The sequence below is a fragment of the Eretmochelys imbricata genome, chromosome 1 (assembly GCF_965152235.1).
Source record: "Eretmochelys imbricata isolate rEreImb1 chromosome 1, rEreImb1.hap1, whole genome shotgun sequence".
Taxonomy (NCBI): Eukaryota; Metazoa; Chordata; order Testudines; family Cheloniidae; genus Eretmochelys; species Eretmochelys imbricata.
Window position 1 is genome coordinate 176,092,735 of NC_135572.1, and position 72,089 is coordinate 176,164,823.

The window sequence follows — 72,089 nt, forward strand, 5'->3', positions numbered from 1 at the left end:
TTCACTCACTGGTTGATGGATCCTAATTGAGGTGTCCAGAAAACCATGTCTATTTAGACAGGCTTTTGCACAAAGAATTAGTTTATGAGAATGGGAGTGTGGTGGTGGTATTCTTTGCCAGGGAGTTTGCAGTTTGTTTTAGCAGAGCCTGTGCCAATTTTGATTTAACTTAGAGTTCTAAGTATGTTATATAAATTAAAAATAAATAAAATTTTGGAAAAATCAGAGCTTCTGGCATGTATAAATTTCTATTTTTTCCTTTATTGAACTCCTGCTTTTCCTAGAAAGTGAGGATTTTCCCTTCCTGTAATTCAAGTTTTTGCCACAAGGTAGCTTGCAGTCTCTAGACCATTGGGCTTTCCTCTTTGAACTTGCTAGTGATCAATCAACTTCCAACAGCTTATCCTCCTTACTCAGCGACATTATCTACAGGCTGCTTTTGTACACTTTCTTTAGGTGGATTATTCCCTAGCCTTTAAAGATGCTTATGGAAACAATTAGATACGGGCAAACAAAGTGACTAAAATGTTTTCTAAAATAGCAAGTCTAACAACTAATTAATTAACAGCACTAATGTAATTAAGGTCTGGAAGAATCCCAAACAGTCAAATGCTTCTTCACAAAACCCCAATTTACCAGTACAGAATTTCTTTCTGTTCCTACTTATTTGACAATCTGGATCAATCAGATATAAAGAGTGCACACTGACTCCCTAGTTCTGGTGGAAAAACAGCTGGTCAAGATGCTCCTTCTAAGGACAGTATCTGCCAAAGCTGACACAACAAATCTATAGTGGCATATAGGTACCTAAGGATCATCATTTGGCAGCTTTACACAAGTCCCTTGCTGAAGCCCTTTTCCTTTCAGCTCATGGGATAGGTCATAGTTCTAGTACAGTGGGCTATAAATGGCTCAGGGGAAGAAGACTATGCAGTTTACATGGAAACACAGGACTTTTAGCCATCTAGCTGTAGTGGGTCTGGACTCCACCCCCTCCCCTTGAAGTCCTGAAGTGGGGAAGGGCAGTAGCGTAGCTAAGGGGGAGCGGGGCAGCAGGCAGTGTGACTGAAGGACCCGACGCCGAAGTGCTGCTGAAGACCTGGAGCGCCGCTGGGTGAGTACTAGTGGGTGGCACTTTTTTTTTTTTTTTTTTTTTTTAAATCTCCGCTCCCCCTGGTTTCTCCACCTGGCTATGTCACTGGGAAGGGAGTGATGAAAACTGGACCAGGAGGAGGGTGAGGTGGGACGCCGCCCAGGGGGAAAGTAAAACATAGCGTAGCTCAGGTGATCTTATAAAAGACTGTCTGTCCTGAAAGGGGAAGAGGAATGCAAGTTTCAGCTTTTAACATTGGCTCTCCAGTAAGGACTCAGGCGGAGGGGGATGCATTAGTCACCAAAACAGAGAAGCAAGGATACTCTGACAGGGGTACCCAGAAATTTCAAGGCTGCTTCCACTGACATGGAAAAGGTCTTTATGTTCAGAGGGGAAGCAGAATAAGTTTAGGTCTGCTGTACTCTGTTTCAAGGAAGAGCAAAAATGGACATCACAATTGCCACTGAAGAAATTTGGGCACTGCTGTACCTGTGCATCTTCTGCCTGTCCACGTCACTGCTTGCTTTATAAAGAACTAGAAAGTGTTTGCCCGGAGCTTAGACAGAAGATTAACTGACAACAACACAGCATCCAGAGTGAAGGAAATGCAGCTGGTCAGGAAAAAATATCTAGTAAGCGGTGATTGCTCCCTCTTCCTTCTAGGTTCAGCCATTGAGGGAAATCATTTGATCCAGATTGTTAAATGAGTGTCAGCAGTCTTTCATTTCTATTGCAGGATATGTATTCTATAATTGTTAATCTCACTTAACCTTTTTTCTGATTGGTCCTCCTTTCAGGCATTACTTTTTCCAGAGGTATTCCTCATCCCCAACTGAAGAAACTGGGTCGCTTTGGAGATGGCTCATGACACTTGTTAAGGGACATACTGTGTAGCCTGTTTATGAACATTTTAAAATCAGATCAGTTTTTCCTCAGTTGAAACTTGTTAGATTTAGAACTTTTATCTCTTAGTTTCCTTGCATTCTGCTTTAAGTTTTCTGCTTATTTTAATTTCTGGGCTATATTAAAACAAAACTCCTCTGTACTCGAAGGACAGAAAAGGACAGCTATATATGGGGAAAACAGTCATTGTCATTACAGGTTTTTCATTAGTGTGCTCACTTCTTAAGCTCCGTTGATCAACTATTAATTATATATATTGAAGCAAAGTTCAAAATGTGCTTGGCACTGTACAGATTTAATTAGGCATGCATTAACATATGTAGACATGTATCTTTTTCAGAGTATTTTCAGATTGTAAAAAAGTCATGTACGTTACTTCCTTAAGCCCTTAGTGGTATTCACGCCTATTATAAATACAGATCCAGTGCTCATATGCATAGAACAATTTTTAATTACACAAATTTAACTTAAATATAAATGTATATAAATCAACGGAATTTTAAATTCAAAATTTGAGGAACTGAACACCACTAGAAATCTATACACATACACTAAGAATCTGCCACATTTACAGGCTTCAGACCAAATTTAACATATTAGTAAAATACTTTAAACAACACTTGAAATGAGCAACTTGAGGGGGTTACTTCGACCCATAAGATATCTTATTGTAACAGACTGTGTTTGACTGGTTAACAAAGGGAAAATGTTAGGAATAGCATTCACTTGGACATCTACAATAATAATGGTTAAGTTCCTGGGGGAACAACTTTATATTCAAATATTTTATTCCTGCAATGGAAAATGGATAATCAACCCAATTTAAAAATCAATCTAAGCTATAATCTATATTTAGTAATCAAGTAATGAGTAATCAAGTTACAGAATCTGAAGGTGCATGCTAATATCCACAGAAAAGTTTAAAATATCCAGTCAGTTTTAACTGCTATTTTTCATTCAATTTGAAAGCGGTAACAAAAGGAGGAATAAGAAAGAACAAGATGAGCACAAGTGTGGTAGGGAAAGTCACGTTTATTAGTACGCTTAAAAGAGTACAAGAGGAAGAGAAAACTAAAGACACAAACAAGCTCTGCTTTAGAATAAAGACATACTACTGTTTTCTCTAACAGATTTATTTCAAAAAGTACACGTCTGTCATGAAACTACAGCATTCTTGTATTTTTTTTTAAACAAATGGACTTCCTACAAATTTCAATGCTTCTACTTTAAATTCATAAAAATTAAATATAGAACCTCATGCCGAAATTCATACCAATACCAAATACTATGCTTTGTGCACATGAAGTACCGAATACCTTTTTCCAGTTGCAGACATTTACTCCATTAGGAAGTATTGCTTTAGTATATGGGCTGGATGAATGGACTATAAGGTGGATAGAAAGTTGGCTAGATTGTCGGGCTCAACGGGTAGTGATCAATGGCTCCATGTCTAGTTGACAGCCAGTATCAAGTGGAGTGCCCCAAGGGTCTGTCCTCAGGCCGGTTTTGTTCAATATCTTCATAAATGATCTGGAGGATGGTGTGGATTGCACCCTCAGCAAGTTTGCAGATGACACTAAACTGGGAAGAGAGGTAGATACACTGGAGGGTAGGGATAGGATACAGAGGGACCTAGACAAATTAGAGGATTGGGCCATAAGAAATCTGATGAGGTTCAACAAGGTCAAGAGCAAAGTCCGGTACTTAGGACGGAAGAATCCCATGCACCCCTACAGACTAGGGACCGAATGGCTAGGCAGCAGTTCTGCAGAAAAGGACCTACGGGTTACAGTGGACGAGAAGCTGGATGAGAGTCAACAGTGTGCCCTTGTTTCCAAGAAGGCCAATGGCATTTTGGGATGTATAAGTAGGGGCATTGCCAGCAGATCAAGGGACGTGATCATTCCCCTCTATTCGACATTGGTGAGGCCTCATCTGGAGTACTGTGTCCAGTTTTGGGCCCCACACTATAAGAAGGATGTGGATGTGTCCAGCAGAGGGCAATAAAAATGATTAGGGGACTGGAACACATGACCTATGAGGAGAGGCTGAGGGAACTGGGATTGTTTAGTCTGCAGACAAGAAGAATGAGGGGGGATTTGATAGCTGCTTTCAACTACCTGAAAGGGGGTTCCAAAGAGGATGGATCTAGACTGTTCTCAGTGGTAGCAGATGACAGAACAAGGAGTAGTGATCTCAAGTTGCAGTGGGGGAGGTTTAGGCTGGATATTAGGAAAAACTTTCACTAGGAGGGTGGTGAAACACTGGACTGTGTTACCTAGGGAGGTGGTGGAATCCCCTTCCTTAGAAGTTTTTAAGGTCAGGCTTGACAAAGCCCTGGCTGGGATGATTTAGTTGGGGATTGGTCCTGCTTTGAGCAGGGGTTGGACTAGATGACCTCCTGAGGTCCCTTCCAACCCTGATATTCTATGATTCTATAATTAAGTTGAAATGTACTCATCATTGAAAAGCCCAAAGGCCCTATAAACAAACACTTAATGCAGTGTTTCAGTAGGGTATAAGTGATACAATGAACCTAATGTGGTCTTTCCTCCTACATGGCAAGAGTACAAAGAACAAAAGTCTGCCATGAAAACTATTTTCTATACTGTTGGCTTCCTTTATTGCAGAAAAGCCCTGATTTAAAGACAGATATTTGAAACACATCTTTAACACTTAGTATATTGTTACATGTCAGATTAAATGTCCTCATACCTCTTGTTTAGTAACAATACAACTACACAACATTAGATTAAATGTGTACTTTTGTACATTTCTGAATAGGCAAAATACCACAATTAATGGCATTTACAAAAATATGATGGGTATTTATTTTGCTCAGCTGGAACAAGGCATTTTTAACGCACTAAACTCTAAAAAATTTACTCATGAAATGTCAGTGTAAAATAATGCCTCACAAAAATACCTTTAAATATCTGTTTCAGAAAGTATGTTAAAAGGAAGTTTATGATATCTGGTCTAATGTAGTGTTTTTTCAAATTACATAAGGCTGTCACACTTTATTCATCCCAAACTAAAATCAGAGTATGCCCCACTGACAATGGAAAAGTAAATTTTCAGTCACCCAATTAACTAGTTATTACCTCTTCAGTTCATTTAGATTTAATATTTACAAAAGAAAGTTTATCTTCAACTATAAAACTGCATGAATGAGGTATTGAGGATGGTGTGTTCTAATCAATGAACTAGCTGTCCTTGCTACCTATAGGAGCTTTCCTTAGAAGTCTTATTTGTAACAACATTCTAATTGGGAGGTGGGGGGAGTACTGGGATAAGCTATTTGGTCTCATCCATTCCCCTTCTAAATAGACAATACATTGTTAATCTGGTATCTGCTTTAAATAAATTAGATGTGTGAATTTAAAGAAAAAAACAATTTACTAAAATATTTATTTTGTGATATTAATCAAATTTATAGTAGTAATAATGTGGCTTTCATGATAATTATTTGTCCATTCAATAGGCCTGGATGTTAGGTACTTGAGGCAAAGTCTATCCCAAGTAGGTAGTCCTATGTATTTCAGAGGACAGTGTCAGTTTCTGTTACTTTATCTTCCATGCAATTTCATAAACAGACATTGTCAAGGCTGCAAGGCCTAAAAGCTATATTCTGAGGGCATATCATGCTGTCCTTCCACTTTATCACTTATTCCTTTCTTGTGAGCTGACAGGGAATTAAATACGCACAAATGCAGCTACACCTGCTTTAGTGTAATACATTTATGTTCTTCAGTATCTTGCCTGTTTACCTGACAGGAATATGGAGTATTGGACAATGCAATGAGAGCTCATCTCACAAACATGTCCACAGATGGATTAATCAAGCACTTTAGACGGTTAGCTAGTTGCCCAGCCCTACTGCTGGCTTTTAATCTCTGCTTTACCTCCTGTTTTGCACAGCAGATCAGTTTTCAAGATTGACATAACAGCATTTTAAAAATAATAAACACCTTACTTTCAGGGTAGGTAAAATATTTGGTGTATCAATATATCATTCAACTGTGACAATCTCTCTTCAGTGTTTATAACTGGATACGGGAAGAGACTGTCTTCATTCCCCACACCAGGGGTTCTCAAACTTCATTCCACTGCAACACCCTTCTGACCACAAAAGTTACACCACCACCCCAGGAGTGGTAGACTGAAGCCTGAGTCTGCCCAAGCCCCGCTGGCGGGGGGAAGGTGGGGACGGAAGCAAGCCAAAGCCCAAAAGCTGCAGCCCCAGGCAGGGTGCCTGTAACCTGAGCTCCGCCGCCCAGGGTTGAAGCTCTCTGGCTTCGGATTTGGCCTGGGTGGCGAGGCTTGGGCTTAGACTTTGGCCCGGGTGGTGGGGCTCAGGCTTCGGCCAGGGCCCCCAGCAAGTCTAAGACAGCCCTGGGAACCCCACTGGGGTCACGACCCACTTTGGGGTCCCCACCCACAGTTTAAGAACTGCTGTCCTATACTTTCAAACATTCCTTAAAATTAAGCTTTTTTTTTATTATTAAACTTTTGTATTCATGTGTCTGGCAAATAACTACAAAGTAGCACGTATCACATGTGAGAGTTCTAATCATCCAATCTGGTACTACAGTGAAAGTGAACAATTTTCAGGAACATAACATTTACTAGCTTGTAAAGAGAAGTTCAAGCAAAACTGAAGCGCTTTGAAATACAGAACATTATGCAGAGTTACTTAAGCCACATCCAAAATATTGGCAGAAAGAGGTACAAATATAAAAAGTATGTAAGAAGAAATCAGGTCACAGTGTTGTGAAGTCTGTACCTTCATGTTAAGAAGCACCTTTCAAGAAAAAGCAATTTAGGCACCAGAAACTTCTTTAAAAAACGTAAGTTACAATCAGGCATAAAAGTTTATTGGAAAGGCACATATGAAAGATAAAAGTATCTTAGTTCTAACAGTATCTGATTACAATCTAAAAAAAGATGTCCCAAAATGTGGAAAGTTTTATACATATCTAAAATACTTAATATCTACTTCATTCTCTAAATTCAGAATGAAAAGGGTTTATGTACTCTACATAATAATCCAGATAAAAAATTATGTATCTACCTATAACTAGGACAAACATCTAAGAGCAAGCTGAATAATTTCACAGACCTAGTCAGCTATAGAAAAAACAGACACTGTAACCTAAAGCTTCCCTAAACTCTTGAGAAAACCTTGTGTCTCACATCATTGTAATACAGATAGATCTAGTATCTTTCACACAGGCAGTTTGGACATTTACCTTAAATAAGATCAGTGTTGCACTCTATCTTCCTTTTCAGTTTGAAAAATATTTGGCAGTTTAGTATCCACTATTGACATTTTAAATTTACAAAATTCTTTGTTCTGAAAAACATTACTTTCAAAGACTCAAAATGATGCAAAATTCAAATACACTATCCACAACAACCCAATAGCTATCACAAGATATCAACAGTACTTTAATAAGTCTGAAACTAGTACAGAAACCACACTCGAAACCTTTTTTTTTTAAAGTTTGTAAATTGTGAAAGGTTTTTTTTTTAAAAAAAACGAAAAACAAAACAAAATAATGAATTTTAGTTCTATATCTACAATTTTGGATAACCACAGTGCATGAAGAGGAGAAATTATTTGAAATTCTATTTTTGTTATGAGAAAGTAAATGTAATTAAAGTGTTTGGTACCAACATTTAGAGGTTGGTTTGTTTTTAATGGGGACACCGAGGACCAAGCTCTTTTACCCCTTTTACAAATTCTTTGTACAAAAACTGTTTACACAATGTCCTAAAATAGCAGACTAATGTTGTACTGTGTATATACACTAGGGTCAAAAATAAGTTTCCAAAATAAGTGGGCAGATTTTACAAACTGATGAGCACTCATCTTTTCCCATTAAATCCAGATGGACAAAATATGGATTTAAAAACCTAAAGTGAGATTTAGAAAACTAAAGCAAGGTTCTGAAAATCTTAAGACAGATAAATATCTGTCCTGCATAATTTAACTATTTGTCCACAAACACATATCCATTTTTCATGGGAAAACAACAACAGTTGAAGTTTTGGAAGACTAGGTTCCATGAGTAACAAGTTGGTATAAACTTGATCATGCCCCTTTAATGTCAGTGAACAGTTTTGGGTTGCTTGGCATGACTATAATAAAATGCGCTTCTCTTAAAATTGGGGTTTCATAAAGCTTGCAAGGTCTCCTGTAGCATTTCCACTTGTTGCATTTAATCCCAAAATCAAGTTTATTAGTTGATCGGATTCAAGTAACTGCAACTGGTAGCCCATGATATACGAGTTCTCAGCAATTCAGAAGATGCCCCAAAAAGCACATTACGAAAGGTAAAGATTTCCACAGACTTTCAGTAAAATATTTAGATCATTCAAGTACTTCAGCCACTGTGGCCATTATCACAGAATGGCCAAGGAGTCAAAGTATTTAAGTCATTCCAAATTTTGAGGGTGAAGTCTCTGGAAATCTAATTTCATGGAGTACAGTTGCAATGTCTTCACTGTCAAAAATACACAATGTTGTGTTTCATATTCAGAATTCCACATCTAGCTGATATGGTGTTTCTTCATCTAAAATTCAAATACCTCCATTGTTTCACATCTCATTAGGAACTTAAATGCTTTTGCTGAAGCTTTTAATTAATATATTTTAATAACAGTTCAAAATTAATAAGCAAAAGTGATGGCTGTTCAAACTAACTGTTCATTTACTTCAAGGACAATTTTGTGCACTTTTTAAATGTAGGCTGGAACAAGGTTTTTTTGTTTTGTTTTTAATATTTGTAAAGAATAATTTAAAAAAAAGCATAAATTAGCACCATTCTATACTATGGACCCATCCTTGCTTTGTGCTGGAATCATCACAGGGACAGCTCCCATTCTACTTAGATTAGGTGCAGCTACCTTTGATGGTGGAAAGTTTGGGTTTTGACCAGAACGACGTTCAAAGTCTTCACTTGGTACTTGATTATATGGAGTCTTGGCATAGCCTTCCATATTGGAGGGAGACATTGAACCCAGGGAAGAACGATTGCTGCCTATATAGCTGTGTGCTGTTGAACTACGACTCTTTGGAGGAGGAACATCCTCTCTGAAAATAGTTAAAAATAAAAGTGGTTTAAACCAAGAATGTACTGCTGTTTTGAGGGATTTTTAAATGTCTACTTTTTTTCTATTCCAAAAATAAAAGTAGCAAAAACATTAATACTGTTCATTACTTTAAACAAAATGTGTTTCAAATATTTACCACTTTCAGAATCCTTTTTAACTGAACAAAACATTGAAACATATCAGAAAATAGGATACAGGCATATTAATGTATACTACATTAAAAGTATAAGGTTATATAGGCTTAGCTATCACACTGGCTTAATGCACTGGCTTAGGTCAATGCAGAATTCTAATCAGCCATAATGAATATATTACCCACGAAAAAAACTTTAAGAGGAAGTTATGTTCTAGTTTCAGATATTACTGTTCAAAGGGTAAAGACAAAAGGTCATTACCTAATATCATGATGCACTTCTTTTTCATATTTTTTCTCTTTACGTTTCTTACAGCAACAGAAGACGAGAAAGGCCAATAAAAAGAGACCCAGAAGAGTTCCAATAACTGCTCCAGCAATTGTGCCAGCTGTATTTATAGCTAAAATAGATTAACACAAATTACTACAATACTGGCCTTTAACTTAATTTGCATAACCAGAGAATTCCCCTTACACCTTAAAATAAAAACAAATGTTCCCTATACGGAGAAATATTACTGAATTGATACATCACTACTTATACACATGTTTAAATAAACAAAAAAAAAAATCTTAATTCACATGGAAAGACAAGTCAAAAGGCTGACATTTATAGGAGCTGAAAGAATGCTCAATACTCAAAAATATGACAAAATTAAAAACGCTGTCAGCTACCTGTTCTACAGTATGTTTCTTTTATAGATTACAAAAGGATCAAATGACTATTTCTTTAACTCATTCATCAACATTTCTGATTCTGCGGCAACTACTATACAGCAAGTACTTACGAGGAGTGACATTTAGCACAACGAAACAGTCATCAGTGCCAACTCTGTTTGCAGCCACACAACTGTATGTACCAGAGTACTCCTCAGAGGCATTTTTCAGAGACAATTCACCTGTATCTTTATCTACAAATATTGAAGAAACTTTGGTTAAAATTTTCCATTAATGGTTATTATTCAATATTTCCAAAGGTGTTAATCCATTACAACAAATTTATTTAAAAAGTCAGTTTCTTAGTTATGTTGACATTAGTTTGAAAAAAAATGAGACATCTGTCAAGCTGCAAAGAGCTGTCATATATAATACTATCATTCTTTTATGAATAACTGGAAGTTGATTCCATAGTATTTAATTTCAGTATTAAGTCTTGGTACTCCATACCACTCATCTGCTGAGAATATTTCCTTGCCAAGAGTTTAAGGGATGTGTTTAACACAGGTAATCTGCGAGGTACCAGGTCTTAAGACATTAAGCCTAGGCATAAAAAAAGTTTAGCATTTCAAGGTGAAATAAAAACATGAAGACAAGGCCTATTATCCATCTTAAATATATTAAAATAATAAAGGATAAACATTACTCAATAATGATGTTGCCGGAAGTTCCTCTGTGCCAGTTAATTTTCTCCAGTTGTAGGACAACAGTGGGGAGCCTTCTTCTGATACACATTTCAGGGTAAGGTCTCTTCCAGTTTCTTGTGATCCTTCAATGTAGCATTTAGTCCTTGCTGGCTTTACTAATAAATCAAGTATTATTTAAATTAAAAGTCACTTATGGTGTCCATTAATTAAGCCTTAGCAAGTAAATCATTTTTCACTGCACAAAACTTGAAATCAGCCTAAGTTTTTTAACGCTTATGTTTCCTACAAGGGCAAACCAATTTTAGAGCCATTTTCAAGAAATGTTCATTATTTCTACATTTTTGTCCTCCTTCTCCCTATTCCACTGGGGGAAGTGGGGTATCAATCCTCTAATTTTTGAACACTAAATAATAGGGCTATCAATTAATCTCAGTTAACACCGGCTATTCACTGAAAGCAAACTTAACGTGTTAATTTTTTTAACACATTAATCACATACGTGTGTGAGGGTGGAAGGCATCAGCAGCAGGTAGGGGCTGGAACCCCAAGCACCAAGAGGGGCTGGAGACCAGAGCAAGGCTGAAGCCCGGAGCCCCCACCCGACCCTCTATTTGAAAATATAGAAAACCCACAAAAATTTAAATAAATGATATTCTATTATTAACAGTGCGATTACAACTGTGATTAATGTTTTTAATCTCGCAATTAATGTTTTTTAATCGCTTGACAGCCCTACTAAATAACAATTTATCCACTTACAATTCAGTATTAGATTATGAATTTATTTTACACAAGCACCTCTCTCATTTTAAGTGGCAAATGTAATATGGCATGTAACAATTTGCCCTCAAAAACATATACAGCATATAGCATCTGTACAAGTTATCTTACCAAGCACAGTCAACTGTATTTTTTGGCTTTCAACTCCAGGAGCCTTCTTCACTCTGCACTGGTATGTGCCCGTGTCTGTTGACTTTAGATTCAGGATATCTATGGAGCCGTCACCAGATTTGGGATCAGGATTAGTGAACTGTACCCGTCCATTCATAGCTTCATAGTAATTATTATAAATCCTGTCTACAGAGTACATAATGATCTAAAGGAAAGGAAAAAAAAACGGGTATTTTCTTGAAAATAAAATCTGCATAACAATTTGAATATTTCAAATGAACCACAGTTCTATTTCTTTGAAAGTCATCTTTTCATGTGTAAAAATAATTCTAACTAGAATAATAAAAAACCCACACAATGCAATTTATCTGATGGGAAATGAATAAACTATTAATAGCTGTTTAAAATTGCTACATGCTAATACTGTAAACCTCTGCACGAAGGGGCTCATCTAAATTTACTAGTATTGCTTCTAAAGAATGGAATGGGACTAATATATTTTAAGATCTAAGAATTTCTTTTAAGTATTTTCTTTGTAAAAGATGACTTGTTTGGTTCAACACAGCATTGTCTTTATCAGTAACTGAAAAAATGAAAAATAACATTATCCTGGAGTTATTTTCTCTTTACAGTTCACTAACTTATAAGGAGCAATCACTTGTCCTTCTAGATCTTAATTATGTTTATATAACTGGAATTCATTGTTTACTATTCCTGTGCATGGTGCTTCACAGACATGCAAGATCACAAGTGCCCTGACCTGAAAGAGGCAAAATTCAGAGAACAAGAGGTGTTTATGGGCAGAAAGCTTTAACCTTCAGAGCTCTTACAACAGCTAGGAATTAAATGATCTCTAAAAAGCTGTCTCTACTCACTGTTTGTTCCTTCTTTTGATTATCTATTGGTATTAAGACCCATTCAACATCTAGTGGGCCTTGATCTTCTGGTGAGACAGTGAATGTACATGGCAATGTAACTTTCTCCCCTTGAGCTTTTTCAACCATAGGCTGCTCAGTTGAAGTTATCTTTAGGCCTTTTGTTAGACCTAAGGGGGGAAAAAAAGTGACGGTATAAACAAGTGTTAAACCTCTACTAATTCAACAAACAATAACTCAAATCTATGCATAAACATTCAGCTTTTAAGATAAACTTTCCATTAGGCACAGGCCAAGATTTTCAAAAGTGGATACCAAGGAAGTTGCCCAATTATCCAAAGTTCTGAGCACCCAACAGCTCCCTTCACTGTAATAGAAACTGCTTGGAGCTCAGCATCTTTGAAAGTCAGACTGCTTATACAGATGCCTAACTTCAGGCACTCACTTTTGAAAATCTTAGCCATAATACATGGTTCAGTGTACAGAACTAGAATGGTCTAGTCAGACATATTTTTAGCAGAGCTTACCCAACAAACCCTGTGCCATACTGTGTTATGGAACAATGAAGCAAACTGGATATAATGTTAATCAGTCAACCTGGGAGTCCTATAAATAGTCACTTGAATCAGGAAAAGCTACACCCTTCCTCATTTTCTATCTCCTACACAAACACACGCTCGTTTTATGCAACAGAAGTCCTATAGAAAGCATACATATCATAACTAAAACCCTTTGACAGTGACCTTTTCATGTCAACAGTAAAAGCATCCCACAATCCTAACGCTACCTCTCTGGCAAGATGAGGACATATAGCATACTGCTAAGGTCAGTTAAGTCAGACAGGACAGTTGTGAAATCTTGAACTTAAATTACTTGTTCTTGAAACATAAGGATCATTTTGCTTTAAAGGAATGGGTGGATTAATCTTTTCCAAAAATCCTACTGAGTTTTTTAGATTTAATTTTTGCCTTAGCCTTTTCTGCCTGATCCCCTGGAAAACTCAGCATAATCCTCATTTGCATGGTATGCTCAAAGAACAATATGTTTCCAAGCGACAGATTCCGCTCAGTCCAATGTTTCAAAAGAAGAAAGATAAACTATACAATGATGAAACAGGATTTACATAAAAAAAGACTTAAGTAAGCGGCCAGAAGCTATCTTAAATCTACATGTGTTCATCTGTCATGTGTTTTATAGCAGAATCACAAAGTATTTGTTTAGCAATCAGGAAATGTTCCAAGAGGAATATTTCACTATGTAAATTATGAGATGAACCAGAAAAGTACTTGATGTTTTGAATCTATTGTTGGGTGCAAACATCTTGCTGAAAGTTAACATTTGTGATAGTCTAGAAGGTTAAGTGGTTTAAAATGGTAATTTCTTATCTGAAGTAGTAAAACTAAAATTCTGTGCAGTAACTTCTCACTTAACATTGTCCCGGTTAATATTGTTTTGTTGCTGATCTATTAGAGAACATGCTCATTTAAAGTTGTGCAATGCTCCAATATAAAGCATCTCCACAGAGCAGGAGCAGAGGGACGACAGGGCTCAGAACGGAGGGAGCTTGCTGGCAGCAGCTGATGTCTCAACTTGCTGATCTACTTAAAAAGGCAGTTTACTTAGATTGGGGTCAGTGTACTTAAAAGGGCAATGTGTGTCTCTGGGCTAGTCTACACTGGCAACGTTAAAGTGCTGCCATGACAGCACTTTAATGTGGCTTGTGTGTTGTGACAAGCGTGGGGAGAGAGCTCTCCCAGCGCTCTAAAAAAACCCACCTCTATGAGGGATGTAGCTCCCAGTGCTGGTACTGTCTATACTGGCACGTTACAGCACTCAGGGGTGTGTTTTTTCACACTCCTGAGCAAGAAAACTGTAAAGTGCCAGTGTAGACAAGCACTCTCTCTCACTTGGTCTCAGTCTCTCTCTCACATACACCCACCCACCCACCCCTACCTGTCTCTCTCTGCCATGCAGTGTCTCCTCCCTCCATTTGTGCTGCCTTGTAGAGTGTGAGGCTATATTAACAACAATATGTTAACCCTTGAGGGCTCAGCCAAGGGCTAGTTCATCATTTAGCAATAAGGCACTCCCTGGGAAATATCGCACCCTCTGACTCCACCACCTCAACCAAGCTTCACAATCATCATTGCTGTATACAGTATTAAATTGTTTCTTTACAACTTATAGTGTGTGTGTGTGTGTGTGTTTCTTTACAACTTATAGTGTGTGTGTGTGTATTATATATATAAAAATAGTCTTTTGTCTGGCGAAAAACATTTCCCTGGAACCTAACCCCCCCATTTACATTAATTCTTAAGAGGAAATTGGATTTGCTTAACATCGTTTCGCTTAAAGTAGCATTTTTCAGGAACATAACTACAAATGTCAAGCGAGGAGTTACTGTACTAAAACTTAACAGGGACAACTCTGAGACTCACCATTCTGTCTTAGGTAAAATTTGTTTCAAGATGAGTTGTCAGCCTTGCTGCAAAACTGAAGTCAAAGCTACCTTCAAATGACAGCCAGAGGAACGTCTTCTCAGATGAGGAGTTCTCATAATCAGATTCTACCAAGTCCCAGGTTGCTGAGGAGAATCTGACTGTTAGAAATTCCTCAGCACAGTTTTGATTACATAGATGCAGAACTACAAGAAGCATCTGGTCCTTCTTCCCACTTCTATTTATAATGCTACTTTGCTTAAACATCTACATTCAATTATTAGGTGATACATTCGGGGGGGGGGACATTTCAATTTCATAGACTCATAAGACTGCAAGGGGCCTTGAGAGGTCATCTAGTCCAGTCCCCTGCACTCATGGCAGAACTAAGTATTATCTAGACCTTTCCTGACAAGTGTTTGTCTAACTTGCTCCTAAAAATCTCCAATGATGGCGATTCCGCAACCTCTCTAGGCAATTTATTCCAGAGCTTAACCACCCTGATAGTTAGAAAGTTTTTCCCTAATGTCCAACCTAAACCTCCCTTCCTGCAATTTAACCCAATTGCTTCTTGTCCCATCCACAGAGGTTAAGAAAAACAATTTTTCTCCCTCCTCCTTGTAACCACCTTTTACCTACTTGAAAACTGTTACATCCCCCCTCAGTCTTCTCTTTTCCAGACTAAACAAACCCAGTTTTTTCAGTCTTCCCTCATAGGTCATGTTTTCTAGACTTTTAATAATTTTTGTTGCTCTTCTCTGGATTCTCTCCAATTTGTCCATATCCTTCCTGAAATGAGGTGCCCAGAACGGGACACAATACTCCAGTTGAGGCCTAATCAGCGTGGAATAGAGCAGAAGAATTACTTCTCATGTCTTGCTTAGAATACTCCTGCTAATACATCCCAGAATGATGTTTGTTTTTTTTGCAATAGCTTTGCACAGTTGACTCATATTTAGCCTGTGGTCCACTGTTACCCCCAGACCACTTTCCGCAGTATTCCTTCCTAGGAAGTCATTTCCAATTTTGTATGTGTGCAACTGATTGTTCCTTCCTAAGTGGAGTACTTTCCATTTGTCCTTACTGAATTTCATCCTATTTATTGGAGTAGCAGAGAAGAGATGTGGGAACTTGGTCAAAGTGTCATATGGTCAGAGGGTAACCAGATTTTTAAATCACTCTTGGTCTGTCTGCCTTCCTATGTGACAAGTGAGACAACCCCCCAACAGTTTAGTATGAGGTTATAGAATACACAGAATCAGCTGAAATAAGTTTCTAGAAAAATATTACCAACACATTATTACCAGCCAGTGTGTATATATATATATATCATTACCGAGTCCAGAGCATCTCTGTAAAAATACGGGTTTAACACAGTTTGGATCTATCTATACTAGCAGAATGTATTAGAAAAACTGGTTTTCTGGAATCATGTTTAAGCGAATATAAACATTATTTCCAAACTACGATAGCTTCCCACTGTGGATTGAGCCAAAACTCTCAATTCAATCAAGAGTGGAATACCACCTGTCACAAAAGATCCGTACAGACCCAAAGCCACTGTAACAAGCACATTTGGCGTTAAGAGGCTTTTAGAGGGAATTTTATTGCTACCAAATAAACCTTACATTTGTTTAAAAATACAAAGGAAAGAAACAGTCTATGCAGAGACAACACTTTAAAAATGAATTTAGCAGAGTCACTAGCTGTTATAGATTACTGTTGCTATGTGAATTCGTATTAAGGGCATCACAGTGAGGCAGATTAACAAAGACCTTCAACTCAGTATCAGTCTAGTAAAACTGTCCCCGTCCCCCTTTCTCCTACCATCACCTCAGTGAGAGAGGGTAATGAGACATCTTCAAGTCTGCCTTCCAGCTAAATCCAACTCCAACTAACACAGCCTAGAATGACCATCCATGGGAAGCATGAAGAAGAGGCATATAGGAATCAGAGTTCCCATACTGTTTTTTTAAGTGCATTTTAAAACTACTCGCAGCTGATAGTATAACAGATGCAGACTGAATTTCTATAGCCCCATACAGTTTCCGGTTGCTTGTTACCACGTTTTCTCCAGTCTCAGCCAATAAATACAGCCAAGAGAAAATAAGCACAAACCCATCCATCAGAGATCACATAGCAGTAAAGGACTTATTACAAATACAATTATTTTACGTAGCAATACAAGATTCAAAAGATCGGATTATTTCAATTGCAGCTTGAATAGCACTTAAAAAAGCCATTGTGCACTTTGTTGAACATACAACAATCCTTCCACAATGACTAATTTTTTAGATAGGACTCCTAGGGGGTCTGTGACCCTAGAGTCCCTCAATGCCAGCTGACAGAGGGCCCCCATACTGTAACTCACAGCAGGCCTGTCACACACAGTGCCCCAACATACATTATAAAGGTGTCATGTAAGGTATCATATGTAAACTGGGGATATGCTGGTCCTGAAAAATCAGTGTTATGTATGTACAGACTGTACATAAAAAGTTATAGATGTATGCTCATATACGTTCTTAAAATGTGTTTGGGAGGCAGAGCAAGAACCCAGCCTGCCCTAGGCAAAGGAATGTGTATTTACCTTCTGACTTGATTACAGGCAGAGGACAACAGAAATACATTTGCATATACAGTAAATAAAGCCATTAAATTAGACAAGTAGGGGAGAAGACCGTTAAACAATCATGCCAGGGGAGAGAGTCTGCACCCCAGGAAGGTTCCTGGCTCTTGAAACAGAGACAATAAACTTTGGGTAATATAAGAGGGGCAAAGAGACAGTCTAGAGATCAGTAACGTAGGGGACACAAGAGCACAGCACCTTACTGAACCCCACACTCCCATGAGGCAATCCAAGTAACCAGTATAGATTTTAGAGCACTTAGAGGACTTGGGTTTTAAACAGAAAAATGTTCTTAACCTTAACTACAGCAGAGTTATTGCTCTAATACGGACTTCATGCTAAAGTGAATTCAACTGATACAGCGAGTTAATGGCCCACTTCCTAGTAACTGAATGTGAAGGATGTTCTCCTGATGCAATATGCCTAGCCTCTCCATATGAACAGTAAAACAACACAGGTAAAGGGAGAAAGCAGAAAATTAATTGAAAATGTCTTACTCAAGAAGATTTTCCTTTTACAAACCAAAAAGCTTTTAACCACCAAGACTAGAATTAAGTGTTCAGCACTTTAACATAATTACCCTTGTATACACAAGACCTAATTTTAAGGAATCTCCCATTGGTGCTACCACGGATTCAGTTGCATCAGTGAAAGCCTGAGTAGGAAGCTGATAGTGGTAAAAATGTTAGAAGCTGCTACACTCTTCCCTACGCTTGCCCCACCCAAGCTACCACGAGTGCAGCTGAAGTAATCATAGCACTGGTGGGATTTCCATGCAGTCATGTTCTCAGCAAGTGTACCAGACCTAACATGTACCAGACTTACATTTCTTGCACTGCCTAAGCTGTTGACATCAACTATAACAGAAAAACAGAACTTTGTGCTGACAGCAAATAAAGCAAAAATAGTTTTCAGGGGTTTGATTTTAAAAATGTGTTTTTAAGTTAGTGCATACAGACTCTTTGGTTTTCATTTTAAAGTAAAAATAACCAGTAATATAACACCAAACATAATTTTTCAAGAAACACTACAGGCTGATGATGGGGAAGGAAGGGCAGGAAGAGGCAAGGCTACTTCAAAGGGACTGTCGTTAAAATTCATGTCCTGTTCACATTATTAATATAAATTACTCATTTCCTGGTCATCCTTTCAGAGTTTCATTTCTTAGGTTATGTCTACACTACCGCAGTAAGTCGACCTATGTTACGTAGCTGGAGTCAAAGTAACTTAGGTCGAGTTACCACAGAGTCTACACTGCGGGGGGTCGATGTGACTTACCTTACTCTTCTCATCGGGGGTAGAGTATAAGGGTCAACTGGAGAGCAATCTGCAGTCAATTAGGCGGGTCTTTACTAGACCCGCTAAATCGACCACCGGTGGATCAATCTCAGAGCATCAATCCCTGCCGTAGTGTAGACCAGCCCTTAGTCCATGGCTACAAGACAGCTTATGTCGACATAAGTTATGTCGCTCAGGAGTAATTAAGCTGACAGGAGAGTTCTCTGCCCATTGGCTTAAAGGGCAACACTAGAGAGCTTATTGTGGCGCAGTGCCACTGTAAACTCTCTAGTATAGGGGACAGTTTAGAACTTAGGATGCAAACAATAAGACTTTTACGAAAATTTTAATGCAGTAATTTCTGCTCAAATTTATGCAATCAGTTCAAATATATCCATAAAAATATTTTTTCTGGAAAAATCACAATGCCTTAAACTGGCTATTTTTTTTTTTTAAAGTGAGTAAAACAGATACATATAGTTATGATTTAAATCTTGATGGGAGAGGGAAGGGAGGAGAGAAGCCATAAAATTCCCATTTAAGTAGTCATAGCACTAATACCAACTTAGAGGTCTAAGCAAAAGGATTCTCTCTTAGACCTAAGCTACGCAAGAAAAGGCTTGATGGCATAGCTATAGTAGCAAACCCTCCTAGTATAACGCAGCTTATCCTGGCACGAGTGCTTTTAATGGTATTGTTTATACCAGTTCACTGAACAAAATAACCTATAACGTACCATTTTGCTGGAGTAACTGCATCTGTGCTAGGGCTCCCCCACATCCAGCCCCCATATAGAAGCGTTGTTCCAATCATAAATAATACTAATAATTCACACCCCTAACATTACTATACTGGCAAAAGTTTTTACTGCAAATCTAGCCTTTGTCATCAGAGGGTAGCCACTGAGTATGTTGAGGAGTATCTCACTTAGAAAATTCCCTAATACCTAGAGTATTTGATCATGGGTAGGATGTATGAAGAGTTCTTTTCCAAGCAGAGCAGGATGGTGCATTATTAGATACTCTAAATGTCAATGATCTGTAAAAGACAATATGCTTAAAAGTGACCTTCAAAAGGGAAAAAATGATTTTTTCATTTCTTTATGGAAGACTAAAATTTTATTTCCTGTTTTTTGTTTGTTTCTTTTAGATCTTCAATCAATTAGGATTACCAAACCTTCCCTCCTTCTCCCGCCCGACCTTCCTATTGTTGCTGGAGGACTCCTTAAAGTACTAAAGCCTTGTCTAAGCACAAACTTGTACCAATTTAGTTAAACTGATCTTATTTCTGTTTAGTTTAAACCTGTTCCCAATCCATTTAAACTCCACAGAAATAAATGCAGTTTAAACCTAAATAAGTATCCACACAGCTTTTTAAACCAAGTGCTTAACAAAATTATTTAAATTCACACCTAAAAATAAACTGGTGCAACTCTGCAAGCAAATACATCATATATAGCTGATTGGATGTTGAATCTTTTCTCCTCCCAAGAGTTTGACAGGACTTTGCATTAATTAATTAAAATAATAAATTTAAGCAGAACAATTACAAAAGTTCCTTCTCTCACCTACACTGGTAATCAGCTACTCTTGTAACATTGTAATCCCACTATTTGCGTAGTCTTCCTCCAAAACCAGGGAAATTAGGACCTGATATTCTGAATAAAAAAATTCAAATAAATCCGTTCCAGCTTTCTTTATGCATTTTAAAGAAACAGGATAAAGAACACAAGCTATTTTTCTTCTTCTGTAGGTAACCTTTAATTCAAATTATTTGTTTTGTTTTTAAAAGAGAAACTCAGTTCCAATGGACCAATTCATCATCATCTCTGTTTTACTTTAGATACTCTAAATATCAAGTGCTGAAGGACAAGGTTTGAAATTTATGTTAGGTGCATAAAGCCTAGTAAATTTTTAGGACATCTATTATTGAAAAGTACCTTACCAGCGAGACAACCTAATTTATTCTAGAAGGGTCAGAGAAAGCAAAAAGAATATACACCAAGGAGAAAGAAGCAGTAGTAACAAATAAGCAGCAACTAGGGAATTAGTGAAAACAGTTGGCAAAGATGCAGTAGGGAAGAAACAAATAGGAAAAGGCTGCTTTGGCTAGTACTAAAGAAACCCAAACTTAATAATAGTGAGAATTTGAGGGCAAGGAAGATGAATCCACAAAAAGAAAAAGAGAAAAGTAAACTGAGGGAAAGAATGTGAAAATAAAATAAGTGGAAAAGAAACACAGCTATGGCTGCATTTAAGCATTTTATTTATATAGCTATATTTAATTTCATTTCCCTGGAAAATGTTCAAGAAGTCTTAAATATGGTAAGTTTGGAGTGCTTGGGCAAAAAAGGAAGAGATGGGATAATATTGCTGCTTGCTTCGGGTATGCAGCTACTGTGGGTAATAAGGCAGATATTTTTGAACACTGAATACCACGGTAGCAGAAAATATATACATTTTCTAAGAACTATGTAAGATATAAACCAATCCCTTAATTTAGATCTTATATTGAAAAACCCTCTTTGCCTACTATGTTTTACCGAGTTGTGCAAAGAAGATTATCTATATCTATTTGAAAGTCTTAAAGGTCAGCGTGAATGCTAAAAACTGAGCTTTACAAGTTAACAACTTCCACAAACTTTCTTTTTGCTGATTGCGAGGGATTACAATGCAGTCAGTATCACACTATAAAACCTCTCCCAGTCAGTGGCACTCCTGAATTCCTGCTCAGCATGAAACAAAACAGAACCACCAGGAGCCTAGTACACATTAGATATGGCTTATGGCAACTTCTAAAAAGCACTATGCACAGGAGCTGTATGTTGTTTGTGAGAGAGTATTTTGAGGCTGCGCAGTAATCCAATAATTGAGTATTCTGGTAAGTGTAAACAGCACTCTGTGTAAGATTACTCTGTCTCTCTTTCATGAACAGAGGTTGGCCCAATAAAAAAGTATTACTTCACCCACCTTCCTGTCTCTCTAATATCCAACACTGCTACAACAACCCTGCAAACTAAAGAATAATAGCAGCTCTAAATGGCAAAGCATCACTGCACAGAGATCATCATAATAAAATTACGAGCATAAATTATTTCTAAAGAACATCTAACGCTGTATAAACTCAGCTATGAGCAAGGCTTTCCAATACACATAAAAGGAGGCACCATCAATTTGCAATCTCATTATTTTGCAAAAAGTTGAGGTAAAAAGTTTTTTACTTCGTTTGTCACCAGGTCCCTCTATCAATTTTTGTGGGTTTTGTTACATATTGGATTACTGCAATATCCTCAACCTGGAATTTTAAATCGGTGCAGAATACAATGGCCTGTTTATAATAAGTGGTGATTCTCAATGGCTGCACATAACACTTTTCTTCTGTGATCTACGTTGGCTGCCTATTGGTTTTCTGGACTGAACTGAAGTGGTTTTGACCTATAAAGCTCTATAGAGTTTGTGGCCTTACTTAGGCCACGTCTATACTTACAATTAGATCAGCACTGCTGCGATCGATGCTGCAGTATTAATTTCGCGGGTCTGGTGAAGACCTGCTAGATCAATGGCAGAGTGCTCTCCTGTTGACTTTGGTACTCCAGTTCCCTAAGAAGAGTAAGGTAAGCCAGCGGTACAGCATCTCCCATTAACACAGCGCAGGACCAAAATTATGTCAACTTACAGCTGTAGTGTAGACCAGCCCTTAGAGACTACCTCTCTCCTTGTACTCTAGGGTCACACTTGTGAACAGTGGAGATGCTGAATCTGAATCCCTTTTAATTTAACAGAGGGAGCTAGAGTGTTCTATGTGAGAGTGGACTCGGTTCTAGAACAAGCTTCCCCTCTCCCCAATATAGGCCAGGTCCATTGACTTTGAGGACACACTGGAAGGTAAATCTATTTGTAAGGGCTGCCACAGAGCATGAAGTTCAGTCTGTATGGATGGAGAGTTCTGCTGGCTGTTAGTTTTACTTGTCTTTTTGCAATTTATGACAGTGGTGCCTAGGGACCTTTTTATTTTTGTATACAAATCCAAAGTAAATGTAATCATGTTTTCCTATTTTAAAGAAATATTTTCCCTTGTTGCTGTATTAAAGGATCAAACAAACAGGAGAAATGGATGCATACAGGATAAACAGTGAAAGGGGCAAAGTGTGTCTATGCACAAACTAAAGAAACTGGAAAAAAAAAAGATCTATGTTCTCCTCTAACGTTATATCTTGAATGCTACCTATAATAAATAGAAGATGCGATAGTTTCAGTCAATAGCGTGATTACTGACAGGAATCTATTTAAAAAGTTGCACACTCCAATGGCAAAGACTTGCTAAGCAAGTACAATTTGTGTGTCTGCATTTAGCAATTGTCAGAAAAGTTATTTCTTCTCAGAGTGAAGCAATAGATAAAATAACTATTAAAACAGATTTATAGATAACTTAGGCTCAAACCCTGCAAACAGCTAACATGTGCTTAGCTTTACTCATGTTAGTAGTCTCCACTGCTCAGGTGAGTAAAGTTAACATGGGCGTTTGCAGAATCTGGGCCTTAGGAAGTAACTCCAAAGTGAAAAAGGGACTTTTCTAAATACTTTGCTTGACTATCATTAAAATAAATTTGAAAGCGAAAGGACAATAAATGAGTTTAATCTTTACCCACTAGTCCATTCTTTTTGTATCTGTCCCTGTATTCACAAACTGTTCTGAACATTTTTGAAGCTCTTGTTCCTGAGCTGGTTTCCAAGCAACATCAGTAGGTGATGACCTTGCTCCACAGGGACATAGTTATCAAGTTCAGAAGCACAGAACACTTGTATTCTTTTCATTACTGTAGGAAAGCAAAGATTACAATTCCTTTTGTACAACCACTATTCAACAGAGTTATAAAAAGCTTTATCAACAAAACAAAACAAGTTTAAGCACAGAGCTTTATCTATTCCAATATCCAGAATCTTCAGATCCTAGAGAACTACTTAAGATGCACATTTGATAAGTTTAGTTTGGTTTGATTTGGACACATTTAAATGATCCAACGCCGTGTGGGTCAGTCTGCAAGTAAGTAAACGCCTCCTGGAATTCCAGTAGAGCAATCAACACAAAATTTAATGGAGGCAGACAGTGTGAAGAAGAGTAACAAAACCAGGATCTGATCAACAGAAGAACACCAACTCCCTTTCCCCTAGCAGGAAAGTCAGTGTCAACAAAAAGCACTGAATAGTGGCACCAGCTATACACTATACCAAAATAATGCCCATCACCCCCCATATGTCTTTACCTCTAGTTCATTCTAGGGGCTTTTCTTTTTGCTCTCATTCAACCAGATGCATCCTCCTCTCATCTCCATGTTTCTAGTGCCACTAAGATTGAGTCACATTAAAAAAAAAAAATGTATATATATAGAGAGAGAATTTTGCAAGTCATTGCTGACATTTACAAGGAAAGTGAGCAAGCTGGTTTTCATTTTGGGCATGTCAGACACATCTGTCAATCAAAGCATCTAGGATTTTGAATGTAAGGTAGCAGTTTATCAAGAGGACAGTAGGTTTTTGGCAGTCCAGAGCTACTGGACAATAGAATTTTTCTTAGCATGTGGTGAGCGATATGTCAATACTGTAAGCAAACTTATTCAGTAATACAACCTATTTTTAGAGGCGACATGCAAAGGGAAAAGTGATTCTTTATGATTCATCAAGGTGAACAGAAAGAATGGAGGATTAAGCTGCATAAACAGCCATAAAGGGAAATGCCTGTATTTTTAAAGGGTCTTGTCAAGGTTCCTTCCCCACTCTGAACTCTAGGGTACAGATGTGGGGACCTGCATTGTTTCTCCCCCTCTCCCATCTTTGAAAGTATCTTGTCTCCTCATTGGTCATTTTGGTTAGGTGCCAGTGAGGTTATCCTAGCTTCTTAACCCTTTACAGGTGAAAGGGTTGTTCCTCTGGCCAGGAGGGATTTTAAAGGTTTTTACCCTTCCCTTTATATTTATGACAGGTCTTTTTCCCCACTTATTTCATTAAATTCTAGAGTAACAGTCTGACTGGTGATCACACCTACCTTTTAATTAAAAGAACAAAATATAAGAGGAAGTGATAAAATTTCCTCAGTAGCCTGTCAGAGAATGTTAAGTTATCTACATAGGTTCACTCTGCAGAAATCATACATTTTAGAGTTTTGAAGAAAGAATATCCTCTAAATTCTCCTAACAGAGGACTGACTCTTTAGATGAGAAGAGGTCCTCTTGCAACAGGTTTTACAGTGGGGCTGACAAACTAGCAGCCCTCAGGATCCTTCCCTCTAGCTCAGAAGCTCATCCCACCGCACCCTACACAGTTCAAATGAGTAGGAGCAGGAGGAGCTGAAGAGGGAGCTCATGCACCTGACTGGGCACAGGCACCCAAGCCCCTCCCCATCCCACGCAGAAGCTCTTTCAGGAGTCACTATGCTGGTGGCAGCACTGGTAGCAAGGGCTGAGCTGTGGTTACACCCAGGAAAGCCTGCAACCCCCTGCTCTCACTCTGCCATTGAGCTCCACTGCACCAGGAAGAGAATGGCTCCTGTACCTCACCCATTAAAAACGCTCAAGCAAGTGGAAAGGAGAAGGGATAGTCCCTGAGAGAGAGAGAATGGGAAAATTTCCAAAAGCAGTGTAAAGTTACCATCACTGTTTAGCTGAGATAAAGATCAAAACCTGTCCTAATCCATACCAGTATTTCCACTAGTGTTACCATCCATGGGGCTGCACTGATGATAGCTAATGGTAGGATAAATACTGGAATTTCAGTATAAATATAGTTCTGATTATGAGTTTTGAGAGCAATTATATTAGGCTTCTTCCCTCCCTGATTAATTATTATTTCTATTACCATAACACTTAGTAGCCCTGGTCTTGGACCCCACTGTGCTAGGAGCTGAACACACAGAACAAAAACATGCACCACATGTGCAAACATGCACCCCCCCCCAACCCCCCAAGAGCGTACAATCTACATACAAGAAAAGAGACAACAGATGAATACAGACAGTTTGGGGAGTAAAGGGAAACAATGAGACTATACTGGTCAGCATGAGAGACAGTGTATCAGCACACAAGCAGCTTACAAAAATTGACAATTGTTAGGCATCTCAGGGAGAGACTGTAAAAAGGATAATGAGGCAGTTTTTCAGATGTTTGTGGGGAACTCCTCCCAAGCATGAGGGGAAGGCCTGGGAGAAAACAAAGGTGCTCATTTGAAAATTTAACAAGTGGGCAATGAAGTCTGGCAGACAGAAAATCTGCATCTCAAGAGTGTGCCTGGAAACAGCAGTGCCTCGACTATTCACATTCTGGGGGCTTCAAACACCCTGGGATTCAGCAGCAGGATTCCCTCACAGCAGTCCAGTGAGTGGCAAAGAGCAAGCACATGACTTGATCTGTGACAAGGGATCAAAATCAACAGGCTGAGAGAATGATCTTTGCAGCAGCATTTACAACTGATAATTATTGTTTCTCAGATACATAAATGAGAGATTAGCAAGAGGGTCAAATGACTGACCTTCAGTCTTAGGTGTAACATTACATTATAAAGGATGTCTGTTAGAGCCTGCCTCACAGTTAAGTAACAAAATGGTTTACATAATAAACTTCTTTAGCCCTGCTCTACACTACGAGTTTAGGTCGAATTAAGCAGTGTTAGATCGATTTAACCCTGCACCCGTCCAGATAACGAAGCCATTTTTGTCGACTTAATGGGCTCTTAGAATCGATTTCTGTACTCTTCCCAGACAGGGGGATTAGCGCTGAAATTAACATTGCCGGGTCGAATTTGGGTTAGTGTGGACGCAATTTGACGGTATTGGCCTCCGGGAGCTATCCCACAGTGCTCCATTGTGAACGCTTTGGACAGCACTCTGAACTCGGATGCACTGGCCAGGTAGACAGGAAAAGCCTCGCGAACTTTTGAATTTCATTTCTTGTTTGGCCAGTGTGGCAAGGTGACCGTGCAGATCTCATCAGCAGAGGATACCATGGAGTCTCAGAATCGCAAAAGAGCTCTAGAATGGACTGAACAGGAGGTACTGGATCTGATCGCTGTATGGGGAGACGAATCCATACTATCAGAGCTCCGTTTCAAAAGACTAAATGCCAAAATATTTGAAAAAATCTCCAAAGGCATGAAGGACAGAGGCTATCACAGGGAACTGCACCAGTGCCACATGAAACTTAAGGAGCTTAGGCAAGCCTACCAAAGAACCAGAGAGGCAAACGGCCGCTCGGGGTCAGAGCTCCAGACATGTCGCTTCCATGATAAGCTGCATACAATTCTAGGGGGTGCCCCTACCAGTGCCCCACATCTGTATGTGGACTCCTGCAAGGGGGGAAGTCTCACACAACAGGGATGAGGAAGATGAGAAGGGGGAGGTTGAAGATAGCGCACACCAGGCAAGCGGAGAAACCGTTCTCCCTGACGGCCAGGAACTGTTTATCACCCTGGATCCAATACCTCCCAAACCGGGCTCCCAGACCTTGAAGGCGGAGAAGGTACCTCTGGTGAGTGTACCTTTGTAAATACAATACACGGTTTAAAAGCAAGCGTGTTTAATGATTACTTTGCCCTGAAGACTTGGGATGCATTCGCGGACAGAACAGCTACTGGAAAAGCCTGTTAAAGTATCTGGGGATGGGGCGGAAATCCTCCAGGGACATCTCAATGAAGCTGTCCTGGAGGTACTCCCAATACCTTTGCAAAAGGTTTCTGGGGAGGGCAGCCTTATTGCGTCCTCCATGGTAGGACACTTTACCACGGCAGGCAAGTAGCACGTAGTCTGGAATCATTGCATAACAAAGCATGGCAACGTGTGGTCCCGGTGTTTGCTGGCATTCAAGCAACATCCGTTCTTTCTCTCTCTGTTATCCTCAGGAGAGTGATATCATTCATGGTCACCTGGTTGAAAAAGGGGAATTGTATTCAGGGGACTTTCCTACTGGGCTGTTTGCCTGTGGCTGAAAAGAAATCATCCCCGCTGTTAGCCATGTGGTGGGGGGAGGGTTAGTTGGGTTTGTGCTGTACGTTAACCCGAAAACATCAGCCCCTCCTTTTAAATGGCCAATGTGTCTTTTTCAATTTTAATCTCCCTTTTTTTTTCCTCCCACAGCTGCAAATGTTTCAACATTGCGACTAGCATCTCCGTTCCAGAGGCTAGCACAGATAAGAAGGTAGAAAAAAATGCACTCACAATGAAAATGTTCTCTGAGCTCATGCAGTCCACCCAAACTGAAAAAGCCCAGCAGAATGCGTGGAGGCAGACAATGGCAGAGTCCACGAAAGCACAAAATGAACACGAGGACAGGAGGGACACGCGAGAGGACAGGTGGCGGGAGCAACAAGAGAGGTGGCAGGATCAAGAGGAAAAGTGGCAGCACCATGATGAGAGGAGGCAGGATACAATTATGAGACTACTGGAGGATCAAACTGATATGCTCCGGCCTATGGCTGAGGTGCAGGAAAGGCACAGACCGCCACTGCAGCCCCTGTGTAATCAACCGCCCTCCTCCCCAAGTTCCAGAGGACTGCCCAAGCAACAGAAGGCTGGCATTCAGTAAGTTTTGAATTGCTGTATGGCCTTGTCCTTCCCTCCTCCCCCACCCCACCCGGTGCTTCCCTCCTTCCCCACCCCTCCCGGGCTACCTTGGCAATTTATCCCCCCATTTGTGTGACGAATTAATAAAGAATGCATGAATTTCAAACAACGACTTTATTGCCTCTGCAAGCGGTGATCGAAGGGGGAGGGAACAGCGGTTGGCTTACAGGGAAGTACAGTGAACCAAGGGGGCGGGTTTTCATCAAGGAGAAACAAACAGAACTGTCACACCATAGCCTGGTCAGCCATGAAACTGGTTTTCAAAGCTTCTCTGATGCGCAGCGCGCCCTGCTGTGCTGTTCTAACCGCCCTGGTGTCTGGCTGTGCATAATCAGCAGCCAGGCGATTTGCCTCAACTTCCCACCCTGCCATAAACGTCTCCCCGTTACTCTCACAGATATTGTGGAGCACACAGCAAGCTGTAATAACAATGGGAATATTGGTTTTGTCGAGGTCTAACAGAGTCAGTAAACTGCGCTAGCACGCTTTTAAACGTCCAAATGCACATTCTACCACCATTCTGCACTTGCTCATCCTATAGTTGAACAGCTCCTGACTACTGTCCAGGCTGCCTGTGTACGGCTTCATGAGCCCTGGCATTAAAGGGTAGGCTGGGTCCCCAAGGATAACTATTGGCATTTCAACATCCCCAACAGTTATTTTCTGGTATGGGAAGTAAGTCTCTTGCTGCAGCTGTTCATACAGACCAGAGTTCCTGAAGATGCGAGCGTCATGTACCTTTCCCGGCCATGTTGATATCGAAGAAACCTCCCTTGTGATCCACCATGCTTGCAGTACCATTGAAAAGCACCCCTTTCGGTTTATGTACTGGCTGCCTTGGTGGTCCCAAGATAGGGATCTGCGTTCCGTCTATTTCCCCACCACAGTTAGGGAATCCCATTGCAGCAAAGCCATCCACTATAACCTGCACTTTTCCCAGAGTCACTACCCTTGATAGCAGCAGCTCAGTGACAGCATTGGCTACTTGGATCACAGCAGCCCCCACAGTAGATTTGCCCACTCCAAATTGATTCCTGACTGACCGGGTAGCCATCTGGCGTTGCAAGCTTCCACAGGGCTATCGCCACTCGCTTGTGAACTGTGAGGGCTGCTCTCATTTGGTTTTCCCTGCCCGGAAGCTCAAGAATACCAAGTCACAAAGTTCCATGAAAGTGCCCTTACGCATGCGAAAGTTTCGCAGCCACTGAGAATCATCCCAGACATGCAACACTGTGCGGTCCCACCAGTCTGTGCTTGTTTCACGGGCCCAGAATCTGCGTTCCATGGCATGAGCCTGCCCCGTTGCCACCAGGATGGCCAAACTGCCGGGGCCCTTGCTTTGAGAGAAGTCTGTGTCCATGTCCTCATCACTCTTGTCACCGCGCTGCCATCGCCTCCTCGCCTGCTTTTGCAGGTACTGGTTCTGCATGATGATGCGCAAGGTGTTTACAATGCTCATAACTGCCGCGGTGATCTGAGCAGGCTCCATGCTTGCCATAGTCACCCAATGTACACATCCATGAACCTGCCATTGTGAGCCACTAAGGCTTGCATCACCACTGAATAGTTTGAACCTCTTTCCATTATTATGCATTTAGATTTGTTTGAGGCTGCCATAAAATGTGTACATAAATTCAATGGCTCATACGGTTTGGGAGTCCCAGCTATTTAAATCCTTAACCGTGCACCTCTTCCACACATTATATGCCCTACAAATGTCCAAACTTCACTCATCATAGGCTTCCCACTGCCAAAATGGTGCCATATAAGTAGCAACCGTCCACGGTACCCAGCTTCCACAGGGCAACTGCCCCTCTTTTCCACACAAAGAGGAGCTCTTATCCATAAGGTATGGAATTCCCCAAAGAGATACTGTAAAATCCATTACATCCTGAAGTTATGCAGACACTGCTGCTCATCATAGGCTTCAAGAACTCCGTCTGTAGTTATGACCAAACACAGAAGTGATGCTCTACCGACTGACACCACTGTCTGCAAGTTCAGTGCAATGTTGTCTACTCCAAGCATGATGAATGCATGACTGGTGAATTACAAATTCCAAGAACTAATCTTCCTTCTCAAGCTGTCTACGTGAAGTGTTAAAACATCCTCCCTCCACCACCTCATAGAAGCCTCAATAGTTTCACAGAAGTTCCAGCAGAAACCTCTTCTTGTTAAACAAGGAGAACCAAGTCTTCACCTGTGGCTCCATTTTATAGAAAGGACTAGGAAATGGTACCAGAAGTAGGGAACCTATGGGATTTTCCCCAGTAAATTGGGGAGAAAGGGAGAAGAGGTCAGACTTCAACATTCCCCTTGGCTCCAAGATGGCCTTTTGGAAACTCTCAGAAACCCACAGCCTCAGACAGCTGTGCCAGGATCTGTGGGATAGGTATTCCAAGGGCAGATAGATTGTCAACAGATGGTACAGCACTAATGAGAGTTTAGGGCAGAACTGCAGCTGACCTGCACCTGAAAAACCATAGCTAGGGGAGACATTGTACTGCTAATATTTACACTGGTGCTATCCCACCAGTCCAATTACAAAGGGTTACATTGTCTATTGTAGGCAAGGGCATTTAATTTAATTTAACCACACATACGACGAGTGTAGCTTCAAACTGCATAGTCAAGAGATACTGGAAACACATTTCTGGGTTGATTTGTATGTCACATAGACATATCTAAATTCTATTATACCTGGCATAACATGTTGCATTTGTCATGGATTATCCCACACTATTCCCTCTCAAAAAATGAGAACAAAATTCTCCCCAATAACCCAATAATTCAGGTGTACAAGACAGTTAACTCTGCCTGCCCAAAATCCATTCCCCCACCTTTACCTTGTTGAATATACAAAATACTTATATTACCAGTGCCACTCAAGTGGGATTTTACAAGACTGCAATAATGATAACAGCATCAAGAGGATCACCACACAGAATCCTCAAACCACTGTTCTTTATCTAGAAATGTTTCTCATCTTAGTGATATGGCAGCACTTCTGATTTACTCCCACGTACCCCAGTCACCTGGAAATCTGCAAACCAACCCAATTTTCAACTCATTTACACTGAATCTTAAACTTAGTCTTCAAGAGCAAGGAACAAAGACACTTTAGTCTCCTTTTTACAGTGTAAATGTTGCTAGTTTTTTCTACTTATTCATATTACAGAATGTCTAACTAATGAATACAGTGAATTCTTTTTAGAATTAATAGCATTTCAAATGGGTGTTAATGGACAATAGATTCTATGGGTCAGCCATTAGCTAGTAGTACATATGGCTTATCATCACACTTTACCATCTTATGCCTGTATCTTCTTCTCAAAATAGGTTTTAGGTCAGGTCTATACTAGGAACATGTTGCCACTATAGCTATACCAGTATACTATACCAACATCACACTCCTAGCACGGACACAGTTTATACTGTCAAAAGCATGCTTTTGCCACTATAGCTTATTCCAACTGCACTCTCTCAGCCCTCAACTCCAAGCAAAATAAAACTATACCAGCAAAGTGCAGTTTTGCCAGTATAACTGCATCTACACTAAGGGTTTTGACATGGGTGCCTACTGCCCTAGAGAATAGAGGAAGAAAAAGCAATAGGCAAACAAACAAAAGCAAATCAGACTAAATTGCCTTTAAGATTCACAATTTCAGAAGCAACTACCCTCTCTACTTTACAAACTGATTTTATTTAGCAAAAGTGAATTGACTGAACTGTTTTAAGAAACCTACTTTTGATCGTTTTAACCTTAGAATGTGCTAGTGTACAAAAATAACCAAGTACAGACTCTGTAAAATGTGGTATTCTGACCTCAAGCAGACCTGGTTAGAAAGGAATGACAACACAGAGGTGTTAAAAGGTTTGGTTATTCTAGAACTGCTGAGAGATAAAGTGAGTCCAAGGGTACTGCCTGTAGTGATGGTAGATGGGGGAGGGAATGAGAAAAAGCAGAAAAGTAGTCAGAGAAAGGTCAGTATAGATACAAACTAAACAGTTTTAACCTTACCATCTGAAGCTAAAATTCTCTATATTTCCCCCAAGTCAAGGGAAGATTTATCTGTAAATACTAAGCCAAGATATTACTGTATGGATTATAACTGAAGATTTGAAGCAGGAACTCCAAATTTTTGCTGAAGTGGGATATATTTTTCCTTCATAAACAAGAAAAGTGAATCTGATGGATTTGTTCCAAATTGCTATTCATAAGATTATTTCTTATCTCTCTCAAAAACAATAATTCAACCTGTTAAGTTACTTAAGATGATTATACGCATGCCAGCAAAGTTTGTTTTTAAGGGTGAAAAAATCACCCAATTGACAGAAAAGCCAACTCTCAGCAAACAATCATGAAAAATCAGCTAAAAGCAAGGGTCGGAAAAGACAAAATCCTCTACCAGAGAATAAACCAGAGATAATGCAGTGACTGAAAAAAAGTATTCACACATTCACCAGTAGCAGGTAGGAAGCTTTCCCAGGTAGGTTGCATGGAGAAGGAGCTAAGCCACCAATTTCTGCAGAATGTAGACTTTCATTTTAACATATCTAGCTTTTATGACTGCAAAGATATGCTTCCATATGTGAACAAATGCACTACCTGTCTTTGAATCCAGAAAGCAGCAGCAAGTGAAATTTACTAGCTTAGTCAGTTTCACAGCTGCTTTACAGAAAGCTGAAGGTAACCCAAATCCCATATGAACCACTTAGCAGCTGCTTGGGAAAGTGAAGCAACAAAAGCAGTCACTAAGGCCTTGTCTACACTGGCAAGTTGATGTGCAGTAACGCAGCTTTCTGCGGTATAACTCCTGAGGTGTACACACTGCCAAACAGTTGCAGCGCTATAAAAAAAAAAAAAAAAACATCCCCCCGATAAGAGGCATACAGCTTTCTGCGACGGGATACAGCACCTTGGTATCAGTGTAGACACCCTGGTTGACTACAGCACTGCGATTGGCCTCCAGGAGGTGTCCCACAATGCCTGTTCTCACCTCTCTGGTCATCGGTTTGACCTTTACTGCCCTGCTCTCAGGTGACCAACCGTGAGCCCCACCCCTTAAATTCCTTGGGAATTTTAAAAGTCCCCTTCCTGTTTGCTCAGTGACACACGGAACGGTCTCAGTGCATCTTTCCAGGTGGCCATGCCTGCTCCATGCACCAGGCGATCCCCGCTTTGGAGCAATGCCAAGCTGCTGGACCTCATCAGTATTTGGGGAGAGGAGGCTGTCCAGACCCAGCTGCACTCCAGCCATAGGAATTATGATACCTACAGAAGATGTCATGATGCATGATAGAAAGGGGCCATGACCGGGACACACTGCAGTGCACGGTCAAAAGTGAAGGAGTTGTGGAACGCCTACCACAAGTCACGTGAGGCAAACTGCTGCTCCAGTACTGCGCCCACGAGCTGCCGATTCTACAAGCAGCTGGACGCAATACTCGGTGGCGACCCAACCTCCACTGAGAAGGCCACTGTGGATACTTCGTTGGCTCACGTGCCAGTCGAGAGTGGACCGAGCCAGGAGGAGTAAATCTTGGACAAGGATGTGGAGAGGAATGGGGACCCAAAGGCAGAGGACGACTTGGAGGTCAGAGATGCATGTAGCCAGGAGCTCTTCTCTACCTCAGAGGAGGATAGCCAGTCACACCTGTCGGAGCTTGGCAAAGTGCAAACAGGAGAGGAGGCCCCTGGTAAGTGGTTTTGATTTTGGGAATCGCTGAAGCAAGTTGTTGGGGGCAAGAGGCTTGCAGAAAGCAGACTTGTGTCTGTATGATACACCTACCACCACATGCCTAGTCTGAGTGGCAGAACAGGGTGTTGAGTGACTCCCTCACTTCACGGGAATCTGCCTCAGAGATCTCTACGAAACTCTCATGGAGACACTGGGCAAACAGCTGCCGCAGGTTCTTTGGCAGAGCTGCTTTGTTTCTTGCCCCATTAAGGGTAACTTTCCCACAGCACTCTGTCAATCACGGGGGGGAGGGGAGAAGGAGATGGGGAACAGACACTATTGCTGCACACAGTGGAGAGGCATAAGGGCCAAGGCAGAAGTCGCAGTCTTGGAAAAGATCCTTCCTTGATTCCCTGCTCACCCTCAGCAACGAAATATCTTCCATAATCAACACAGCCTGTGGAAAATGTGGGGACAGTAATGATTACAAGGCGCCCGCTACAGTGCTGGCTCTCCCCAAAAGCCACGTGCCCAGTGTACAGTATGGACCTGGAACACTGATTTCCCCTGCCCCAGCGGTTACTCACCATTTTGTGGGTCTTGTGGCTCATGTGTGCATGCCTGGGGCCAGCCAGTTAGTGACAGGTATGTGAATAGTGGTTGTTTTAAATCACTGAATCAGTGGTCTGTTTGTTGCAAACAATACTGTTTCTGTAAAATGTTGCATTTTGGCTTCACATATATGACCTTGGGAGCCCAGCCTCCCTCTTTGTTACCGCCAGCTGAACAGCTGTGCAGAATTAGAAAGCGGCTACAAAGAACTGAAGAGGACTTCCTGCGTGATGTCATGATGCACTCTGCAGCTGAAAAACAAGAACTGAAGGAGTGGCGGGACAGCGAGAAGAGGGACCGAAAGGAGAATGTGGCACGCCAGAACGAAGCCACGGAGCAGCTCTTAAATGTTATGGACACGCTCCAGGTGCTACTAGCACTGCAAACCGAGCAGCTCCACGCCCACCCTCCCCTACAGCAGCTGTCGCAAAACTCTTTCCCATGAGCCTCCCAGACACTGCCAACACACTCCTATCAACTTCCTGGCTCCAGTCTGCACCCGCTGCATTCCACTTTTCCCTCATCACAGTCTAGTACTGAACACTCCCAGTACCCACTGCACTCAACATCTATCCCTCTGCAGTTTAGCCCCGCAGAAGTACAGTACCTGCTACACTGTACTCCCAGGGAGAAGGTTGGATGATACCTGGACATACACAAATCTTTAACCATCCCGGGACCCCACGTCCTCCTGAAACTCTTCCTTCTCCCATCCCCCTCAGTGCTGATGGTTTTTTTTGTTTTTGTTTGTCTCTCTCCTCCAGTTGTTGTTTTTTAATAAAAGAATTGTTTTGGTTGAAAGCAATCTTTATTCCATGAATTGAAAACAAACAGAGCCCTGCAAAGCAACAGGCAATTTTCTTAAACCTTCACAGTGAATCGTCTGCACCAATCACAATCATCTCCTAGCATTACATGCACTGCACTCCTGAGCATAGCCACAAATATTAGTGGCTTTCAGCTTCAAATTGCTGTCTCAAGGCATCCCTGATCCTTATGGCCTTGTGCTGAGCCCCTTTAATAGCCCTGGTCTCTGGCTGTTCAAATTCAGCCTACAGGCGCTTGGCCTCAGCGGCCCAGCCCTGAATGAAGCTTTCACCCTTCCCTTCACAAATATTATGTAGTGTACAGCATGCGGCTATAAACATAGGATTATTGTCATTGGCCGGGTCCAGCCTCCTATATCAGCAATGCCAGCGGGCCTTTAAACGGCCAAAACCACACTCAGCAGTCATTCTGCACTTGCGCAGCCTGTTGGTTGAACTGCTCCTTGCTGCTGTCAAGGTGCCCAATGTATGGCTTTGTAAGCCATGGCATTAAGGGGTAGGCAGGGTCTCCCAGGATTACAATGGGCATTTCGACTTCTCCAATGGTGATCTTCTGGTCCGGGAAGAAAGTCCCTGCTTGAAACTTCCTAAACAGGCCAATGTTCCGAAAGATACGTGCATCACGCACTTTTCCGGACCAGCTTGTGTTAATGTCCGTGAGACACCCATGGTGATCCACAAGCGCCTGGAGAACTATTGAGAAACACATCTTCCAATTAATGTATTTGGTGGCTAGGTTTCTGGTGCCAGAATTGGAATATGCATGCCATCTATCGCACCTCTGCAGTTAGGGAAGCCCATTTGTGCAAAGCCATCCACAATGTCATGCATGTTGCCCAGAGCCATAGTCTTTCAGAGCAGGATGAGATTAATGGCCCTGCACACTTCCGTCAACATGAGTCTAATATCACCTTTCCCACTCCGAACTGGCCAGTCTGGGGTAGCCAGCTTCCACAGTGCAATCGCCACACACTTCAACAGCAAGGCAGCTCTCATTCTCGTGTCCTTACGCTGCAGGGCTGGGACGAGCTCATCACACAGCTCCTACACATCAACCAGACTGCACATGGTGCTATCCCCACAGAATAAATAAGCATGATCTATTCCAAGGCTGCAAGAATAAGCAGAACTCTCCCTGAAATTGTTCCTCTTGGTGGCTAGGAGTCTGTGGTGCCAGGCACCAGAACTATGAACAGGGAGCTCTGAATCCTCCACTGCTGGTGCTCAGGCTGCATGGAGAAGGAGCTAGCCTGATTGGAATGCAAAAGGATGATGAGCTAGAGGGAAGGTGAAGAGAGATTGAGATAGGATCTGTGAAAGAAGAAAATGATAAAGGGGTCAGGATGTAAGGGTCTGTGACTATTAAAGCACAATCCAGAATTGAACCCAGGATTGGACTGTCTCAACAATCTTCTGCCAATCAGCAAATACATGTGAAACTCATTGGCAAAGTGTGTGGGTCACCTCCTTCCAGTCTGGTCCATAGAGAATTACAACCGACTATTGCTATCAACTAGTCCCTTAGCTCAAGTGGCAGAAGTCTGTGCTTTACAGCCAAACTCCAAAGATTCCAACCCTAATAATGACCAGTTTGGGTGTCATCACCCAATCCCTGCAGGCAAAATGTGTGCGGGGAGTGGGAAGGACATGGAGCTACATTTGTGCTGACAGTTACGGATGGATTTTTTTCTTTTATTTCAATACATCAGCTAAAATCAACGTTTACCAACATTTCTTCATTTAAACCAAATCCAGCTATGCCTAAACACAGGAAAGATGTGGACAAACTGGAGAGAGTCCAGAGGATAGCAACAAAAACGATAAAAGGTTTAGAAAACCTGACCTATGAGGAAAGGTTAAAAACTGAATATGTTTAGTCTTGAGAAAAGACGACAAAGGGAACCTGATAAGATATTAAGGACTGTTATTAAGGGAACTGCAATCAATTGTTCTCCATGTCCACTGAAGGTATGACAAGTAGTAATGGGCTTAATCTGCAACAAGGGAGATTCAGGTCAGATATTAGGGAAAACTTTAACTCTAAAAGGTAGTCAAGCTCTGGAATATGATTCTACGAGAGGTTGTGGAATCTCTATCATTGTAGGTTGATTTGGTCCTGCCTCAGCCCAGGTGTCTACAGGCAGTGCTAAAACATCCTCCTTCCACCACCTCACAGAAGCCTCAATAGTTTCACAGAAGTTCCAGCAAAAACCTCTTCTTGTTAAACAAGGAGAACAAACTCTTCAACTTTGGCTCCATTTTATGGAAAGAACTAGGAAATGGTACCACCAGCATGAAACCTATGGGATTTTCCCTAGTGAACTGGGAGAACGGGGAGAAAAGGTTAGACTTCTCAAGATCCCTTCCAGCCCTACATTTCTGTGATATTTGGGGTTTTTTTCCCCCAGTTTGCTTTAAAAAAAATTAGGAAATTACTTCCAAAAAAGCTACTTTACGAGAATGTAAGGTTCGAAAGTCAAGTACTCAAAAGCTGGGAAATGCCAGAATTAAAGTTGCCCATGCAGCCTTAATTCAGACCCCTGGTGAGTATGCCTTATGATATAGTCTTTAATTACATGATCACACACTTTTTTCTCCACATGATCTCTGCTTAATTCAGTGCACAGGATAGGCAGTGTCCTAGAAACAAACCACAGTTGCATAGAAAACAAGGCTATTGTCTGTAGTACTTCTGCATCATTTGTTTCAGAGAAGTTGGAATGACTGAATAAAGCAGGGGACTACAGAAAGAAAGGACAGTCTCATGGAAAAAGCAGTTGAATGCCACCCTGGAGAACTGACTTCTATCCCCCCATCTCCCACAGGGTTTCTAGATGATGCTGGACAAATCACTTAAACCACGGGTAGTCAATATGCAGACTGAGGGCCAAATCCAGACTGCCAGACACTTTTGAATGGACCATGAAATCTTTTTACCTACTTACTTATTATCGTTATTGCAGTGCAAAAAATGTTTCTCTGAAGTCTGGACCTTGACAAAAAATAATTGACTACCCTGACTTAAATCAATTTATTCACAGGCAGCCACTAATCATTTGTTTCGAATCCTAATTTTTCAAGTGCCCAATCTGACATATTCGGGGCCTGATTTGCAGAAGAGCTGACCATTCACAACTACAGTGGAAATCATTACAGTCTGGACATATAACGTGTTAAATACCCTGAAAAAAATCAGTCCCCTGGGTGCTTCAAACTGGGATCCCAAAATTAGCAGGCTCTCTCTACCTTAATCTCTTTGTGCATCAGTTCCTCATCTGTAAAGTGACCACAGAATACCACATTACCTCACTGAAGTGTTATGAAAATTAATTAATTAAAGTTTATGAAGCAGATTAATATTACAATGATGAGCTCTGTAAGAAAAGCCCATGAGGAAATTAATTCTGTATTCAAATCAGAGTGAGAAGGGTGTACAATAAGCTAGACATGGGAAGACAAATCAAAACGTTGAATAGCTGCTACTCATGGAGTTAACAGAACCCATTATGTGCACAGGATGAGGCAGGGGACCTTTGAAAAGATAGTCTTTAATTACATGACCACATGCAACACATACAACAAATGGGCTGAATTAAAGTTGGACTATGCAGCATTAATTCTGTCATCTCCTAACTTTTTGAGTGGTTGACTTTGCAACCTTAACATTCTTTAAAATTTTTAACGTAATACTTATATTTTAGTTCAAGGTTGAAGTAACAGACACATTTGCAAGTCACACTTAAAGATGATCAGAATCTGAAAACTATTTTGCAATACTGTATCCATAACCACAGCATCTCCTCAACTTGATACCTGAATACTTGAAGACTAAATCATTGTCACAACTGGGAAAAGATTATCTGAGAAAACCTGTAGGTCAAAATACTGAAAATAATCATTTAAATATACTGTTCATTCAAAGCAACATAAATTATTTGGATTAAAACAATATTCTTAATTGGAAGAAGGCAAATACAAAACAGAAAGCTAAAATTTACCCTCTTTATGAAATTATCTAAATAGAGACTGCGTACTGAACATTGATTACTGCTCTTTCCAAATTCAATTTGAAAGCAACTGTTCAAATCGCCTTTAAATAAAAAGACAAATCGGAACTATAAATTGTATTTTCTGCTACTCGGTTTCAAATTAAACAACAACACATTGTGTCATTTACTTCCATTTTATGATAAGGAATCAACGTAATGTGCTAACAGTTTTCAAATGATAGTAATTATATACACTGGTACAGTTTAATGATTTACAAAGAGAAAGTAATGTAAGTATTTTTTCCTATGAACAGTTTTCACTTGAATCAAGTGTTTTGTGCTCAAACTTCACTCTGGGCAGAACTGTCCAAGAGTCTCAAAGAAAGCAAAGAAGTTTCTAAATGCACAAATTAACACCAGTCAGTCAATCCAGATTATACACAGTGCCTATTTGAAGTACATGGAAAATATTTTTAAATGAATCTTAATTAATCCCTGAACAAATGTAATATATTCAGTAAACCAGATAGCAAAAAGCAAACCAGCCATATATTTTTACTTGAAGTTGACAAAAAAGTTTCCAACTCATGCACTGTCACACAAGAGATTAGATTTGGAGATTCTACTATAACAAATGTTGGTCCCATGAGTAATTCCCCAACACAGCTGTGACATCAACAATGGCATTAACATTTCAACAGGAAACAGACAGAGTCATCCTAACACTTCTGAAAAGCATTTTTTCTAACTTTTAACCTCCCCAGGTGTTTCACAGGTCTTTTGTATTACATCAAAATTGATGCAAAATTGTAAGAAATATCTGAAAGTTTTGAAAACAGAAAGTGTTTCAACAGATAACTGTAGCAGTTTCCTAAAATTAGGTGGAATTAACAAATAAGTGTTTGAGGCAAACTATAGTGAACACATTTTTCTGAGGAAACAATGAACCAGTTGTTTAAATAGTGCCATTCCCTAACATTTCTATAATTTGTAAAATAACTGCAAATAAATTGAAAGAATTAAACTATGCTTATCCACCTTTTATCAGCCAAAAGGGTGTCAAAACAAGGAGCTGTTTTAGGAACACTTAGTGCAACATGCCTTCTCCTTTTGCTTAATTAACTCTTGCTTTTGCTCCAGACGCTGCGAACAAACCAAAGTATTTCCAACTACAGTAATTTATAGTCTTTGCTTGGACTTCTACCCCAGGAATGTAGTCATAACGTGTACTACTCGTTGTGAAAGTTAGCTCTGCCCTGAGCTTTTCATTTAATCCACGTTTCCTACATTGCAGGTTACGGAGCCACATGTTTACACGGATCACGCCGAAAGCCACAGAAAGACCAAAGCCCCGAAACGCGCGGCAAGGCGCCACGCGATCTCTTTTTCAGGCGGGTCAGGGCTGGGAGAGCGCCGAGGTGGGTCTGGGCTCCCGCACGGGGCGCCCACCGCTCGCACCCTGCCCCGCCGGCAAAGCCACTTCCCGGCTGCGGGATCGCGGCGCACGGAGGGGACAGCGCCCCGGGCAGGGGCACCGAGAATCCAGCATCCGCAGCAGCCCCCCGCCCCGCCCGCAGCACACGCCGCACCCGGCGAGCCCGCCGCTGGCGGGGGACGGGGGCAGCACCGTGCTACACACCACACCCCGTGGGAGGCTTGGGGGGGGGGGGGAGACCCCGACAGCGGGGAGGTGCCGGGGACAGCGCCCCCTCCCCCCGCGCCGCCTAGGCAGCCCCGACCGGAGGGGCACACGGGGGGCGGGGGGACACCCCGGCACCAGCCCGGGCCGGGCTCTCACCTGCGCAGCACAGCAGGAGGCTCCCGAGCAGCGCGGCCCGCAGCGGCAGCTCCATGGCGGGGCAGCAACGGTCGCGCCTCGGCGTCCTCCTCACAACACGGCGGCTCCCAACGGACACTCCCAGCAGGTGAACGACGGCCCGTCACTTCCGGCCAGCCACAGAACCAACCCCCCCCCCCCCCTCCACCCCCAGGCGCCCCCCGCCGCGCGCGCACACACCGCCCAGGCGCTGCCCGCTCAGCCCCGGGCGCCTCTTCCCTCCCCCTCCCGGGACACACACACACCCCCAGAGGCGGCGGCTGCTGCCCCCGGGCAGTCCCCACCGCCTGAGCAGAGACGAGCGACAAAGACAAGGAGGAGTCCTGGTGGCACCTTAGAGACTAAGCGATTTATTTGGGCATGAGCTTTCCTGGGCTAGATCCCACTTCATCAGATGCCCCACGAAAGCGGATGCCTAATTTAAATGTGTTAGTCTCGAAGGTGCCCCAAGCACTCCTCACTTGTTTTTGCTGATACAGGCTAACACCGCTACGCCTCTGAAACTAGAGACAAAGAGTCGCTGACCCGGACACACCCAATACCCGTAGCTATAGGACAGCCCCAGGCCAAGCGACACACCCATCCCGCCCCCTGCACGCAGCTGCTGGCCTCGCAAGCTTCGCAGAGACACCCAGCAACAGCCCCGGCAGCTACACCCTCTACTGTCCCCCTCCCCGACAGGGGCACCCGCCTCCTCCCAGCACAGCTACAGCCGCGCACAGAGGCTTCCCCTCCCGTGCAGCCTGGCACCTACAGCTAATCCCCGCAGCTCCTGCTCTAGTTTACGCCCTACGACTGGGTCAAGCTAACTTCCTCACCTAGCCCCTGCACAGTCACCTGCCGACTCATCCCTCTGGCCCTGGCTGCAGCACAAGGGTGACTCGAACTGAAATTACTCTCGGGCTGTGTCAACACCAGCGTTTCTCCTCCCTCCCTGTTAAATGTTTCCACCATTATTTTGCAGCATCCGTTCAGCTCCACGATGGGAGCACTAGTGCAGTGCTGTGGTCACCCGGTGACATCTAAAAATGTCCTTTGAGTTTGAGCAGGGTTAGGTGACAGGGTCAGTGCTTAAAACACGGAGCCTTATATACAGTATTTAGAGTAGCAGCCGTGTTAGTCGTATTCGCAAAAAGAAAAGGAGTACTTGGGCACCTTGGAGACTAACAAATTTATTTGAGCATAAGCTTTCGTGAGCTACAGCTCACTTCATCGGGTGCATTCAGTGGAAAATACAGCGGGGAGATTTGTATACACAGAGAACATGAAACAATAGGTGTTACCATGCACACTGTAACAAGTGAGAGATCACTTAAGGTGAGCTATTACCAGTTTGCAAATTAATTCCAATTCAGCAGTCTCTCGTTGGAGTCTGTTTTTGAAATTTTTTTGTTGAAGAATTGTCACTTTTAGGTCTCTAATCGAGTGACCAGAGAGATTGAAGTGTTCTCCGACTGGTTTTTGAATGTTATAATTCTTGACATCTGATTTGTGTCCATTTATTCTTTTACGTAGAGACTGTTCAGTTTGACCAATGTACATGGCAGAGGGGCATTGCTGGCACATGATGGCATATATCACATTGGTAGATGTGCAGGTGAACGAGCCTCTGATTGTGTGGCTGATGTGATTAGGCCCTATGATGCTGTCCCCTGAATAGATATGTGAACACAGCTGGCAATGGGCTTTGTTGCAAGGATAGGTTCCTGGGTTAGTGGTTCTGTTGTGTGGTGTGTGGTTGCTGGTGAGTATTTGTTTCAGGTTGGGGGGCTGTCTGGAAGCAAGGACTGGCCTGTCTCCCAAGATCTGTGAGAGTGGTGGGTTGTCCTTCAGGATAGGTTGTAGATCCTTGATGATGCATTGGAGAGGTTTTAGTTGGGGGCTGAAGGTGATGGCTAGTGGCGTTCTGTTATTTTCTTTGTTGGACCTGTCCTGGAGTAGGTTACTTTTGGGTACTCTTCTGGCTCTATCAATCTGTTTCTTCACTTCAGCAGGTGGGTACTGTAGTTGTAAGAATGCTTGATAGAGATCTTGTAGGTGTTTGTCTCTGTCTGAGGGGTTGGAGCAAATGCAGTTGTATCGTAGAGCTTAGCTGTAGACAATGGATCATGTGGTCTGGATGAAAGCTGGAGGCATGTAGGTAGGAATAGCGGTCAGTAGGTTTCCAGTATAGGGTGGTGTTTATGTGACCATCGCTTATTAGCACCGTAGTGTCCAGGAAGTGGATCTCTTGTGTGGACTGGACCAAGCTGAGGTTGATGGTGGGATGGAAATTGTTGAAATCATGGTGGAATTCCTCAAGGGCTTCTTTTCCATGGGTCCAGATGATGAAGATGTCATCAATATAGCACAAGTAGAGTAGAGGCATTAGGGGACGAGAGCTGAGGAAGCGTTGTTCTAAGTCAGCCATAAAAATGTTGGCATACTGTGGGGCCATGCGGGTACCCATAGCAGTGCCGCTGATTTGAAGGTATACATTGTCCCCAAATGTGAAATAGTTATGGGTGAGAACAAAGTCACAAAGTTCAGCCACCAGGTTTGCCGTGACATTATCGGGGATACTGTTCCTGACGGCTTGTAGTCCATCTTTGTGTGAAATGTTGGTGTAGAGGGCTTCTACATCCATAGTGGCCAGGATGGTGTTTTCAGGAAGATCACCGATGGATTGTAGTTTCCTCAGGAAGTCAGTGGTGTCTTAAAGATAGCTGGGGGTGCTGGTAGCGTAGGGCCTGAGGAGGGAGTCTACATAGACAGACAATCCTGCTGTCAGGGTGCCAATACCTGAGATGATGGGGCGTCCAGGAATTCCAGGTTTATGGATCTTGGATAGCAGATAGAATACCCCAGGTCGGGATTCCAGGGGTGTATCTGTGCGGATTTGTTCTTGTGCTTTTTCCAGGGAGTTTCTTGAGCAAATGGTGTAGGTTTTTTTGGTAACCCTCAGTGGGATCAGAGGGTAATGGCTTGTAGAAAGTGGTGTTGGAGAGCTGCCAAGCAGCCTCTTGTTCATATTCCGACCTATTCATGATGACGACAGCACCTCCTTTGTCAGCCTTTTTGATTATGATGTCAGAGTTGTTTCTTAGGCTGTGGATGGCATTGTGTTCTACATGGCTGAGGTTATGGGGCAAGTGATGCTGCTTTTCCACAATTCAGCCCGTGCCCGTCGGTGGAAGCACTCTATGTAGGAGTCCAATCTGTTGTTTCAACCTTCAGGAGGAGTCCACCCAGAATCCTTCTTTTTGTAGTCTTGGTAGGAAGGTCTCTGTGGGCTAGTATGTTGTTCAGAGGTGTGTTGGAAATATTCCTTGAGTCGGAGACGTAGAAAATAGGATTCTATATACAGTAGTTACCATTGTTACCATCACGGTAAGACTAAGAGGTTTTTGCCTAAATGCCTTGGCTGAGGGGAGATCTGATAAACTGTGTCTACATCCATAAACACAGAAGCCGTAATCAACACCTCTGGTAGCAACTGGGGAAGCTGTCATGCAGACTACTCACAGGTAAACTTATCCATGTCATATAACTCTTTTTACCGCTGGTAATGAATTGCGGGTCCCATTTTTGCCAGTATAGATGATGTCATGTAGGACAATCATTATACAGTACTGTAAAGTTACCCATTACTAACCAACAAATATACCTTTACAGTCAGCATTTCCCCATTAAGTTTCAGACGTCACCAGTCCCATAAAGATATCTTGTATGTATTTTCCATATATAGGACAACCTTATATTTTCACTCTGAACGATTTACTTTTTATTAAAGGAAACTAGAAAATAGGAACAAACAAAAGTAAAGTTTCTGTGAAAGAGTACAATGCGTGTTTCCTCTGTAATACACTTAATCTGTGCGGAACACAAAATGGCAGCTGCAATCAGTGGACAGTGACTCCTAGAAAATAAGATTTGTATTCCACAAGCAACAAGACCATAGCCGTTACATAGCTATATATAGTACAAGACGGAGTGGGGTGCAGTGTATGGCCCACCCATAGTCCAGTGGTCTAAGCATCTAATATATAACTGTGCTTTAATACATATCAGTATTTATTGTTGATTTAACTATATCAGTTTAGTTAAAGCAACATAAATACCTAGTGTGGACACAGTTATTCTGGTATAAAGGTGCTTCTACTGGTGTACTTTATTCACATACAGCCAACAGGAAGGAGAATAAACTATACCAGTAGAAGCACCTTTATACTAGTATAACTTCATCCACACTCGAGGCTGTAGCAGTATAACTATTTCTGAGAGAAAAAAGCCCACTTACCTCAATGAAATAGTTATGCTAGCATAAAATCTGTGTGTGTAGACTAGGCCTTAGACATCCAGGAACCACACGTTTGAATTTTGGCAGGAGTTCAGCTAAAGATATTTATTCACCTTCATAAAATACTTCAACATATTATTATACAATTTGTTGCGTGGGAATCTTTCAGATAAGACCTTAAAAACCAAGGTCACTTCTGCCCTGGATATAAATTAATAGATCTTAGGGGCCACTATTCAAAAGGGTCCTCTCTTACCTGTTATCTAACAGGGCATGTTATTCAGTCACCAGTGCAGTTGTGCCACTGTAGTTCTTAGTGAAGACAGGCGTGGTAATATCTTTTATTGGACCCATTGGCATAGGTACTCCACCTCCACGAGAAGCAGTCACACTCCCATCGACACAGTGCTGTCTATACCAATGGCTAGGTTGGTGTATAACTATGTTCTTCAGGGGTGTGGAAAATCCTGAGTGGTGTAGTTATGCCATCATAAATTTGTAGTGTAGACCGCAGCTTTGATCACTGATGTGATCCATGAAGTCTCCATTTCTGCTGGGATAATTATTGTATAAATGTGCACTGACATATTTTGAAATGGTTGGTTACTGTAAATAAAACTACAGCTTCTACCTGCCAACGGTGAGCCTCTGTGTTCTTTATAAGGTTAGAGAGGGTTAAGTGGATGCAAGTCATTTTCTCTAAGAGTACAACGGAGTACGGTTAACATTTACACTATAAATACATGACAATTCACATGGTCTAATATTTGTTTACATTCCCCTTCAAGATGATCTTGCATAATTAGCATTGCCTTTTAAATCAGGATTTTTTTCTGCAATTTAATTATACAGATCAAAACTATTATCTATTCCACGAAGAAAAATATCTAACATTAATGCAATATTAAAGCAGAGAAATCAAGAAATTAAGAGCTTAAAAGCGAGAAAATTCAGAGTTAAAGTTGAAAGCTCAACCCTCAATTTTGTTCCTTTTGTTTATACCTTAAAATAATGGTTTCTCTTTGTAACATACTAAATTATCTGTCAATAAAATAGATCATACAATAGAAATCAGAATTTCTAATATCATTTTTCAGAAATTAACAGTTTTCAAACTTGGTCTAATTTTTCAGTCTCAGGTATTGTCTATACAAAAAAGTTGTACCTGTTGAATTCAAGATTATTTAAAATATGTCGAGGTAAATCAGTGTAAACATGTAATGTCGATATATTTAGCCAATTTAACCCTTACTTAAATTGCTTTATTTTGCATCTGTAACTTTAGCAATGGTTAAAGTAGTTTAAGTGTGGGTACAGTAGGGGTTAAATTGATTTTTATATCTATTTACTTAAACTGATGTAACTGTTAGGTATAGATAAAACCTTCAGTGAGATCTCCAAGGCAAAGCAAACTGGAAAAGAATATGTTAAGTAGTTTCTCAGGGAGTGGCAATAAAATATTTACTAATCTAAAACACTAGAGACAAACTGAAAAACTTTGCATACAGTGGATTTCATATAAAGCGTGTTTACAGTGCCTTGAAATATGTTTGTTTTGTTTCCCTCAGATTTGTTGTTTGGTTTTGTATGCACTGCAGATTAGTACTTTAAAGGTTAACTGGACTTTAGTATCATAGGCTGGGTGAGTGAAGTCTTTGTTGAAACACCTCTTGTTTCAGCACAGACATTATATACCATGGAAAGTATGATGAAGTATTACAGAAAGAGAAAATGATTGTTAGATTGGAGAGCCTCACCCTTATGTGGAATAAACACTAGCTAGTAATTAAGTTAAATGCTGTATAGCATTTAAGAAACCTGAAGTCCACACTTTGTCTAGTCTCCATAGGGCCAATCCTACTCCCATTTAAATTAATATCAACAATCCTAAAAATTAGGTCTTAAACCAGAAAGTTTTTAAGTGTAAGAGATGATGTGTCAGAAATCTACATTTTTCAAGAAATATTCTTGATTGAATAGATCTCAATAAATCACTAAAATCCATGTAGAAAAGTCACAGCTCATAACTGTGATTACTTACAAAAATCTACCAGATGTAATCTTGTAAATTCTGAGATTCACCAAACTGGGGAAGCAGAAGGTGTAGGTGGCTATACTGCTGAAAGTGAGATAAGATCTGCTGAAACAGGAGGCCAAAAGCACTTTACTGACAAAGAAGGAACAAAGGGTCTTATTCAAAACCCTCTGAAGTGAACAGAAACACTCCTTCTGAAGTCAATGCTTTGATCTTTGAATCAAAGGAGAGCATCCTGGATGGGAAGAAAAGTCACTAGCGGGGAAGAGGCAGACATTGGAGCAAGGAACTGTAATCTAGGAGTTGCATTTCACCAGCTCACAATAGTTTAGCAAGATGAGGTTTTTGTTTGTTTGTTTTTTGTTGTGGCTGCCAGCTTGTGCTCCAGTACCTAAACTTCTATTAAAAAATAATTAAGTATCGAGCCCACATGATTACAAAGATAATCTTTAAAATTTGAACCAGTGCAGTGCTGTCTCCCTGAGTTTACAAACAGCTTGAAACAAAACACTGTAAGGTATGAAAGGGAAGTTACCCTTCATAACCGGAGTTCAAGAACTGTGGTCCCTACCTGTATTCAACTGCGGGTACATATGTGCTCCATGCGCCTGAGACCAGAGAATTCTAGCAAGTAGAGTCAGTTGGTCCATGCCTGCACGATTGCTCTCCTCATACTCTGTGCAGAAGGTTTAAGGGGCGGTGCAGGCTGATGTCTCTCCAGTTTTCCCTCCTACCAGAAATCAGAGAGGATCTGAAGCAGATGGGGAAAGAGGGTGGGTAGTGGAATACAGAGAGAGAGCACACATCTCGAAGAACTCCAGTTACAAAAGGTAAGTAACTTCCTTTTTTACTTCGAGTGCTGATCACTGTGGATATTCCACCGTGAGTGACTGAGAACTTGACAAGCAAGTACTCAGAGAGGAGGAAGGTGAAAGGATGTAAGTGTATTGCTGCTCACAGAAGCACTTTTCCAAAGGATGCATCAGTAGAGGCTTGGACCGAGGCATAATGTCTTATGAATGTGTGAATGGAACTCCACGTTGCTGCCTTAAAAATATCAAGATACTACTTGAAGTGATGCTACTGAGGCAGCCTGGCTCTCATAGAATGAGCCCATATCCCATGTGGGAGAGGAAGGTGTGCCAGCTGATAACAAAGTAGGATACAGACAGAGATAAACTTGGAGGTCCTTTGGGAGGAAACAGCTTGACCTAGAGCTTGTTCTGCTGTGGCATCAACCAGCGCATTGGTAACTTTCTGATCTGTTTTGTTCTCTGTAGGTAAAATGGCAAAGTTCATCTCATGTCAAGGGAATTAAGTTTCTTTTCTATGCTGGAGGCTTGGTGCTTCAGGAAGAACACAGGAAAGTGAATAATCTTGTTTATATGGAATTCTGAAACTAGTGGTTAATTAGTGAGACCTTATCTTTATGAAATATTGTGTAATCGGTGTCTGCCATTGGGGCTCCCACTTCACCTACGTGTCTGGCCAAGGTATGACGGCAAGAAGGAAGACAGCCTTCATAGACATGTAAGACATTGAACAAGTGGCCAGGTGTTAAAAAGTAGGCTTGGTAAGTGTTGAAAGTACAAAATTAAGGTCCATTGAGAGGTTGGTTTTCTAACTGGTGGAAATGTTCTAATTAAGACTTTTAAGAATTCTGGAGGTGATTGGGTGAGTAAAGACTGTCTGCTGAAAAGCTGATTGCCTCCAGGTGAACGCGTGTCAAGCTAAGGGAAAGATCCATCACTCTGAGGAGGAGGTGGTAATCCAAATTATCGGGAATATCTATTGTCTCAGGAGACATATGGTGCTGCTGGGCCCAGGTAGAGAAATGCTTCCACATAGCACTGTTGGAGTCCTTCCTGCTGTTAGTAAGAACGGCTTGTACAGTTTTGGAACAGGAGTGTTCTAGGTTCAACACCCATCCAAATACCCAGCTGTAAGGTGAAGAACTTTGGGGCTGGGATGTCAGACTGTGACGGCATCCCCCTGGGGTGCCACTTGGAACTGGAGTACCACTGAGCACCCATCATCATGGGCTCCCTGTACACTATACTGCTGTGACCAATGTGCCAACCCCTCTTCCAGGCTCCAGCCTGCACTTTTACCAGCACATATACAGGTAGGGACACACCCAGCTGCAGTTACGTACACATGCTGTGATCAGCTCTGAATGGGGATGCTTCAGCTAAGGAATGTCCCAGCTACTCAGGTACCACACCTGCCCCTGGGGTTTAAAACCAAAATTATACCATCCTGTGCTGCACAGAGAACTGTGCAGTGTAGCTCATGAAATTCACCCCCTCCCTTAATCTGGAGAGGAAATATACAACAGCTTTTTGCCCCGAGTTATCACTCCCCCACACAATGGTTTTAGACAAAGCAAAAATAAATTTATTAACTACAGCAGATAGACTTTAAATGATTATAAGGGATAGCAAACAGATCAGAACAGATTACCTATCAAATAAACAAAACACGCAAACTAAGCTTAATATACGAAAGAGATTGGATATGAAAAGCAGATCCTCACCTTAAGTGATGATCCATGCAGGCTGCAGATTCTTAAGGGGCAAGCTGCACAAACTTCCAGCTTGGAATCCCCAGGTGTTTCATTCACAGGCTAAAAATCCCTTTAGCCTGGGTCCAGGACTTCCCTCCAGTTCAGTCTTTGTTCTTCAGGTGTTTCCAGGAGTCTTCTTGGGTGGGGAGTCAGTGAAGAACCACGATTATGTCACTTCCCTGCTTTATATAGCTTTTGCATATGGCGGGAACCCTTTCTTTCAAAGTTTGGTTCCCACACCAGTCAGTGGAAAAACACTGGTATCCCAAAATGGAGTCCAACACCAGGTGACCAGGTCACATGTCCCTGTAGTGTCACAGCAGTCATAACTCGGAGGCTGTCTGTAGCATTCTCAGAACATTATCTCTTGGTGGGAGATAAGCGCCTTCTGAGGCCTATTGTTTTCTCCTAATAGTTCATTAACTTGAATGGCCCTTCCCAGCCAGACATCTAGACTGAGAGTCTTTTGTCTAGTGGGCATTCCCTATGTGTAATCACATTTGTAACACAGATACATAGTCATATTCCTAACTTCAGATAAAGAAAAATGATAAATGCATACAAATAGGATAATCATATTCAGTAAATCATAACCTTTTCAATGATATCTCACATGACCTACCTTGCATAAAATACATCAGAATTATGCCATAATCATATCAATAATATCTCTATGAAGAGTATGTGGGGGCAGTGTCCCACAGAACTTGTGATTCTCTTGAGTCAATAAGCTGGGACGGAATGAGTGCTAATGAGAGACCAAAAAGAAAAGGAGTACTTGTGGCACCTTAGAGACTAACCAATTTATTTGAGCATAAGCTTTCGTGAGCTACAGCTCACTTCATCGGATACATACTGTGGAAAGTACAGAAGATCTTTTTATACACACAAACCATGAAAAAATGGGTGTTTACCACTACAAAAGGTTTTCTCTCCCCCCACCCCACTCTCCTGTTGGTAACAGCTTATCTAAAGTGATCACTCTCCTTACAATGTGTATGATAATCAAGTTGGGCCATTTCCAGCACAAATCCAGGGTTTAACAAGAATGTCTGGGGGGGGAGGGGAGTAGGAAAAAACAAGGGGAAATAGTCTTGAATAGAGACTGGGAGTGGCTAAGTCATTATGCAAGGTAACCTAAGTTAATAGTATCCAATTTGCAAATGAATTCCAATTCAACAGTCTCTCGCTGGAGTCTGGTTTTGAAGTTTTTCTGTTGTAATATCGCAACTTTCATGTCTGTAACTGCGTGACCAGAGAGATTGAAGTGTTCTCCAACTGGTTTATGAATGTTATAATTTTTGACATCTGATTTGTGTCCATTTATTCTTTTACGTAGAGACTGTCCAGTTTGACCATGTACATGGCAGAGGGGCATTGCTGGCACATGATGGCATATATCACATTGGTGGATCTGCAGGTAAACGAGCCTCCGATAATGTGGCTGATGTTATTAGGCCCTGTGATGGTGTCCCCTGAATAGATATGTGAACACAGTTGGCAACGGTCTTTGTTGCAAGGATAGGTTCATGGGTTAGTGGTTCTGTTGTGTGGTATGTGGTTCCTGGTGAGTATTTCCTTCAGGTTGGGGGGCTGTTGTAGGCAAGGACTGGCCTGTCTCCCAAGATTTGTGAGAGTGTTGGGTCATCCTTCAGGATAGGTTGTAGATCCTTAATAATGCATTGGAGGGGTTTTAGTTGGGGGCTGAAGGTGATGGCTGGTGACGGCTAGTGGCGTTCTGTTATTTTCTTTGTTAGGCCTGTCCTGTAGTAGGTGACTTCTGGGAACTCTTCTGGCTCTATCAATCTGTTTCTTCACTTCCGCAGGTGGGTATTGTAGTTGTAAGAATGCTTGATAGAGATCTTGTAGGTGTTTGTCTCTGTCTGAGGGGTTGGAGCAAATGCGGTTGTATTGCAGATCTTGGCTGTAGACAATGGATCGTGTGGTGTGGTCAAGATGAAAGCTGGAGGCATTTAGGTAGGAATAGCGGTCAGTAGGTTTCCGGTATAGGGTGGTGTTTATGTGACCATCATTTATTAGCACTGTAGTGTCCAGGAAGTGGATCTCTTGTGTGGACTGGACGAGGCTGAGGTTGATGGTGGGATGGAAATTGTTGAAATCATGGTGGAATTCCTCAAGGGCTTCTTTGCCATGGGTCCAGATGATGAAGATGTCATCAATATAGTGCAAGTAGAGTAGAGGCATTAGGGGACGAGAGCTGAGGAAGCGTTGTTCTAAGTCAGCCATAAAAATGTTGGCATACTGTGGGGCCATGCGGGTACCCATAGCAGTGCTGCTGATTTGAAGGTATACATTGTCCCTAAATGTGAAATAGTTATGGGTAAGGACAAAGTCACAAAGTTCAGCCACCAGGTTAGCAGTGACATTATCGGGGATAGTGTTCTTGACGGCTTGTAGTCCATCTTTGTGTGGAATGTTGGTGTAGAGGGCTTCTACATCCATAGTGGCCAGGATGGTGTTGTCAGAAAGATCACCGATGGATTGTAGTTTCCCCAGGAAGTCAGTGGTGTCTCGAAGGTAGCTGGGAGTGCTGGTAGCGTAGGGCCTGAGGAGGGAGTCTACATAGACAGACAATTCTGCTGTCAGGGTGCCAATGCCTGAGATGATGGGGCGCCCAGGATTTCCATTTTATGGATCTTGGGTAGTAGATAGAATATCCCAGGTTGGAGTTCCAGGGGTGTGTCTATGTGGATTTGATCTTGTGCTTTTTCAGGAGTTTCTTGAGCAAATGCTGTAGTTTCTTTTGGTAACTCTCAGTGGGATCAGAGGGTAATGGCTTGTAGAAAGTGGTGTTGGAGAGCTGCCAAGCAGCCTCTTGTTCATATTCCGACCTATTCATGATGACGACAGCACCTCCTTTGTCAGCCTTTTTGATTATGATGTCAGAGTTGTTTCTGAGGCTGTGGATGGCATTGTGTTCTGCACAGCTGAGGTTGTGGGGCAAGTGATACTGCTTTTCCACAGTTTCAGCCTGTGCCCATCGGTGGAAGCACTCTATGTAGAAGTCCAGTCTGCTGTCTCGACCTTCAGGAGGAGTCCACCTAGAATCCTTCTTTTTGTAGCGTTGGTAGGGAGGTCTCTGTGGATTAGTATGTTGTTCAGAGGTGTGTTGGAAATATTCCTTGAGTCAGAGACGTCGAAAATAAGATTCTAGGTCACCACAGAACTGTATCATGTTCGTGGGGGTGGAGGGGCAGAAGGAGAGGCCCCGAGATAGGACAGCTGCTTCTGCTGGGCTAAGAGTATAGCTGGATAGGTTAACAATATTGCTAGGTGGGTTGAGGGAACCATTGCTGTGGCCCCTTGTGGCATGTAGTAGTTTAGAAAGTTTAGTGTCCTTTTTCTTTTGTAGAGAAGCAAAGTGTGTGTTGTAAATGGCTTGTCTAGTTTTAGTAAAGTCCAACCACAAGGAAGTTTGTGTGGAAGGTTGGTTTTTTATGAGAGTATCCATTTTTGAGAGCTCATTCTTTATCTTTCCCTGTTTGCTGTAGAGGATGTTGATCAGGTGGTTCCTCAGTTTCTTTGAAAGCGTGTGGCACAAGCTGTCAGCATAGTCTGTGTGGTATGTAGATTGTAATGGATTTTTTACCTTCAGTCCTTTTGGTACGATGTCCATCTGTTTGCATTTGGAGAGGAAGATGATGTCTGTCTGTATCTGTACAAGTTTTTTCATGCAGTTGATAGATTTCCACTCCATACGGCTAAATGCAGTGCCTTGCATAATGACAGGTTTCAGAGTAACAGCCATATTAGTCTGTATTCGCAAAAAGAAAAGGAGTGCTTGTGGCACCTTAGAGACTAACCAATTTATTTGAGCATAAGCTTTCGTGAGCTACAGATCACTTCATCGGATGCATACTGTGGAAAGTACAGAAGATCTTTTTATACATACAAACCATGAAAAAATGGGTGTTTACCACTACAAAAGGTTTTCTCTCCCCCCACTCCACTCTCCTGCTGGTAATAGCTTATCTAAAGTGATCACTCTCCTTACAATGTGTATGATAATCAAGTTGGGCCATTTCCAGCACAAATCCAGGGTTTCTCCCCCCACTCCCACCCCCCCCCTTTTTTTTTTTTTTTTTTTTTGAAGTGAGCTGTAGCTCACGAAAGCTTATGCTCAAATAAATTGGCTAGTCTCTAAGGTGCCACAAGTACTCCTTTTCTTTTTGCGAATACAGACTAACACGGCTGTTACTCTGAAATGAGAGACCAGGCTGATATATGCAGGAGACCTGGCAACCAGAACTGGGCCATTTGCACCCTTTGAGATTGATTTGTGCTCTGTCCTATCAAATCATCTGCAGTACCTGAAGAAGTGGGATAGGAAGAAAGCATAGTTCAAATGGTTTGTGCAAAGGAATAGGAAAGCATCACCTTTGCGGATTTGTGTAGTTCTAAACTGTAGCACCTCCCCACCAGCTTCTAACCCAACCCCCAAGCTGTTCTCACCCTGCCCCCACACCACACAGGGAGAGGCACAATAGTGTGATGGAGCTCAAATGGGACCTGATCTGATAGGTGTGCTCAAAGGCATTGCAATGTCGAAGTCCTTTTGTGAATTCGGACCAAAGCGACTTTCCCTAGATCACACAGGAAAGGCTGCGGCAGAGCCTGGAATAGAATGCAGCTCTGACTCCTTTGGCCCCTGGCCCTCCAGGGTAAGCCCCCTGGCGGGCCGGGCCGGTTTGTTTACCTGCCGCATCCACAGGTTCGGCAAATCGCAGCTCCCACGGGCCGTGGTTCGCCGCTACGGAAAGCCGTGGCCAGCACATCCCTCAGCCCGCGCCGCTTCCCGCAGCCCCCATTGGCCTGGAGCGGTGAATCGCGGCCAGTGGGAGCTGCAATCGGCCAAACCCGTGGACGCGGCAGGTAAACAAACCGGCCCGGCCTGCCAAGGGGCTAACCCTGGCGGGCCGGGGCCAAAGGTTGCCGATCCCTGTTTTATAATATGGAATTTTACTTTATTTATTAAACACCTTGTCTGTATTTAATAGATTAGTGATACAAATAATGATAGGATAAAGAAAACTCCAGTCTCATTCTATAGTAGTAGCATGATAGGAAAGCTCTTCTCAGAGGAGCAACTGGAAAAAACCTTGTCTACACCAGTGACTCTCAACCAGTGGTACACATACCCCAGGGGGTATGCAGATTTCTTCCATAGGGTACATCAATTCATTTAGATATTTGTCTAGTTCTACAATAGGCTACATAAAAAGCACTAGTGAAGTCAGTACAAACTAAAATGTTATGCAATGACTTGTTTATACTCCTCTATATACTATACACTGAAATGTAAGTAGAATATTTATATTCCAGTTCATTTATTTTATAATCATATGGTATACATGAGAAAGTAAGCAATTTTTCAGTAATAGTGTGCTGTGACAGTTTTGTATTTTTATGTCTGATTTTATAAGCAAGCCGTTTTTAAGTGAGGTGAAACTTGGGGGTACGCAAGACAAGTCAGACTCCTGAAAGGGAAAGGGGTTTAGTGTTCTGGAAAGGTTGGGAGCCATTGTTCTACATGACAGAATTCTTGCAAAATATTCTCACCGTTACTAATTGTGGTTCAACTGTACTAGTGTTAGTAACACTGGGAGCTCTAGTGTAAATGGCTCTCTGGCTCTGGCAGCCATTTCTAGCATTATGTCAATTAAACCTACTCAGAGCAAATCTAGCTGGCACATTGTTGAAAATGGCTGCTGGAACCAGAGGACTGTCTCCACCAAGAGCCTGTCTACCCATGAAACACTGCAGTAGCACCAATGTAGCACATCAGCGTAAACATTATCTATGCTGATGGGAGGGATTCTCCTGAGGTAATCCAACTTCCCGAAAGGCGGTAGTCATATCAACAGATGAATTCTTCCATTGACTTAGCACAGCGGGCTAGGTCACTTAACTACATTGCTCAGGAATTGGATTTTTCACACCCCGAACGATGTAGCTGAGTTATCCTAACTTTTTAGTATAGACTGGGCCTGAGCTTCCCAACTTTTCTACCACTGATTTGTTTGAATGAGTGTTAGCAGCAGTGGGATTCTTTGGTAAATATTTACTAGTAAAAAAAGGAAAAGAAAAGAAAAAATCCCAAAAGCAAAAGTCTACATTGCATACACAATTCTTCCCCTAGGGAGAGAATGAGAGAAAAAACTTAACTATATGTGACAGATGTTAGACAAGTAGTTTTATGCACTGAGGGTAGTACAAGAACATGCGTAGAACAGAACAGATTAGACAAGGCTAAAGGGTCTGTTCTCTCCCAATCCTTTTACCCTCCCCACCCCCACCCAAAAAATGCATAGGTCCGAACTTCTTTTTTTAAACAGTGTTTTGTTGGCTATTCTTCTATAATGGCATCATTTACATTGTTCTATTTAAATCAATGCCTTCTTGAGGGGAATGGAAGTTAAAAAGGAATAATTTAAAGGATAAATTGGCCAAAATCAACTGTTTTTTTAAAAGTGTAGTAATTCCAGCTGAGTGTTTTTCTTATATTGCCATTGATTGAAGTTAGTATATAAATAGTATGAATAGCTTTCAAAATTAACAGTTCACTCTGGTGATAATTGTTAGGGAGTCATAGTTCATACTTTGCTACCACTGTTCTTTGTCTGGAGACAGTTTTCAGCCAAATGCTTTAACAGGATAACATTCTACACTCTGATGCCTTTGCAATAGTAAAATATGGAAACAATTTGTTTAAAATAATAATTTTGTATGTAATGTTTATTTAAAATCAGTGGCTCAGAAAAACAGAACATTAAAACCACTGAAACTGGTAAAAGCAAGTAACATCAAGGCCTGTACGCTCTGCTGGTGTTTATTAAAATGTGACCCAAAATTAAGAAAATTCCCTAAAGAGGAAAAGAAAAAGTTTTATAAAAAATACTTGAAAGCTTATCTAGAAAAGGGGGAAAAATGTAGTTCTTCCTTATAAAAATATTAGCACTATATATTTTTTCACTTTGTTTATTGGTTTGTATTTTTCAAATGTAATTCATGTTAGACATTTCTCTGAATATTTGCAGGGTAAACAATGACGGGGTACATTAACCTGCAATATGCATGAATAACATTTATAAAATTAATAATAGTATTGTATTTTAACAAACTCCAAGAATTTTCATCTCATTAAGACCTTGATGTGGGAAAGATCTGTCAAGGTTCCTTCCCCACTCTGAACTCTAGGGTACAGATGTGGGGACCTGCATGAAAACCCCCTAAGCTTATTTTTACCAGCTTAGGTTAAAACTTCCCCAAGGTACAAACTATTTTACCTTTTGCCCTTGGACTTTATTGCTGCCACCACCAAGCATCTAACAAATATATAACAGGGAAAGAGCCTGCTTGGAAAAGTCTTTCCCCACAAAATCCTCCCCAAACGCTACACCTCTTTTCCTGGGGAAGGCTTGATAAAAGTCCTCACCAATTTGCATATGTGAACACGAACCCAAACCCTTGGATCTTAAGAAGAATGAAAAGCCAATCAGGTTCTTAAAAGAAGAATTTTAACTGAAGAAAAAGTAAAAGAATCAACTCTGTAAAATCAGGATGGTAAATACCTTACAGGGTAATCAGATTCAAAACATAGAGAATCCCTCTTGGCAAAACCTTAAGTTACAAAAAGACACCAAAACAGGAATATACATTCCATTCAGCACAGCTTATTTTATCAGCTATTTAAACAAAACAGAATCTAACACATATCTAGCTAGATTACTTACTAAGTTCTAAGACTCCATTCCTTTTCTGTTCCTGGCAAAAACCTCAAAGACAGAAAGAACCTTTGCCCCCCCCATCTTTGAAAGTATCTTGTCTCCTCATTGGTCATTTTGGTCAGGTGCCAGCGAGGTTATCCTAGCTTCTTAACCCTTTACGGGTGAAAGGGTTTTTCCTCTGGCCAGGAGGGATTTTAAAGGTGTTTACCCTTCCCTTTATATTTATGACAGCATCCTTATTCATGGTAAGTATTTTTATGTATCTTCACTAATCGCCAGTGTAGGTGAAATCACCAGTGGTAGCAACAGTGGCTGTTGTACTGCAGCCAACAATTAGGCATTTTTATCACCAATATACTTCTTCCAGTGACAATTTACTGGTGGTGGTAATGTAGGTTAGTTCAAAGAATCTGATCCAGCAAACACTTACCATTGAATGAAGTCCCACTGAAGCAAATATGTCAATGCCCAATAATAAGAAATTGCACATGAATGAATTCAGTTACACTCTTGGGTCCTATATCTGGCAATAAGTCTTTCCAGGATCAAACTCTAAAATACTAAAAAAATCCATATATTCAGTATAATCATAGATTGCCAACTCTTGCAATGTTATCTTAAGTCATATGATTTGGCATTAAACATCTAGCTCCTGAAGTCACGCAAAATCTCAGCTTTCATTTAAAAAAAAATTCTAGTCCCCATGGTTGGGGAAAAAACCTGGAAAAAGTCTCAAAAAGTAGAAGGCAAACAATAAACCTAGGGTTCTTTTTATTTAAAAAAAAATTAAGCTAATCTCATGATTTATGGGGGCCTGACATGTTTTTATAACCCTTTGGGTTGGCAATGCTATATGGTGATTTCTCTGCTTGAGTAACATCATGCTGTCTTTTCATGTTAATATTATCCTCCATGGTCCTGCAAGATGTTAGGTGCACAGAAAATGAATTGGTGCAGCATTAATATATTAGCCTTTAAAAAAACCAAACAAATCTAACCACAACTGGCTTGCACTGATGGGCTTGCTAATGTTGAATCATAGCATCATAGAAATGTAGGACTGGAAGGGACCTCGATAGGCCATCTTGTCCAGTTCCCTGCACTGAGGCAGGACTAACTATTATGTAGAGACCATTCCTGACAGATGTTCACCTTACTTATTCTTAAAAACCTCTAATGAGGGAGATTCCACAACCTCCCTAGGTAATTTGTTCCAGTGCTTAACTACCCTTACAGTTAGGGAGTTTTTCTTAATGTCTAACCTAAATCTTCCTTGCTCCAATTTAAGCCCATTGCTTCTTGTCCTGCCCTCCATGCATAAGGAAAACAATTCATCTATCACCCTCCTCTTTATAACAAACATTCATATACTTGAAGACTGTTATGTCACCGCTCAGGCTTCTCTTCTCCAGATTAAACAAACCCAATTTTTTCAATCTTTTAAGTCATGTTTTCTATACCTTAAAACATTTTTGTTAGTCTCCTCTGGACTTTCTCCAATTTGTCCACATCTTTCCCAAAGTGTGGTGCCTAGAATTGGACCCAGTACTCCAGTTGAATTTCATCCTATTTGTTTCATACCATTTCTCCAGTTTGTCAAGATCATTTTGAATTCTAATCACATCCTCCAAAGCACTTGCAACCCCTCCCAGCTTGGTATTGGCCACAGATTTTATAAGTGTACTGCCTATTCCAGGGATTAGCAACCTTTGGCATGCGGCCCGCCAGGGTAAGCCCCCTGGCGGGCCAGGCCAGTTTGTTTACCTGCCATGTCTGCAGGTTCGGTTGATCGCAGCTCCCACTGTCTGCAGTTCTCCATTCCAGGCCAATGGAGGCTGCAGTAAGTGGTGGCCAGCACATCCCTCAGCCCGCACCGCTTTCCGCAGCCCCCATTGGCCTGGAGTGGCGAACCATAGCCAGTGGGAGCCGCAATCGGCCAAACCTGCAGACACGGCAGGTAAACAAACTGTCCCGGCTCGCCAGGGGGCTTACCCTGGTGGGCCACGTGCCAAAGGTTGCTGATCCCTGGTCTATGCCATTATCCAAATTATTTATGAAGGTATTGAATGGAACTGGACCTAGGACAAATCCCTGTGGGAACCCACTCAATATACCCTTACAGCTTAACTGTGAACCACTGAAAACTAGTCTCTGAGTATGGTTTTCCAACCAGTTGTGCACCCACCTTATAGTAGATTAGTCTAGGCTATATTTCCCAAGTTTGTTTATGAGAAGGTCATGTGACACAGTATAAGAAGCCTTGCAAAGTTGAGATATATCACATTACCCTGCCAAAGAAACAGGTAGATAAGGTTTTGTGGCTTCCTGCATTTTTATCACCTTGTTAATTGTTAAGACACCTTTTCTAGTTGTCTCTAAACTACTGGACACTGGGTAGAGGAGATGTTCTGAAAGAAAAGACTGCATGGCCAGACCATTTGTGTGCTACTGCAATTCCCTATGGCAAAAACGGCCCTGAAAGTGGTAATTGTCAGGCAACGTTGTTTATATAAGAGGTAAAGAGACCCGTGGCACCTTATAGACTAACAGACGTTTTGGAGCATAAGCTTTCATGGGTGAATACCCACTTCCTCAGATGCATGTAGTGGAAATTTCCAGAGGCAGGTATAAATATGCAAGCAAGAATCAGGCTAGGGATAACGAGGTTAGGTCAATCAGGGAGGATGAGGCCCTTTTCTAGCAGTTCTCTACTCTAAACTGTGCTGGAGATCAGGTAGGGATCTGATCCAATTTCCATTCAAATCAGTGGAAGATTTTAATGAGAGTTGTGTCAGGCCTTAAGTACAGAAGCAGCCCAAGGATCAGGGGGATGGGAAACAAACAGTTCCTTTGCCCTTCCCCTGTCATTTTCATTCAGCTGCATAAAAGAGGTTCTGGTCTTTATTCCAAGTCAGTTTCAGATGCAGTTTCCCCACCCCCAGGAGCCACTGCCGGACATGCTGCATGCCGCTGCCAGCCTGGAGTTGCTTGAGGTAAGCGGCACCAGGCTGGAGCCCATACCCTGAACCCCTCCTTCATCCTGCACCCCAAACCCATGCCCTGAGCCCTCTAACCCCCAGCCCTGAGCCCCCTGCCACATTCTGCATCCCCTCCTCCATCCCAACCCCCAGCCCTGAGCCCCCTGCTGCACCCCAACCTCCTGCCTGTAGCCCCCTCCTACACCCCAACCCCCTGCCTTGAGCCCCCTGCCACACTCCGCACCCCCTCCTATACCCCAACCCCCTGCCCTGAGCCCCCTGCTGCACCCCAACCTCCTGCCTGTAGCCCCCTCTTGCACCCCAACCCCCTGCCCTGAGCTCCTTCCTGCACTCCGCGCTCCCTCCCACACCCCAACCCCCTGCCCAAGCCCTACATTCATGGCCCTGCATACAATTTCCCCACTCAGATGTGGCCCTCAGGCCATAGAGTTTGCCCACCCCTGGCCTAACAAGTAAGGAGGTCTGCACTGGCAAGACAATACATGTACCATGACATAACATGCTGTCCCCAAACAGGGAATGAGTATAGTCAGGCCCTCTGGTATCAACCAGTTCTAAACACAGGTGCTTGCTACTTCCAGCTCAAAATCTGGTCTACCTCATGATTTCACCTTCAGCTTTTTATAACACTTTCATTGCTGTAACAGCTGAGCACTGTGAGATAGCTGTCCAAACTATGCATTGTAACGTTACATTGTATTGTATTCATAATAGCCCGTCTCCAGTTCATACCTGAGCTTCTTTTGGCAAATACAGGTGTGGTGAAAAAGGAAATACAGTACTTGAAAATTGCAAAGGCTACCTTATCATAAGTATGTGACAGGCAGATTGAATTGCTTGAGCTTGATTTTAGGTACATTGTTTGCACTTTACACTGGCATAAAGGGACAGCAAAACCATCAGAACCCCAAGGCTGCTGTAATTCATGCTACTGATCAGATAGATCATTGGCCACCTCCAAAATCCAGAAGAACACAAGATTTCTACTGCCACCTTTCTCCTCCATCTTCCTGAGTTCTGCCAAGCTGAAATCAGTGTCAGCTTAGAATTAGTAGCAAAATGTAGCTGGTTAATAAGTTAATATTAGGGCAATTTCACAAAAAGATGTTCTCAAATTGGAGAGTTTTTTCTTTCTTGTATTATCCAGGATTAATCTAGCTAAGCAACTGCAATGACCTCCTTTATGGCCTTGACAAATGCAGTCGTGCCCCCTAAAATCCGTTATAAATGCTGCTGCAAAGGTCATCTTCCTAACTTGTTGGTTTGACCATCTTATCTCCATTAGCTCCTCTTTTCCACTACATGAAACAGAAAATACTTATCTTCACTTCTAAGACCCTTCATGATCTAGCCCCACCCTAGATATCATCTCTTGTCCTGCTGTCCATGCATTATTCCCCCCACCTCCACTTTGCCAACAATGCCATCCTTTATGCCCATTAGTCACATTTTCCCAGTAGCATCTCTGCGCTTTCTCCTTTGCCACACTTTATGCATGGGAGGAGCTCCCCATACAAATCTGCAATGCCACTACATTATCGTCCTTCGGATCTACCCTTAAAACTCATCTCTGCTATGATGCCTACAAAAAACTCAACAATGGCAAGGCAATCAGTATGCTGTCACTACAGCTTATTACACTTACTATAATAGTCTCACTGTTACCTTGTATGCTCCCCCATCTGTTTGTTGTATCCACTTGTTATCCATTTTATACTGAGCCTTTAAGCTGTTTGGGCTTTTCTTCACTAGACTTTTTATTAGACTATAGATCAACACTATATTTTGTTCTCTCTCTATTAGCAATTAACTCCTACTTAAAACATCCATGAAGGCTGGTGTGGTCACTCTCCATATGCTTGATCAGGGCTACAGGGTATGTGTAGACTGCACAGTTAACCCAGGCTCTGACCCAGGTTTTAGTCTTAACCCTTCCCCCCGCCCCGTCATCCACACAGGAAAACCTCTGACCTAGGTTTAGAGTGGTGTTAAACTCAGGCTAGCTTATCTGGCTGAAGTGGTGGGTTAGTACCTAGGTTCCACTTTCACTTGGGCTGGAACCCACCCACTGTGCAGTGAGGACACAGACTAAGGCCTGATCTACACTAAGATTTTACATTGGTATAGCCGTGTCTCTCCGGGGTGTGAAAAATCCCCACCCCGCAAGACACATAGCTATACCCAAGTAACCCCTGGCGTAGACAGCGTTAGGCTGACAGAATTCTTCTGTTGACCTAGCTACGGTCTCTCAGGGACATGGATTATAAAGGTACAGCTGAAGTGGTCCGGCGGTGCCACTGGAGCAGTGCAACTGCAATGCTGTAGCATTTTAAGTGTAGACATACCCTCAATCACTTGAATGCTGATAGTCCTACAGTGTTGTTTCCCCCAGTTCCTTCCACAGGACAGACACGTTCTCCTATTGACACAGTTGACTGGGAAACAATGCTAAAGCACCTCAGCATAAAGAACCCTGGGACATGCTCCCAGACACGTATAGCAGGTGCAAAACCAGTAAGGGATGCAGTAATGTGGTTAGGCTTTGCAGTTGGGGTGCTCAGACCCAGGGTAGGCTAATCCTGGTGCTCAGACCTGGGTGCCAATCTCCCAAGTTAACTGTGCATTGTAGGAACAGACAGTTGTTCTTAAAATACTGTAGGAATCATTCTAGTTGAGAGAACAAACATTTACAACCTGGTACAAATGTGTGGAGAGTGTCCACACAAGCCTTTAAAATGTGGTAAGTACCTCAAGGTAATGGCATTCTAACTCTGAGTCTAAGCAATACAGTATGGAAACCTTTGGGGAAGAGGCAGTTTTTCATTATGCATATGTACAGTGCTTAGCATAATAGTGCCCTGATCCCTGACTGGGGCCTTTAAACATTACTGTAGTACAAATAATGAATAATATTGTGCGGTGTTGTTGCCCTGTCAGTCCCAGGACAGGAGAGAGAGACAAGGTAGGTGAGGTTAAATCTTTTACTGGACCAACTTCTGTTGGTGGAAGGCACAAGCTTTCGAGCTATACAGAGCTTTTCTTCAGATCTGGGGAAGGACCTTGAAGAAGAGCTCTGTGTAGCTTGAAAGCTTGTCTTTCACCAACAGAAGTTGGTCCAATAAAAGATATTTCCTCACCCACTTTGTCTCTCTTATAATATACATGACTTTTATTGAGCTAACACCTGCAGTGTGAAATATTGACCCCAGTGAATTCAGTGGGAGCTTGGCCATTAACTTCAGTGGGGCCAGGCTTTTACCTGCAGTCTTTATTCAGGCCCAACATTCAACTCATTGGTCTATAACATTTAAGAGTTCCATAAATTTTGACCCAGCATACTACTTCCTCTTTATTGTAGACATAATCTTTCCTTTTCCTGCTAATGATAAAACATGAGCCTTGCCTTGTTCTATCTTAGGCAATTAGGAAACTATTTCACTCAGTTATTCATTAAGCATTCTTGATTGATCAATCACTAACCTGGATATTGCCTTTAAAAGCAAAGTCTCCTTTGATTTATTTTGTGTATGCCTCTGGAAAGCTACATAGAATCAGAGTCCAAGACCTTGTGCACACTAGAAATTTACCTCCATATCGCTATGTCCATCAGGAATGTGAAAAATACCCACTCCTGAGTGACATAGGTATGCCCAACTTCGGGTGTGTCAACACTTAAAATGCTACAGCTGCACCAGAGTAGCACATCAGTGCAGACTCTACCTACGCTGATGGAAGGGATTCTCACATTGGTGTAGTTAATTCACCTCTCCAAAAGAGGGTAGCTAAGTCAATGGAAGTCTAAGTCTTCTGTTAACTTGGCACTATCTACACAGGGGGTTAGGTTGGCTTAACTACTCCGCTCAGGAGTGTGGAATTTCCATACCCGAGAGCAATGTAGCTAAACTGGCTTAATTTTCTATTGTAGATCAGGCACTAACCCTCAGTGTTGACAGTGCTAAGTCGACCTAGCTACCACCTCTCGAGGAGCCAATGGGAGAAGCCTTCCCATCTGTGTAGGTAGTGTCTACACTGAAGCCCTAGCAGTGCAGCTGCACCATTGTAGCCACAAGCGCTGACTTTTCAATGTGCCGGGCGGTGCCTGACCCCAGCTCCTGCCCCCACTCCACACCTACCCCCAAGTCCCCACCCCCACCCTGCCTCTTCCCGCCCCACCCCTGCCCCATTCTGCCCCCTCCCCCGAGAGCACCGTGTCCTTGCTCCTTCCCCCCCTCCCCCGCCCCAGCCTCCTGTATGCCACGAAAAGCCTGATTGCGGCAGGCAGGAGGCATGGGGGAGGGAGCGGGAGGTGCTGATTGGTGTGGCCTGCCGGGAGGTGCTGGGGAAGGGAGGGGGGCTGGTTGGGGGGCTGCTGGTGGGTGCTCAGCACTCACCATTTTTTCCCTTTGGGTGCTCCAGAGCCGGAGCACCCACAGAGTCAGTGCCTAGAACTGAAGCATTTTAAGTGTAGATGTACCCCAAGTCTAATAGCTCTTTAAATGATTTCAATGCAAAATCTCCTTTACCTTCTCCTTCACCACCTTCAGGAAGGTGTAGGGTGTGAACACTGTGAACTTTAGCCCTGTCAAGATTTTTCATTTTTCTCTTCTTCCTTGTCCCAGTTGAATTCAGTGGAGTTTTGTCACCGATATCAATATGACCTGGATTTGGCCCTAAAAGAATAACTGAATTTTTTGTCTTATTGACAGTCTAGCTTTCTTTCTGTTTTAACCTACTTGCAGCAACTGGGACTCTGGGTTCTATTTCCACCTCTACCACTGGCCTGTTGAGTGACTTTAGGCAAATTATCGACCTCTCTGTGCCTCCATTTCCTGATCTGTAAAATGCGGATAAATGATACTGACCTCCTTAGTAAAGCACTTTCTCATCTACTAATGAAAAGCGCTATATAAGAGCTAGGTGGGATTATTATTCAGACTCTGCTATTCTGTAATACAGCTAGATTTCTGAACTTTCAGTTTGTTGCAATGCAAAGCAAGGTTGGTGGGGGGGATCCAATATAGTACCTATAACAATGCCTTGCATTTATTTAGCATTTTTATATGAGGATATTAAAGCATTTTACCAAATATTACTTTGGTAAGTAAATATTATTACACACAGTATTAAGATGGGAAAACTGAGGACTAGATAGATGCAATGATTTACCCAGTGAAGCTCAATGAGTAAATGGCAAACCCAAGAATAGAATCCAGTTGTCCTAATTTCTGGCCTCCTGTTATAACCACTACACATCACTCCATACAGTTTTGAACTCTTGAATGTGTTTTGGTCGTCATCCTGCAGCATTTCAGTCATTGATGAAAGATTAAAAGATAACTCAAGATGACACTCACCACTTAAACCTGCCTAACAGGAATTCAGTGAATTCAGGCCATGCAGAAAAATGAAGAAACGCTTTTCATAGTTTCATAGAGTATAAGGTCAGAAGGGACCATTAGATCATCTCTGACCTCCTATATATCTCAAGCCATTAATTTTCACCTGGATAGCCCTATATTAAACACAATAGCTTTACACAAAAGTATTTCAGTCCTCAAAAGACTAAACTACGTACCACAGGAAGAGAACAGGAGAGACTTAGGTCAGGTCTACACTAGAAACCTGCATCGGCACAGCTGCACCACTTTACCACTTCTGGTGAAGATGTTTTAAGCTGATGAGAGAGAGAGCTCTCCCATCATCTTAAAAGCCTGCCACTTCACAAGAGGTGGTAGCTATGTCAGCAGAAGAAGCACAGGGGGAGGGATAGCTCAGTGGTTTGAGCATTGGCCTGCTAAACCCAGGGTTGTGAGTTCAATCCTTGAGGGGGCCATTTAGGATTCTGGGCCAAAAATTGGGGATTGGTCCTGCATTGTGCAGGGGGTTGGACTAGATGACCTCCTGAGGTCCCTTCCAACCCTGATATTCAATGATTCACTGTCTACACAGAGGGTTATGGTCCACAACCCTGAGCGATGTAGTTATGCTGAAGTAAGTGTGTAGTGTACCCCTGGCCCAAGATATCACCAATGCCTGAGCACCTGTAATGGCAGGGCATAGGTTAGGTGAGATATGACTAGATGATCCCAGCAGGTGAACCATTTCCAATGCTGCAGAGGAAGGTGGAAAAAACCCCAAGTCCTTGCCAATCTGGCCTGGGGGGAGAATTCTTTCCAGGGTTCCATAAAGGGATTCTCAATGTGCAAAATTTGGCTTTCAAAAGTAGTTTCCTTCTTAATGACTGCTTGCATAAGTAGCCCTATACATAACACCAAAATATCCCTAAATACAGTGAAATCTGAAATAATAGCAACTTCCAATAAATACCCCCATTAAAGTATTGTTATATTTTTAGTTAGTTAAAGGCTCATTCTTTAGGTGACCATTTAAAACAGGTTTCACTGTAAATGATTACACAAGTCTTTTTTTTCAAAAAGTTCTTATCTGTGAGAATAAGGTATTGTTTACACTGTCAGCCCATTTGCCAGAGTTAGCATAGTGTCAAGAATATATTGAAACTTGTCCAACCTGTTCATTGTTTTGCAAACAGATTACACAATCCTAACTACCTTTCATAAACATCTTATTGAATCAGGCTTTTAAAGGTTTTTACTATTCTGTGATGTTGTCCAGTTTCATCCAGCAGGAGTAGCAGTTTTAAAAATGCATCTGAAACTGACTTGGAATAAAGACCAGAACCTCTTTTATGCAGCTGAATGAAAGTGATAGGGGAAGGGCAAAGGAACTGTTTGTTTCCCATCCCCCTGATCCTTGGGCTGCTTTTGTACTTAAGGCCTGACCCAACTCTGAAACTGAAACTGCATCTGAAAGTGGAAAGTGGCTACCCTCGCCTGTAGGCATCAGCCCCGAAGCTCCCATTGGCCGCGGTTCCCCAGTCCCTGCCATTTGGAACTGTGGGGGTTCCGGGAGCGGCGCGGGGCCAGGGCAGGCAGGGAGCCTGCCTTAGCCTCGCTGTGCCACGGGGCTGGCAATCCCACGGGCCGGATTGAAAGCCCTGATGGGCCGGATCCGGCCCGTGGGCTGTAGTTTGCCCTCCCCTGTGTTTGGCCCTCCACTGGCCTTGACAGCTCCTCCTCTCTGGCACAGTTGGAATTGCTGATTGTCAGGGTGGAACTAATTTGTGCAGAAGAGAGCTTTCCCAGGAGCTAATCCAAGACTGTGGAACTCATTCTCTCAAGAACTCCTTCAAACTTCACCTCCTTATGATCCAAATGCAAAGCAAATTTCTTCAACCCTGCCTTCCCAAACATCAACGTATAGAACACAACTTAGATACACATTTAACTAAAAAGAAACAAAATTTTTAAAAAGTTCAAATCTCATATACAATTTCTCCTACTTCATTGTCCACCTTCAAATCCCTCCTCAAAATTCTTCTTTGCCATGATGCCTACAAAAAACTTGACAACAGTTAGGCTCCTGCTGTGCTGAGCCCACTGCCTATCATGCTGGCAAAATGTTGTCTCACTATTTCCTTATACTACCCCATCTATCTGTATTCATTTGTTGTCTTATACCTAGACTGTAAGCTCCTTAGGAGATTTTTCGTTTTGTGTTTGTACAGTGCCTAGCACAATGGGGTCCTGGGTACTGGAACTCCTAGGTACTATGATAATATGTATAATGAACAAGAACAACAACAGAGAGGAAAATACATGCAACAGATGCTTGTCACTAAGTTCACTCTGTTTATTCACTATGTTTTTATCTTTGGAAAGTACTGAGATTCCATAGTGAGGATATGGTACAAGAATCCAATTTTAGATTAAAATAAAGCCATATTATAGACATAATAAGGAACTTTGGGTGGTAGCAAGTGGTTATAACATAATTTGGTCATTTTCACATAAGACAGACACAATCATGGAAACACAAATTGCCCCAAATCACCACAATTTGTGCTATTGTTCATGACCAACATTTTCAAATCTGAGTGTATAGAGTTAGCCACCTGCAACCATATTTAGGCACCGGTGAAGTAAACTGTAAAATCCTTCCCTGGGGACTGCATCTTTATGTGATGGGAAAGCCTGCTTGTGCTCCTATGACCCTGAGAGCTATGCTGGAGCTACTCCTGGTAGGGTCATGCCAGACAGGCTGAAGGATAGAAGCCAGCCTAAAGGCAGCCAACTGGCCCTCCTGGTATGGGGCTGGGTGTGGGCTAATGACCTGGTCCTGTGGGAAAAAAATGCGCTTACGGAAACCTACTCTACTGCTCTCTCAGCAGACAGTGGTGAAGGCCCTACATTCCTAATGGAATAGAGAGGCATAAGAGAGAGAAGTAAATTGCAGATGCTCAGCCTTTCTAAAAAGCAGGTCACCTTTTTTTAAGGGGCCTAACTGTGGAATTTCATGCCTGCTTTTAGCCCCTCAAGTTTGTAAATGTTTATTGGAGACAATAAGTCTGGATGGTATATTAATAGTACTGCCAACCCCAAATATTCAAAAACTCATGAGTCAGGCTTACCAAAAATCATGCTCAAATAAATTGGTTAGTCTCTAAGGTGCCACAAGTACTCCTTTTCTTTTTGCGAATACAGACTAACACGGCTGTTACTCTGAAACCAGCTTTAAAATGAGGAGATTAAGTAACAGATTGAGGTTCTTTTTATTTGCCTTCTGCTTGTTGAGCCTTTACGGTGCGCTGGGGTCACATTTTGAAGCTTCCTCTACAGCCCCAATGGCTAGAAACTTACTTTTTCTTTAAGAATGAAGGCTGAAATCATCACATATCCACTTGACTACAGGAGCTGGGGCTTTAAGGAAAACAATCATGAAACTCATGACAAAATCATGATAGTTGGCAACACTGTAACGGTATTGAATAAAACAAGATCATGTTTGACTCTGAACCTTATGCTATTCTGAGCTAATGGGGAACATTTTTATGTTCAGATAGTTTGTTAATAATATGTAAAGAGACCATGGCAGGAAAAAACTCCAGGTAAAATACTGCAATAAAAGCAAAATGGATGGAGTTCAACATTTTCACTAACTAATGCACAAGCACTGAGGAAGACATAATAGTTTATGAGGCAAGTAAACAAACATAAGAGCTCAGTTTGGAGTTACCCCTACGGAAATAACTAGGAAGCAACCAAATGAATAAAATAAACAACTCTTTAACTCAAAGAGCCTGCAGGGACTATTTAAATTCAAGCCAGCGCAGATGCCAGCTCCAGTCTTTAATGACCAGGAGGGATACTGAGAAACCAAAAATCTCTTTTTAAAGATAGCAGATTAGTTCATTTAAGGAATCCCTTTCCCAGAACACCTGAAACTTCCTCACTGTAATGTAAGTGCAGCTATTTAAGAAGTAGGTAAGACACAGGGGAAAAAAAATGTAGGAGACGCCAGCCTTTGAAAGCTGGGGAAGAAAAAAAAACTGCCAAGAAGCAGGACAGCTCACACAAATTATCCCTCCTGCCCATCTTCTTCCTGCAAACCACAACACCACAATTCTTTGAAATGTTAGGCCCCAAGTTTGACTATATTCAGGTTTTATAAGTGACTTGCAAAGCAAAGACAATGTTCTTGTGTTATCTTTGCTTCTTTTATGATTACAGTGGCCTGGGACTATTTTTTTAAATCTGATTGTCAATATTTCACTGGTTCTCCAATCTTCAGAGAGTCTTCTGACCTAGACAGAACCTGAATTTCTAATGTAACAAACGGTCTATGAGCCAGGGGAGTGAAAGATAAATTATTAGTAGGGAAAGGGATTTTTAGTCAGACCCAATACGTCTGACCCTTAGCTGGCTTAAGTTAGCACAGTCCTTATGATTTAAATGGACCTATGATGATTTACACTACCTAAAGATCGGGCCCCAGGTAGCCTTAATAGCTATGTAACTTCAATGACAGATGAATATTTTGAATAAATGAAGCTCCTTTGTTAAAGATACAGCATCCTTAACGCTTCATTTAAGGTGGTGTAAGTTCACAGTAAACATCCCTTTTACCCCTAGTAGTCTTCCAAAAAGGACTAAGGAATACCAATTTTGACATTCCTGATATTGCTAAGGCCTTATCTACCCTAGAAAGTTATATTGCTTTAACCATGCTGCTTCATACTGTTATAACTGCATCCACACCATGACTTCTACTGGCATAACTACCATGGTAAAAAAAAACCCAAAACAAAAAACAAACAAACAAACAAACAAACATACCCTCATACCCCGAATGAACATCGTTTACTGGTACAACTTCCCAGAAGCAGGTCAGGTTTAAGGCAGAAAATAAGCCAAACAATAAAGATATTCGGACTTTATTTATACACCACAAAGGAGCAAAAATACAAAACAAAACAAAAGCACACCCCCCCCTTAAAAAAAAACCTCACAGACACCTTTGCAGTTTGCTCTTAAGACTCTGAAGTTACTGTACTCAAAGCTATAAGTATATGCTAGCATTTGCTGATATGAATAGGGGAAAGGAGAAGGCTAAAGGATGTCTTTTGGACTAACTTTTGTGTTTAATTAAAAACTCTGGGAATTGGTGCAGAGGGTTTCCCAGCTGTCAAAGACAGAAGAGAAAAAGTAGAATCAACTTTTAATTTATTAAAGTTAAGTGAAAAGAAGAGATCAACAAAGAATGAAAATGAAAGTAAACAGAAAAAAAAAAAACAATTGAGTAGAGAAAAAACAGCTGAACTATGTATTTTTTTCCTTTGTTTTTCTCTAAATCAGGTCAGCCTTTCTAAACAACCCATTTATTTCACCTGGCAAAATCAAACACAAGGAAAAATACAATCCAGTCAGGAATGTAGCAATTCGGTAGTGAAAACAGACACTGCCAAGCTATTTGCAGCTCCCTGGAGTGTATGTTGGTCAAATGTTGAATGCTTATGAAAATTAACTTTGAGACACGTCTCATTACAGACTACTCAGATGACAGATCACAGGGACTGAGAAGGGGAAAACACAAAAACAACAACAACAAAAACTAGGGACCAGTGCAGAACATGGGGGAAAAGAGTTAAAGGGGAAAAAATATTCAAGAGATCTCTCTTGAACAGAGCATCATGTGTTATTCTTCAATAATTGCTCAGGCTGTTCACAGTCTTTATGTCCCAGTATCAGAAGGATTCCCCCAGAGGCAAGCAGAGGTTGCTCCATATATGGTAAAGTGAGATAAAACTGACCGGACAAAACCCACAACAGC

At 41.7% G+C, this 72,089-nt stretch overlaps 1 protein-coding gene across 1 annotated transcript; it reads right to left on the minus strand.

The window, feature by feature from the left end:
* Nucleotides 1-8,827: 8,827 nt before the first annotated feature.
* Nucleotides 8,828-41,291, minus strand: CXADR (CXADR cell adhesion molecule). Its single transcript, XM_077815184.1, has 7 exons — nt 41,237-41,291; nt 12,379-12,548; nt 11,504-11,708; nt 10,612-10,767; nt 10,037-10,159; nt 9,511-9,649; nt 8,828-9,095 (listed from the first exon to the last, which is right to left on the minus strand). The coding sequence occupies exons 1-7, from the start codon at nt 41,289-41,291 to the stop codon at nt 8,828-8,830; spliced, it is 1,116 nt and encodes a 371-aa protein (XP_077671310.1).
* Nucleotides 41,292-72,089: the final 30,798 nt, after the last annotated feature.

Coding starts and splice junctions, on each gene's coding strand:
- CXADR (XM_077815184.1), bottom strand. CDS start 41,291: ATGGAGCTGCCGCTGCGGGCCGCGCTGCTCGGGAGCCTCCTGCTGTGC. Junction 10,160..10,611: donor TCCGGCAACATCATTATTGA/GTAATGTTTATC, acceptor CAATATTTGTAG/ATAAAGATACAGGTGAATTG. Junction 9,650..10,036: donor TGTGCTAAATGTCACTCCTC/GTAAGTACTTGC, acceptor AATCTATTTTAG/CTATAAATACAGCTGGCACA.